The 72,089-nt window shown below is 34.5% G+C and overlaps 3 protein-coding genes across 4 annotated transcripts in view; all 3 read left to right on the top strand.

Annotated features, from left to right (window-relative positions):
* The window catches only part of PRXR1 (Peroxidase superfamily protein), a 4,682-nt gene extending 2,477 nt beyond the window's left edge, over positions 1 to 2,205 (top strand). Inside the window, exon 4 of the mRNA XM_006841680.4 lies at positions 1,537 to 2,205. Within this exon, the coding sequence (XP_006841743.2) occupies positions 1,537 to 1,949 (413 nt within the window). The 3' untranslated portion in view covers positions 1,950 to 2,205. The remainder of the gene's footprint in view (positions 1 to 1,536) is intronic.
* Positions 2,206 to 45,321: 43,116 nt separating this feature from the next.
* On the top strand, positions 45,322 to 46,160 carry LOC18431560 (uncharacterized). The gene is made up of 2 exons (XM_006841682.3): positions 45,322 to 45,754; positions 45,849 to 46,160. The coding sequence occupies exons 1-2, from the start codon at positions 45,511 to 45,513 to the stop codon at positions 45,923 to 45,925; spliced, it is 321 nt and encodes a 106-aa protein (XP_006841745.1). The 5' UTR covers positions 45,322 to 45,510; the 3' UTR covers positions 45,926 to 46,160.
* A 5,702-nt stretch (positions 46,161 to 51,862) lies between these two features.
* Positions 51,863 to 60,685, top strand: BRD4 (bromodomain 4). 2 transcript variants are annotated; one of them, XM_006841683.3, is made up of 5 exons: positions 51,863 to 52,725; positions 53,483 to 53,532; positions 54,936 to 55,013; positions 55,243 to 55,744; positions 59,914 to 60,685. In XM_006841683.3, exons 1-5 carry the CDS (start codon positions 52,594 to 52,596, stop codon positions 60,421 to 60,423), a joined length of 1,272 nt encoding a protein of 423 aa, XP_006841746.1. In that variant the 5' UTR covers positions 51,863 to 52,593; the 3' UTR covers positions 60,424 to 60,685. The 2 variants fall into 2 exon arrangements, with proteins under 2 accessions (XP_006841746.1, XP_020521065.1); XM_020665406.2 differs by lacking the exons at positions 51,863 to 52,725; positions 53,483 to 53,532 and adding an exon at positions 54,553 to 54,862.
* The last annotated feature ends 11,404 nt before the right edge of the window (positions 60,686 to 72,089 follow it).

Raw genomic sequence — 72,089 nt, 5'->3', positions numbered from 1 at the left:
AGAGAGGGAATTTGAGTGAAATTCATTATTTGTAGAGAGAGAAAGAAAAGTTGGTATTAGAGAGAGAGAGAGAGACAGAGAGAGACGCCAAGGTGGGTGGCAAGGTAAAGAGAGAGATCTCAAAATTTATGTAATGAGGTGATGTGGAAATGAGTCTAATTTGTCTCACTTAGAAGATTGTATGTAGCAAAAATTATATATAACATGCTTCACGCGAGCAATACAAGCTCATTATTAATATATGCAGTATATTATTAATTCGTGGGATCACGTGAAGATAATAAATTTTTTATATTAAAAATATTGAGTGAGCTGTTGGCTTTAATTTTTAAATGTTTTTACAAAGTGCCTTGAAAAAAATTAAAAAATGCAATAACCAAGTTTATTCAAACTGGTTTGGAACATAACATAATCGGCCAATTTCCAGCGGATCCGGTTTATTCTAAACCTGTTTGAGTGAGAAAACTTGATAAATATATATTTTTTAAGGCACTTTTGAAAAAAAAATTTAAATGATGGACAACAGCCCACAACGTATTTTTAATAAAAAAATGTTGTTACTTTCTTGTGGGTTTCACTAACTAGTCATATACTTTACACATTAATGAGTGTGGATTGCTTGTACCCGCCAAACAATATGAAATGTGTGAGGCAATTTATACACATTTTTACAATATACAATATTCGATGTAGAACAAATTAGTTTTATTTTCTATATCATTTCATTAAACGTTGGGTCTCTCTCCATCTTCCCACTAAGGTATCTCACTCTGCCCTTTGCCCCCATGGTATCTCACTCTATTAACAACCTCTCTCAATCAATATCTTTACAAAAAATCAATTCCACTATCTCTACGAACAACTTTTTCCACTAATTTCTTTTTTCATATAGTTTCTTTTAAAATTTAAAACTTTTAAGTTAATACAAAAATAAAAAATTAAAATGAATTCAATAAACAACAAATAGTCAACATCATAATGTTCTCGGCATTTATAAATATTAAAAAAATAAAAATCAAAATAAAGGTTTATGTGGGCAGGAATTTAGGCGGATTTGAGAAAACATTGGATAAACTTAAAAAAAATAGAAAAATTTGAAAAGGGCGATTTGAGGGTGAACAGGATTGAGAGCCATGCTATCTTCCATCGGTTGCGACCGATTCCGGCTGAGAAATAGCTGGATTTTAGAACATTGTCTTACAATGCCAAGATAAACCATCTTATTTGCACTTTACCTTGTTCTTCACATTGTTTATTTTTTGCCCAAGTGTCCAGATCCACATGTTGCATTGTTTCCTGCACTTGCCTTTATTTTTTTTAGAACTTTTAATGTGTGTTAAAGTTCATTAGTGATGTATTTTCGTCTTAATGAAAATAAAAAAGGGTCACTCGAGTAGGAACATCCAGAAATGGAAGCTTCTTCTAAGCACAATGAACAAAAAAAAGACTTAAAAAAGTGGGGAAAAAGAGAAAAAATGGTTCACGAGGGAACAAAAACAAAGGGCAATGAAGAAATTTAAATTTGAATATGACCAGGTGCGCACAGCGTGGGCCGCACCCACTGCGTGAAGCTGGTGCACCGGCTGTACCCAGAGGTGGACCCTGCCCTGAACCCAGACCACGTCGAGCACATGCTCCACAAGTGCCCCGACCCCATCCCCAACCCGAAAGCCGTGCAGTACGTCCGCAACGACAGAGGCACGCCCATGATCCTCGACAACAACTACTACCGCAACGTTATGGAGGGCAAGGGGCTCTTGCAGGTGGACCACCAGTTGTACGAAGACAAGCGCACCAGGTTCTTCGTCAAGAAGATGGCAAAGAGCCAGGACTACTTCTTCAAGGAGTTCGCTCGTGCCATCACCATCCTCTCCGAAAACAACCCGCTGACCGGCACCAAGGGTGAGATACGCGCCGTGTGCAACGTTGCTAACAAGCACCACCTCTAAATGATGAGTAGTGCTCAGTGTCTGTTTTCTCCCTCTCACTTTTGTGAGTTCTTTTTAAGTGTGGTCCCTCTCTCTGCGTTGCTTGGGGAGTGATGATAGTAGTAGTGGATGGGCTGGCTTCTTTAATGGATAAGCGCACCGGTGGTAATGGATGCTATGATTATGTACATATGGATGGTAGGAGTGGACTAAGAGTGCTTGTCTTTTACATGTTAGTGGAGTAGATGGGCCACAGTTGCACGGGCCCTTTGCTTTCCCTTGTTCTATTCCTCCCTTCATTGGTAGCCCATCGCCCTTTGATAGGGGTCGCAACAGGTAGGGTCCGGTCCGGCTGGACCTAGACTCGGACCCAAATGGCCGTCTAAAATTTGAACCTATATTTGGGCCCTCGGGTCTTGGGTGTACCCGTCGGTTCTCAGGCCATCATATACCTTATGATTGGGTACGGGTCCGGTCCGGTTGGCCCAGGATCCAAATAGTGTTTAGGTCAAAAATTTCGACCCATTCCTGGACCTGTGGTCACTCTACCCGTCGGGTCCTGTATCTCGTTGGATCCATTGCTACCACTAGCTTTGATATGCCAGCTTATTTTATTTTCTTACTTTTACATTAACAAAAGGCTATTGAGTTTGTAATATATTTTTTGGACTGTCAATTTTCAAAGATTTTTAAATGTTTATGAATCTACTCGATCTATATTAATTTTAAAATTTTAAATTTTATAATTAAAGATAAAAATAAAATTTGAGGGCATCACCAAGATTTCCCTTACTAAAACATTTTTTCCATTACTAAAACAACATCTATAAACAACATCTATTGATGCTATTGAAAGGTACGCTTTACTTTATTATTTAAGGCCTCAGCGTTGTACAAACCACACCCTTAAGTTTGCATCATAAATAGAGTTTCACTCTTTGACAATTCCTTTAAAGATTTAGCCTTCTATTGATTTTCTTTATCTTACTTTTCAAACCGAGCGAATGGCAATTACATAAATTGAAGAGAGATCTTTTTGTCTTAAAGTACGTCAATGTACTATGTCAGTCACCTATTGATAGTAATCCGTGTTCATATTTTCAAGTATATGAATGTACTATGGCGCCTATTAATAGTAATCAATATTCATAAGGTCCACTGAGAAAAAAAAAATAGAATTGTCTTTTAAAGGTGTGCCTATTAATAGCAATAAATATTCATAAGGTTCACTGAGAAAAAAAATTAGAATTGTCTTTTAAAGGTGTGGTGATAGAGAATCATGAAGGCTTTGATCAACTAAGATTAATTGAGGAAATAATGTGGTGCTTTCTCAAAGAATTGATTTGATCAATAACCTAGACGAGATTCCAAATTGGGAGTTTGGAAAACGAGTGCAATAATTCGTGGTTATTTGCGGAATTTTAATTGGTAGTATAATTAGAGATTACATGGCCTTGTGGCTTTTTCACAAGGACCGGTTATCATCCAAGTGGAGAGAGTGGGGCATGTTTGGTTTGTGTAAAAATGTTTTTTAGAAAATATTTTCACATGGGAATATTTTTATACCAATTGGTTTAAGTGCATCTTTTCACACCAATTGACAATTAATTAATGCAAAAATATTTTCACATTTAACCACATGAAATATTTTTTTTCATGTGAAAATATTTTCTAAAAAATATTTTCTTCGAACTAGACATGCCATAAACATTACTAAGTGGTGTAAAAATGAATAGCAAGTGCCATAGACCTTGAGGTATATTTGGTTTCACATAATGAACAACTTGTGTTATCTCTAGCTGGAAATAATGGACATTTGCAATATAGAGTAACTATTCCATTTGTGTAGTTTATAGTGACTGAATGGGTGTCCAAATGAGCGATGTCCATCAATGGGTTCTCCCGTTCTTATTATTATCATATTCTCTATACTAAAATTTATCAAAACACTCTTTTTACCCATTTGCAATTATTCAAACTCAAGGCTATATTTTTATGAGTATTTTTTAAAATTAAATAAAAAGATATCGATAAAATGTTACACAATTCATGTCCTATGGATAATTTGATAAATTTTCTTTAAGGAAAATTACATATATATCCGTTATTATTGTTCTACCAAATGGTTTCCGTAATTATCATTATGTCCATTTTATCTTGTCAAAACAAAAATTTAAAAAACAAACAACTTTACCATTTTTCTCTCTCTACCTCTCTCTCTACATTACATGGGTAAAAATGATTTTTTTTGAACTCTCTATGTCCTCTTCACCCTGTGTCTGTTTTTTTGGGTATGTTCATAATCCCCTAGATTTCTCCTAAATTTAGGTGCTCAAACTAGTTGCTCCCTGATTTTATTGGATAACCATGAGGTAGAAAGAGAATACGCCACAAGATTTCTCTTAATCTTCTAATCTCATAATCCCTAAAATTTATCCAAAATTTAGGGACTCAAACTAGTTGTTCGCTTTGATTTTATTGGATAACTATGACTTGAGAGAGGTGGAGAAAATATTGCACAGAGAACATTTTTCAGTTCTTGAATAACTAATCGAAAATTTTAAATTTTCAGTTATTCCAAATTAGTGTATTTTCGGTTGTTGAACAACCGAACATACTTTGAATTCGGTGTTCAACAACCAAAAAAGAACACCGAAAAAGGGTAAAGTCATTTTTTAAAAAAAATTTCCGTTTTGACATGAAAAAAATAGACATGATGGTATTAATAGAAATTATTCGGTAGAGCCGTAATAACGGAAACTATAACGAATATGTATGTAATATTTCCTTTGCCTTATCTATATTGTAATGGAAGTATTTGATTTGTGATTTAATGAAATTTTGTAACTTGAATAAAAACTAGGGTGGCGCACCTCCAAATTTATCATAACATGTAATTTTGGCATAAAAACTTCTTCGGATTATCTAAAAATCTATTTTCATATCTAATTATAAAATTTTAAACTCCAAAAATGGAAAAAATCAAATACATCTATAAACATATGAACATTTTGAAAATGAACAGTCTAGATAATGTGTTGCAAGATGCAGTATTTCTGGGACTCAAAATCTTTTTTTTTTCAAATTTATACATCTTGATGTCGAGGTGGTCAAATACAGAGTTTTTCAACATTAAAATAACCTTTTCCAATGGATTTTTGAGGTGCATCTTTAATTATATATTTTAAAGTTGCAACATTATATAAATTTTTTCCAAAAAAGCAATAGGTTCATTGAGAAAATTTCTCCACACGATATTTGAAAGCGAAAGATCAACCAACAATATTTGAAAGCGAAAGATCAACCACTTATGGTCCCCCCCCCCCCCCCCCCCCCCCACCCCGGGCTGCCAAATTCTTTGGCTGTCAAACATGCCTTTAGGGAAGGATTACGGGATTTTTTTGGGACAAAGAATTAGTAAACCAAAATATAAGGAAGATAATTGAATAAAGGGATAGTCTACAAAGGCATCATTTATCTTTAGGGATTGTAAACAATGAGACCATTTATCTTTTATACAAGATGGTCACAATTATGTGTAACCATCTGATGTGAAATCTGATAGCTTGGGTGTGTTACAAAGTCCGATAAAATTTCTTTTGAATTTTGAGCTTGGTCGATAGAATAAATGTAGCCTTTTAATTTCACATCCAATGGTCAAAATTAATTGTGACTACCTTGTATCAAAGATAAATGGTCTCATTGTATATTTTTCTTTATCTTTATTACGAGTAGGTCACAACAATTCCCACTCATTAGATGTCAAATTGGATGGCTTAGGGTGACTCACGAAATCCAAGATTTTTTTTTTTTGGAACTTTGTTTCTATTCATTGACACCCTTACAACCATCCATTTTGAAATAAAAAGGACAAAAATGATTATAACCTCATTGTAATAAAGATAAGGGTGCAGTTGGCATACATATGCATCCGTAGCTGTAGAGGAATGGGGCACCTTCAAATTTTATCATGGTATGTAATTTTGATGTAAAATGTTCCTAGGATTATCTCAAAATCTATTTTTATATCTAATTATAAAATTTTAAATTTAAAAAATGGTTAAAATCAAGTAGATCTATAAACATATGAAAATCTTGAAAATGGACAGTGTAGATGATATGTTGTAAAATGCATTACTTATGAGACTTAAAATCTTTATATTTTTCATGGTCATACATCTCGATGTCGAGATGATCAATCAAAGGGTTTTTCAACATTAAAACTAATTTTTCCCACAGATTTTGAGATGCATCCGTAGTTCTACATTATAAGGTTGCATCCTTATATAAACTTTTTCCTAAAGATAAATGATCTCTTCATAGGCAATCCCTTTAATAAATGTATAAAGAGGATTTTAGGAATAAATATTGGATTTTGAAGAATCTCCAATCTAAGTGCTTGATGCATGAGGGCCAGGGCCCACACATATTAATGTTCGGGACCTAAGACTTTTTTTTTTGGGTGAGTTGGTGGGGAGAGGGTAGGAATTGAGCCTAGGATGTAGTCTTGCAATTCAGCAAGTGCCAATCAATTAAGCCCGAGCATTTTTCTTAATATTTTTTTGGTGAGTCAGTGGGGAGAGAGCCCCTTCCTTTGGTATGAATTGAGCCTAGGACCTAACATTCCAAATCGTCAAGCGCATACCTATTAAACCTACTTGCATCATACAATTAAGTTATGGCTGCAGTTGGCATACGGATGCATCCGTAGATGTAGAGGTAAGGTGCACCTTCAAATTTGATCGTGGTATATAATTTTGATGTAAAATGTTCTTAGGATTATCTCAAAACATATTTTTATATCTAATTATAAAATTTTAAATTTAAAAAATGGTTAAAATCAAGTAGATATATAAACATACGAAATCTTGAAAATGGATGGTGTAGATAATATGTTGTAAAATGCACTTTTTCTGAGACTTAAAATCTTTTTATTTTTTATTGTCATACATCTCAATGTCGAGATGATCAATCAAAGGGTTTTTGAACATTAAAACTACTTTTTCCGATGTATTTTTGAGGGGCATCCATAGTTCAACATTATAAGGTTGCATCCTTGTATAAACTTTGTCCTTAAATTATTGCAGGCTTCATCCAAAATTCGAGGCAGGAGATTTAATTATGCTAAGAGAGGTGCAATTTTTGGTGCATGGCTCACACTAAGACCAGGTCACATAGCTAACTGGCCTGAGTTTTTCAAGTAGCTCCTCTCTCACTATTTCACTTAAATATATGTTTTCATAGGCAATGGATTTTCTTCTAACATGTTGACCATTCATAATTCGTTATTCCTTCTCTCTCTCTTTCTCTCTCTCACACTAAATATATATTTTTAGAATTGTATAATACTATTATTACAAGGAGGTCACAATCACTTATCGTCATTAGATATCAAATTTAATTGTTTAAGGTGTGTCACAAAGTTTGATAAATTTTTTCTGAATTTTGAGTTTAATCATGGCATGCTTACAACCACCCGATTTAAAATTTGACAAACAAGAGTGATTGTAACCTTGTTGTATTAAAATAATTGTTATTGTTGTAAACCTTTCCTATTTTCTCTCTATCTGATTGATTTTCTTGTTGACAGTAATGAGAACTCATCTTTTCTCAATCTTTTTGTCATTGTTGCCCCTGCATTGCTTATTTTAGTTATTGGTAAGATGTAAAGCCTCCATGGTTAATTTTGCCTAGGCCCTTAAGGCTTTTATATGTGAGTCATATGAATTTTTGAGAAAGAGAGAGGCACTCCTTAAGAAAAAAAATTGTGCCCCCACTCTTTTCTTATGGTGGTTCTTACATTGTATATATAATAGTAATACAATGGTGTAATACAGACTCTCCTATCTTGTTACATGTAATACACACATCCCTTTCAAAAAGTAAATGACAATATTTCTATTATAGTCTTTCCAAAAACTGGAATTGTGGAATATTATTTCTACTACTCCCCCTCAAACTTAGCCGGGGAGGCATTTGAAGCCCGAGTTTGAAGCAAAGGTCTCAAAAAATATCTTGTGGCAAAGGCTTGATAAATATATCAGCTACTTGATTACAAGAAGAAACAAAACGAGTGATAAGTAATCCAAGAGCAACTTTTTCACGTACAAAATGATAATCTAACTTAATGTGCTTTGTCCGTGCATGAAAAACATAACTGTCATATAAAGAGAACTAATATTGTCACAAAAAAACGTAGGTGACTGAGGAAAAAGCAACCCAATATCATGCAGAATAAAAGAAAGCCATGTCAATTCTGCAATAGTGGATACCATAGATCGGTATTCCGCTTCAAGACTAGAACGAGCCACAGTCGACTATTTGTTAACACTCCAAGATATGCAGTTAGAACTAAGACAGGTACAGAAACCAGTGGTTGAACAACGAGTGGTTAGGTACGTAGCCCAATCTGCATAAGAGAAGACATATAACGCAAGGGAACTAGCATAGAAGATTTTTAGACCACATGATTGTGTACCATTAAGATAATGAAAAATTCGCGTAACTGCTTGAAAATGTGCAATTGCAAGGGTATGTATAGATTGACACACTGTATTAACACTATAAGATAATGTATTAGAGTGTACCAACAATGTTCCGATAAAGAGAAGGATCAGGAAATGAATCAAAATTCCTAAGAATATTATTCTTCATTGCCATTAGTGTTGAAATAGGTTTGGCACTGAGCATTTGAGCATGATCAAGAAGATCCTGGGCATATTTGCTTTATGAGAGAAAGATCCCAGGTATATTTTGTGAGAGAAAAGTCCCACCAAAGAAACAAGATACTTCTATACCAAGAAAGTAATGAAGAGGTTCAATATCTTTCATTGTAAATTCCCTTACAAGTTGGGAAATGAACAATTCCAAAAGGTCTAAAATATCACCACTAACAATAATATCATCAACTTCAAGGAGAAGGATAATAATAATTTGAATAGTGCGATAAACAAATAAAGACGAATCAGCTATGCTACAATAAAACCTGAATAATAATAAATCTGCACTAAATCGATCAAACCAGGTCCGAGATGCTTGCTTGAGACCATATCAAGCTTGTTTTAATTGACATACACGATTTGGATATTTTGAGCTTACAAATCCAAGAGGTTGTTTCATAAATATAAGTTCCTTAAGAAAGCCATACAAGAAAGCATTTTCCACATCAAGTTGTTTGATAGACCAGCAACGTACAATAGCTATGGTGAGCACAATCCGAATACTAGCAGGCTTAATAACATGGCTGAATGTTCCAAAGAAATCAATTCCAGCAACCTGATTATATCATTTAACAACTAGTCTGGCCTTAAGTCTCTCTAGACTGCTATTAGACTTTAATTTAGTTTTATAGACCCAACGACAACCAACAACATTCATACCTGGAAGACGTGAAACTTGCTCCTAAGTTGAATTAACGTATAGACTTTTAATTTCTTCTTCTATCGCATGCCAACCTGTATGACTCAAGGCAAACCTAATAGTTTTAGGTTTAAAAAGGATAGCTTCGAAAGTAGGAGCACTTGTGATTGCAACCATGGAGGGGAAAATTTGAGATCTTCGAATACCATCTTGAAATATTGTGACCATGTGATGATGGTGATGTTTTGATGTGAGTCAAAGTGTACTAGATATTTATTAGGGGAAAGGTTTCCATGCTTCCCCCTACAGCATAGAAGTTCTATCCTTCCCCTATCATCCAGCCATCCAATTTTGATCAAGAGAGCCACTCACCATTTGATCTTAGATCCGACGTTTCAAAGTATTTTATTTTTAGTTTTTTTATACAAATTGTATGAATATGAAATTTGGTATGTGCCATCTTCTCATTGGGGTACACCTATAACAAATATTAAAAATAAAGTTTTGATAAAATATAATGACCAAAATACCCTTTGAAACTTTTAGGGGTATTTTGGTCATTTTATTTTATTGAAAATATTTTTTTTATAGTTTTTTGCTAGTGCAAGTTTAATAAAAGAATGGACGTCTAGAATTTGATGTCAAAATGGTTTATAGAAAAAAAAATAATATAAAGACCTGATAATGTTATTAGGGCAATCTTAACCCTCCATTCATAATGGAGGGTTGGATAAAGAGGAGGATAGAACTTCTATGCTGTAACGAAACTATAAAAAGCTTACCCACTTATCATGATTGTTTCAATATACATGAAATATATGTTTAAAGTCTCCATGAGAAAAAGATTAGATATTTGGAAAATAGAGTATTAATTAAACATAGTTATGGAGTGATGCAGGGAGTCACAGTGGGTATTATGGAGAGGCCACTTGCGCTAACAGAGGAGGCGGCCATAAATTGTATAGCTACGTACTCATATAATTGTGGCTAGAGGAAATAAAAAACAAATATACGGATTTGTGTGACATTTTTCAAAATAACCAACGTCAGGAATTCTCAATTACTCATTTAGGAGTATACTGTCTATGTACTCCCACAGGTAAAATCCTATCTAAGATTAATTTTAGGACTTTAAAATTTGGAAATCTAACATCTTTAACACATAGATTAACGTCAAAAAAAAAAAAAAAACCCTAATTGTACCCCCTATGAACTCGAAAACTTGTCTTGATATCGAATAGAAACCATCTAATTTTTAGAGGGCGAGATCAAGTATTAGAAAACTCAATTTTCAAAGTCTCCTTTTTTAGAATAATCATCTAGTGATTTTTAGTTGGTTCTCAAAATTTCAAATTGAAAAATTCTCTCGAATAAATCTTTTTGACTGAGGAAGTAAAAATAAACTATGCTCTCAAGGGAGCATAGCATACTCTTCTTTTATTTCCCTTATGTTTTGTATCTCGATTTTATCGAGTTTGTATAATAGCAACTTGATAGAGAGATGGCCTTTCGAGGTAACATGTTTTAGGGGCGTGTCATAATGTATCGCCAAAGAAAATTATACGAACCTGTGCATCTTAAATGAAGGATTACGATGATCATGACATGCTTTGAATATTGATGAAGGAGAGAAACCCAGAGGATGAAACAGCTTTGGTCAATGAATCAAAGGAATGCCAAGAAGAATTTAGGAGATTAGATTGTTGGTCCAAATACAGTGGATTTTTTTGGTTTTCAAAAATAAATAGAACGCCCAAGTATAGTGGATCTTTTTAGTTTTAAAAAATAAATAGAACTGCAATAGCATGTAAATTGAGTTTTAAACTCAATCATAAAAATCAACAAATATATAGCATGCAACTCTATCAAAATAATCATAAAAGATTGCTGTAAATTTCTTTAAGACTTGAAAGAGATGCACAAAGATCGTTAACTTTGTTATCCGTAAAAGAATTAAAACCCAAAATCGATTCCAATTACCGTAAGCCTCATCGAAACAAACCCAAACCAATTGCCAACAAGCATATACTCATAAAAATTCAGCATAAATCATTCCAACAAACTCAAATGATGCCCTATATTTTTTTTCCTTATTCAAGTAAATATTCCCTAACTTCAATTAATGTTTTTAATACTAAATATGAATAAAAACTTGAAACGAACTCATCAAATTCATAGAGATTTGCAGGCTTAGTTTTGTAGCATTTCTTGAGAGAGAAAACCATTGGGTGTGTGCTTTCCATAAGTTTTGTAGAATTTCCTAGTTTTGTAAGAGATGCTTGCTGCAAAACAAGAGCTAGCAAATAATCTAAAGAGAAACTATTGTGAGAAGAAACATAGTATTGTAATTTATCTTGTGACACTGGATGACTCTCATGGAGATGAGATGCACATCCCTAGAGATTATGAGAGGCAATATATCTAAATTTTGTAAAATAATTTCTCTCTCTAGAAAATTTTAGGTACTTTCTCACTCTAAAATTTGATACAGTTATTCTCTCTAAAATTTTAAGATATTTTCTCTCTCTAAAATTTAAATTTTGAGATAGTTTATCTCTCTAAAATTTTAATATTCTTTCTCTTGCTAAAACTTAAAACTTGAGATAGTTTTTATATCCATTTTTTTAATAGTTTATCTCTCTATAAATTTCAGATACTTTCTCTATCTAAACTTTGATATAGTTTCTCTCTCTAAACTTTTAAAATATTTTTTCTCTCTGAAACTTAAAATTTAAGATAGTTTCTCTCTAAAATTTCCAATTAGTTTCTTTCTCTAAAATTTTAATATACTTTCTTTCTCTAAACTTAAAATTTGAGATAATTCTCTATCTAATTTTTTTTAAATAGTTTCTCTCTCTAGAAATTTTAGATACTTTCTCTATCTAAAGTTTGATATAGTTTATATCCCTAAAGTTTTAAGATATTTTCTCTCTCTAAAACTTAAAATTTGAGATAGTTTATCTCTCTAAAAAATTTCAGGTAGTTGCTCGCTCTAAATTTTGATAGAATTTCTAATATCTAAAATTTTAATGTTCTCTCTCTTTCTCTAAAACTAAAAATTTGAGATAATTTCTCTCTAAATGTTTTGATATATTTATCTCTAAAACTTTTTAAGTAGTTTCTCTCTCTAAAATTTAATGTAGTTTCTTTCTCTAAAATTTTAAGATATTTTATTTATCTAAAACTTAAGATTTGAGATAGGTTTTCTTTCTAAAAATTTAATATGGTCTTTCTAAAACTTTAAATTTGAGATAGTTTATCTCTCTAAAAATTTGAGCCAGTTTGTTTATCTCTCTAAAAAAATTAGTATATTTTCTTTCTGAAAAATTTCGTATGCTTTCTTTCTCTAAAATTTGATATAATTTCCCTCTCTAAAATTGTAATACTTTTTTGTTTTTCGATAGGTTAATGGGTAATTTCCATGAAATGCCATTTCCATCTATTTTATTGGAATTGAGATTTCCAAAATTTAGGCTTAAAATGAACATTAAGGAATCTTAAAAGAAATCTCAATTCCAATGAAAATGTCAATTCTAAGTGAACCAAACACGATTGACCCAACATCAAACGGGCCTACGAGGCTCCATTCTAATTTCTCAAAGCATAGACGCAAGCACATTAGAAAAGGTCTTCTCTACTACCCATGCAAAACAATTATGTGAGTTCTTACAAAATGTAATCAAAGGATGACAAAGTGAAGAAGGTTCAGTTACACATTTTGACCACATATTTGTGGGACAAAAGAAAGCAAAAGATCAATTCTAGAGAGATGGACAAGCAGGTATGAATTAAAGAGAAGTCTATAGTGATATCGAGTATTGGTGGGTATATTACATAGAGACCTACATGGGCATTCTAAAGAGAGTATGTAAAGTGTGTAAATAAAGCCATAAATGTGTGTAAAGCCATGTACAGGTGTGTATAAATTACTGAAGAGTAATGACTTAAAGTGGTACTTCTGAAAATACTGTGTAACAAAATTCCATATTAATCCAAACTGTTGCAACACCTTGCCTTTCTTCTATCTCCCTCCTCTGTCCCACTTCCATCAGTTATTGCATGAAAGGTTTTGACGATTTGAATATTGTGGAACTAACTTTCCCACATACCAAACAACTTTTTTTGTTAAAATCCATTTCTAATAGAAACATTTTTCTTCAGGATTAGACTTCTGAATGGAAACGAATGACATAATGCAAGCAGGCTTAGAACAGGGAGCTGTAAATCAATCGAATTTTCAGAAAACAGAAAAAAGGATATGCCTTTAATATTGGAAAAATTGGGATCTTTTTAAATATCCCATTAATATAGGGATATTTACATTAGTTTCCCTGTGTATTTTGATACATTGAACTTTAATAAATAATGCTAAAATTTCATCAGAAAAGTGTGAACAGCATTTGGGAAACAAGCACCCCCATTAGAAGAAAGTAATGGCTCTTTATACTTAATAATTTGCAAATTATCTTTCTAATGTATTTTCCTCAGCAATCGATGGTTTGTCCAAAAATGAATGCAAAGATTTTTAGGGATGTGCATATAGTATCCTATTACGCCTGTCCTCTCATCACCCTTTATTTCTATTTAATCACAGTAATAAATCCACAAGTGAACAAGCTAAATTGAAAACAAATCCAAAAATCACACTTTCACAAAAATAAGTAAATGAGGGTTCGTCCAATACAGTATGCAAACATCTCAGGAAAATAAGCTCATAGAATCACACCAGGGTCATGCCCCAGATCCTTTAGTTCTGTGTAATCAAAGTAATAATCATCCAACTAGCGAAATAAAACCCAAGTCCAGGATATCATGGCTGACTAGAGAAAACCTTCAGATAAAACTTTAAATGACTTGGTTCATTTTCTTGCATGGGATAAGGGTAAATTGATGAGGAATAGCATGATAAATAGAAGTTGCAGAAGGGCAAGCACCAGCATCAACTTTTGGTCCTGGACCAAGAGGATGAGCTCCCCATGTAGAGCACCTACCACAGAAAGCTTCCCACCATTGATCATTTGCGCTCGAAAATTGATGCTCAATTTCTTGATCCATTTACGACTCGAATAGTCAGTCATAGCCCAGATCTCCACCGATGTTTCTATCTTATAAACTACACCAAGAAGCTCTTCGACTCCATAAGAACGAACTGAAGGAACGATACCGTAATCGGTCACTAATTCAGGGAGCTCGATGTCGGGGTTATACTGAAAACCTTTCATTTTAAACATCATTATGCGCAAGATGCCGGTAACTTTGTCTTCATAGAGCCGGTGAAATGAACCGTTGATATACAATGGTGCACAACTATAAAAAGTGGGGTCCACATTATATACCTTGCCGATCGCTGCCCATGCCCCCAACTTTGAATCAAAGATTTCAATCTCAAAGGGATCACCAATTACATTATCACCGATTGCAATGCGTACCACCTGGTAATCATAGGGATCCAATGATTCAACAATCATCCCAACTGCACCTGTAATAGTGGGGCTAGCCGTAGGGAGCATAGTCCGGTCACCTGTGACTGGGTTGTGTACCAAAAGGAGCCCTCCCCTTCTCACACTCTCACAGCAAACTAAACCCTTGGAGGAAGCTCGGATATGCAACCTGAAGTTTGGGGTGTGTTTAACTGTTTCTAGGCCCTATACGTCACCGTAAGAGATGAAATATTGCCTTTCAATGATGAATCCGACGTGAGGAGGCGATCTGAGAAAATGTTCTTGGATAAAAGAGCGACCAAGCGAGAGTTTGGACCACTGTTTGTTCGTGCACCTGAAACTGACGACAGAGCTGTATGGAGCTCGGGTTAATATATCAAGAACTAGGTCCTCGGATAGACGACGCCATGCAGGCATATTTTCATTAGACAGCTCATTTTCATCAACCATCTCTACCCTCTTTAGACGCTTATTTTCATTACATGTCTCATTTCATCAGCTATTGCTGCTCTCTTTAGATGCTTATTTTAATCAGATATCTCATTTTCAACAACCATCTCTACTCTCCTTGCCTCTGAGAAAGAAGGGATCATTTCCATGTCTCTGCAAAAAAACGTTTAGATAGAATTAGCAGAGCCATACTTTTTTTAAGGCTATCAAGATGCCAAAAGTGAAACACTAAACCTCGAAATGGAAGAACCTGGAGGGCAGAACCAGAGAATAGGAACCCAAAATAATTTCATATTGTTGCTTTAGAAGAAAATGGTTAAGCAAATACTATCAAGGTCTTTGATCAGTAGGAGTTTGAAGACAATTACGCTTATACAAAATAGATCACAAAAACAAAGGGTAACTCAAAGAATATAAAACTAGCAATATGAGAGTTTGGCGCATATTTGTACTCTCAAAGGCAAAGAGAGACTGAGATATCTTAGGAAGCTGATCGTAGGAAATGACTTTATGATAAAGCACGGTGTATATATTTTTTAAAAAAAATTCTTTATCCCTACACCGACAAGATCACTTACAATGTCCAATTATAATTAAAATACTCTTGAAATAAATAAAATAAAAATAAAATCAGTTTCTTAATTGCTATCTCTTCAAATACATTTCTTTATTTAAGAAATAAAACTAGACTTTATTATTTTATGAGAAGAGAAGTAAATATTTAAAAAGATAAAATTGCCGGCGATTACTTCAACTGGGCTTAGTACACCTCTCGCGAGTTTCCACCTTTCGATGGTGCTCGGGATTGATGATCGGTATGTTGATTTCTATATTATGACAAAAATCCACTCAATGACTTAATCTTGATCAAGCCTCTTAGCTTGATTTTAAAGAGATGAAAGATGAATATGGAGAGAGAGAGGGAGAGATCTACTAGCAACGGGTTCCACCCCTTTGCCATCCACAAAGAATAAAGGTGGTGCGTGCCACCAAAACATGGTACAGCTTGGAGAGAGAGATAAAAAATTGGCGCATGCCTCCCCTTTGGAAGAGAGCTAAATTTTGGGTAGGGAGAAAGAATCTTGAAAGAGAGAGAAGAGAATATGTATCTCATGGGGAGGCCCATTTTTATAGATTTTTTATGCCATTGATTTTACTTCAATTTATAGGGTCAAATCTCAATCGACAATCTAAAGAGACTTATGAGGTGAGAGATTTGAATCATCAATTTCTTTGATCCACCATCAAGATTCAAAGAGATGAGCTAGAGCCTTATCCTCTCTTTTCTAAATCTATTCATATCAAATAAGAAAAGCTTATATTTTAATATATCAAATCAAATCCTTAATTATTGAATCAAGATTGTCATTAAATAAAAAAAACTTATATTTTAATATATCAAATCCATAATTATTAGATCAACCAATCTTTGATTTAAAGATTTATATCTCAAATATTTAACCTTATCATGGCTTCACCTAAAAGATAAGCTAACAACGGATGAACATTCTATTCCAATTTAAATTTTTGGCCCCATATTTTATGGAGGTTCCATATATGTTTACAAAATATTTTATTTTATATTTAAAATTTTTAAATCTTATATTTTCTACAAAACATGGAAAATTTAATTTCTATTAATTTATAAATCTAAATGACAAAAATAAAATATCATAAGATTCACAAAAATTCAAATAAATATTCTAAAAATCACATAGCATAAAATTAATTAATTTTGATGGGAATCAGATATGTTAGATTTAGGAAATTATCAATATATGGGAGCACTCTACCTTCAACTACGAATCACGATCTGCCGAGCTTTCTCAAACTGACCCAGCAGTTCCCATGACTCAAGTCCACTGCAGGAGCTCATGATTGGATCACTAAAGTCAACCAAAAGACTAGGAGATGCAATCTCAGTTTATGAATTTCACGTTATCCCCTATAAACAAAAAAATCATGATCCTCCAGACCATGATGCAACCATGACTCTATGGTATATAAGGATAATCTCTCGCATATGTACATGCTTCACCCTCATTGACGGATATCAAAATAGCTATCTATGTGTACATGCCGTGTGATGATATAACGATGAGGTTTTAGCCATATCTCTAAAGGCTATTTATCACACGCAAGGGCCACACAGTCTTTTGACTCTCATCTAGGCATACTCCGATTTCATTAAGGAATAATCTACTAAACCCTTATCGGTAGTTCCCTATGCCCAAGTATCTTGGGGTTTTCCAAACCTCGACTGGCCTAACTCGTCGAGCCTAGTCTTAGTGTCAGCAAATAATATTTGCCTAGTATGGTTCACAAAAGGACCACACTTCCGCTGAGTTCCACTATATAAAATGCTCTTACAAGCTCTTATAAGGCCTTTAACGGTCACATAAACCCAACATATCCCACTTGGCTTTTGAAGGCCTTATATTATCTCTTCATCACTTTCTCTCATCCCCATCTGTCTCTCCTAATAACAATATCTCTCAATACATTAATCATGACTTTCACCATCAATTCTTTCACAAAAGGATTTATAGAGGCAACACCTCTTTCTCTTTGCTACTCAAATCTCATCCCGAAAGTGGTCGTAATCCATCTTTCATATCTTATCGTGAATCATGGACCTGCTGTCACAGAAAATCATCACGTATTCTCATCGCATGAGATTGTATCTTCATTGGCTTAAATGAGTTGTTCAAACAAGCTATTTCTTTCTGTAGCCATACAACCCGGGCCACACATCTAGGTCCTATAGGTGAACAACACCATAGGCTGTTGTTCTAGCTGACTTACCAAAACTAGATGCTCCCACTGGAATATTTAGTTTTATATGCTTCAAGTTATTATAGAATCGTGGCTCCCTTTTACATGCGTATCGTTGCAGTGTTGTCGTAGAAAATCCTTACTGCCTCACAACGCACGAGTTGAAAGTTAAGTTGATTAAGAAATTTCTTAATCCATATGTCCTTGGCTGTCAAACAACATGTCATATATTCTGCCTCCAAGATGGACCATGCCACCACATCATGTTTCTTTGATTTTAAAGAAACTGTAATCCCTCCAAGCATGAACATGTATGCAGACGTCACATCATCTGGATCTTTGAGGTAGCTTGCATCTGTATATCTAAATATCCAAGCAGCTAAAAAAAAATGTGGGATTGTAGCAGCTCCCACTCAATTATTGCACATACAATAAATACATTCTCAACATTCTTATGTCTATATCATGAGGTAGCATAGCAAGTCTCATGCAATAAGAATTTAACGACCATTGGTTTCACAATATGTAAAACCTTTTATAAACCACAAAGGTTCAACCACACTAGTCATCTCAGTAGTAAGTACATACAAACCAAGTTATCTAATCAACGCAACATGTATCAAAGAAGCTTACCAACAACATTCCATATGGTTCAAAGTCTTAGGTAATTGAGGATTCTAAATAACTACAAATATAAGTGAAGACATATGAGCATTTAAAAACCTATGTATGCCATTTTTTCTCCCAATTTTATAAATACCTTAAAGGCATAATGGTTTTCTTCCTTTTAAAAAATTGACTTGGTATATATATCACAAACAATTGTTAGATAATAGTATGATGGTTTAAAATGATTTTCTTATATAAAGACTCAGGTTTTTCTCAAACCATCTAATGTAATATTAAAATATATGTTTAGTCTTCAAAAATCACCGCATTCACCTACCAAGTCATGTTTACAGCTACAAAACAAGTCATAAAGTCCATATTACAATTATATCTAAAACAAAACATGACTAAATAATAGTTATCAAAATCTTGACAAAAATTTCTTTTTGGCAAATATGGAGACTTTATGAAGATATCATCATTACATATAATGGTAACTAAGGTCGAGTTCCATCAGAACATTCTTCGTGCTTACATATTTGAATGAGCCATACTCATATCTTGTATCTCATATTTAGGACTCAAAGCCCTTGATCAAATCACATCTCCATGTGTAATACTACCTTAAGTAGTTCGTACTCTTAGCACAAGGAGGCACTACAACACATGGTATTCATAAACTGGCTCTTTCAAATTTGTTAGCACATCACTCAATGTCCATATACTCCATACATATTCATAAAACAATTAACCAAAATATAACCAAAGCATATAAAAAACTACTGAATTCTCTTTCCCTATTTGACCTTATCATGTAATGTGTGATAGATTTCATATCTCAAAACCATGTAGCATGGTACCTAGGCTTTCTTGATTGATTGCTTTTACTTTTTTTGACAAACTTTTGTGATCTTGAAAGAGCACGCAACTGATGGTATATTGGTCATCGGTTTCACAAGTCACAAAGTGTGCTTCTCTTCGGCAATTGGATTATTCCTTGTATAGCATTGTGAAGAAAAAAACATCTTCTTCATCCCATCATTTTAAATATCACAAATTTTATTCTCCCACTGATCTTTAGCTTTTCTTTGCTACCTCTTAGCCTCTCTATGTATCTTTTCATTTTGAAGAAACTAAGATGTTGTTATAGGTATAGTGTTTCTTCTTCTTTTTGTTGTTCCCAGATCGAACAATCTTTCTATAGTGTGTCATATCTTGCCAACTCTGTATTACCTCTCTCTGAAGTTTTATTATAATAAACCATATGCATGACATATTATAAAACCCCTTTTAAATGAGCCCTAAAAAGATATCCATTACTGGGAATATAAAGATGTGCATTAACATGCCACATCTTTTAATTTATTACATAATAGAATATGAGCATCCCATGACAAAAATATGATATCTCTCAACTCATAAAGAGTTTATCTCTGAGTCCTTTTGAGTATTGAAATAAACTAAAAAATATAAAATAGTACCCAGTTCCATCCCTAAATCATACTATTTAGTGAGTCTTCATTTTAGTGACATTTACTTCACAATGCAATTTTCTCAGCAGAAAATCAAGTTGAGCATTTCTCAATAAAAAAAATTGTTTCTCTCAAACCTCAAAGAATTTCTTCCTAAAATCTCGTGTTGAAAATTAGACTCAAAACCAAATTATAACATCATGGTATGAATCCCAAACAATAACTGTCTTCAAAGAAATAAATAAGGTGACACACACATCACAAAATAACTCATATTGCAGAATTCCAAGATGAATACTATCGAGTAAAAATGGATTTTTTCTATATCTTTATGGAGTTTTCCTTGCAAACTAATGTTGTTTAAAAGTAGACACATAATAGTAGCACAGATTTCTATAAGCCTCATATCACTTTGTTTAGTAGGCTTAATAATTATAGCCTTTTTAAGTCTTAATGAGGAGCACATCATAATTACAGAAAATTCAAGATGACCTCTCTTCAATTCAAAATTTTTGCTTCTCTCTTCCCATAGATATTTTTCTCTCAAATAAATTTTATTAGAAATTAGACTCGAATGAAAGTCTAAAAACTTAGTGTGAGCCATAAAATATTCTGTTAAGAATAGAAATAAAATCTTGACTTCTAAGTTATAGAAATAATTTTTGTTGCAGAAACAACACTTGCCCACCTTTCAATAAATCGATCATATCTTTCAAACCACAAAGACTTTCTTGATGAAACGTTTTTTGTTTGAAAGTAGACTCAATTTTATGAGTAACAATTAAATTTCAGTAAGAAATAAAATCATATCGTTGGTAGAAAAAATCACGTAGCTCAATATAAAGTTCCTGGATTTTGCAGGGTCAAACTAGCACTCTTCAATCATGAGTCCATAACTCTCAATTCCCTTAGGGTTTCCCATTAAAATTTTGTAGATAGATCCTACTCTCAACGACACAGAAAATCACCGAAGTATGTAATAGAGAAATACATCATTATCTTCTTCATATAACTGCTCCAAAATAGCATAGAATACTCATTCTACAAAGCGTCTTTTTCGGTATTTTGAATATTTCAATAATTCTTAACGGGGTGTATTGCTTAGCCACAAAGATTATTAGCTTTCTCATATCTCATTCCCAAGTTTTATTTTGACTCAATAATAAGAAAAGACATCTAATGATATCAAATATCAACCTCGCTCTGATACCAATGAAAGGACTTTATGATAAAGCATGGTATATATAATTTTTAAAAAACGTTCTTTACCCTTACACCGGCAAGATCACTTACAATGTCCAATTATAATCAAACCATCCTTGAAATAAATAAAATAAAAATACAATCGGATCTCAATTGCTATCTCTTCAAATACAATTCTTTATAAGAAATAAAACTAGACTTTATTGCTTTATGGAAAGAAAAGTAAATATTTAAAAAGGTAAAATTACCGGAGATTATCTCAACAGGACTTAGTACACCCCACGGGAGCCTCATCCTTCCGATGGTGCTCGGAATCTATGATCGTTATGTTGATTTTTTTACTATGACAAAAATCCACTCAATGACTTAATCTTGATCAAATCTCTTAACTTAATTTTAGAGAGATGAGAGATGAATATGAAGAGAGAGGGAGAGATATACTAGCAACAGGTTCTACCCCTTTGCCACCTACAAAGAACAGAAGTGGTGCGTGCTACCAAAACATGGTACAACTTGGAGAGAGAGATATGGTGCAATTTGGAGAGCGAGATAAAAAATTGGGGCGTGCCTCCCCTTTGGAAGGGAACTAAATTTTGGGTAGGGAGAGAGAATGGTTAAAGAGAGAGAAGAGAATATGTATCTCATGGGGAGACTTTTTTTTATAGATTTTTTCTGCCATAGATTTTGCCTCAATTTTTAAAGTCAAATCTCAACCATCGATCTAAGGAGACTTGTGGGGTGAGAGATTTGAGCCATCAATCTCTTTGATCTACCATCAAGATTCAAAGATATGAGCTAGAGCCCTTTTCTAAATCTATTCCCATCAAATAAGGAAAGCTTATATTTTAATATATCAAATCTTTAATTATTTAAAATATTGAAAAATTAATTTCTCTTAATTTATAAATCCAAATGACAAAAATAAAAGATTCACAAAAAATCAAATAAATATTCTAAAAATCACATAGCATAAAATTAATTAATTTTGTCGGGATTCAGATCCGTTAGATAAAGGAAATTATTAACATATAGGAGCACTCCACCTTCAATTGTGAATCACGGTCCGCCGAGCTTTCTCAAACTCACCTAGCAGTTCCCATGACCACAATACACTACAAGGGCTCATGATTAGACCACCAAAATCAGCCAATAGATTGGAGATGCAATCTCAGTTAATGTATTTCAAGTTCGCCCCTAGAAAAAAAAAAAAAGTGGTCCTCCAGACCATGATGCAACCATGACTCTATGGTACATAGGGGTAATCTCTCGCACATGTACACACTTCACCTTCATTGACGAATCTCAAAATGACTATCTATGTTTACATATCATGTGATAATATAACGATGAGGTTTTACCCATGTCTCTAAAGGTTAATCGTCACACGTATGGGCTACACAATCCCTTGGCTCTCATCTGGGCATACTCCGACCTCATCAGGTGATAACCCACTATCGTTAGATCCCTATGCTTAGGTATCTTGGGTTTTTTCAAACCTCGATTGACCAAGCTCGTAGAGACTAGTCCGAGAATCAGCAAATAACATTTGCCAAATATGGTCCACAAAAGACCACACTCTCACTGAGTTTATATTTCACTATATAAAATGTTCATACAAGTTCTCATAAAGCCTTTCAAAGCCACAAACCAAACATTATAACTCGAGAATAATTGTGGCGGTCTCGTCGTACCCCATCAACACATATTTCCTTCCCTAAGAACATTTTATGGGGATTTTTCTTCCTAAAATCTCCATAACATCTTCGCTCCGCCTAAGATCAGTTTGAGAAAGAAATCACTTGAGCTCAGAAAGTGCTTCAAATTAAACCTCCCTCAAAGATTGATTTTGAACTGTTATTTCGAGAGAAAACATGATATAGGATTTAAGGAGCTCAAAATCAATTTTGTTTCTCCTAAAATTATTCGCTGATGGTGGTTTTTATCCAAAAGAGCTGACCAAGCAGAGACAAACTTTTATAAGGCAAGATGTCCATGAGTGATGTATAGTTTGATCCATGAGTGATGTATAGTTTGAGGAGGCTTGTTAAGGATATACCATGATGTGCAAAGGAAAACTCATAGACTTTCATATTTGTCTTAAAAAAAACTGGGTAAGTACTTTCATATTTGTTTGAGTTATGTTCATTTGTAATAAGTGACATTTGCCATAAGCATAATTGTAATCATTATTCATAATGTGTAGGTATAAAACATTCGAAACCTAAGCTTGTCTTTGTCCATCAATTGTTGATTCACCCATTCCCCTTTTCTACTTTATATCTTCTTTACTTCTTGAATGATTTTCAAATAGGGCCATATTAAATCAAATCAAACAATAGAGATAAAAGTATCATGGTTCACAAGAATATATGCTTTAAACCATAATTTGTTGAATATGATATAGGAAAAATATCTCAACTTTCATTTCTTCATTCATCTATGTTGGATTTATGTGGCCTTTAAAGGCCTTATGAGTGTTTGTAAAATGAAATGATATACTGGAACATGAACTCAGTGGGAGTGTGGTCCCTCGTGGACCATACTAACAAATGATGGTTTGCTGATAGCGATCTGTGCTTAACGATCTAGGCCAGTTGGTTGAAAAAAACCCATGTTACCTGGGCATAGAGAACAAACCGATGAGGGTTTATGGGTTAGCCCTTGATGAGGTTAGAGAACATGCCCAGATGAGTGAGCCGATGGACTGTGTGACCCTTGTGTGTGATGGTGGCCTACAGAGACGGGGGCCAAAGCCTCACCTATGTTTCATCACGCGGCATGCATATCGATCGATCATTCGGGAAAGCCAAAAATTCACCTTTTATGGTGAAGCGTATGTATGTGAGAGAGATACCCCTATACCCCATATGAGCTATGGTCGCACAGGTCTAAGTGACATTGACTCGTCTTTAGGGGAGGACCTGTAATCCACAGACTGAGATTGCGACCCTTTGATTCATTAACCTGACTTTGGTGACCCACAAATGAGCCCCTACTTGGACTGTGCGTCATGGGAAACATTGGGTCTGTTCGATAAAACTAGTGTGGTCTGTTGTCCACAGTTGAAGCTGAAGTACCCCATTATTACAGATTAAATTCCTAAAACCATATAGATCATTTTCCTATCATATTAATTTAATTGTGTTTATTTTATTATTAAAATGATTTTAGTTTTATTATTTGAATTTTTATGAATCTCTCAATATTTTATTTGTGATTTTTGGACTTATAAAAAGACAGTTATTGTTTTTACAAAGTTATAAACATTCAAATATATATTTTAAATTATTTTATTCAATTTTAAAAATAATAATTTTTTTTATAAAATTTCATGGGGGCCCAAAGTGCACATGGGCCCACCATGTGGCATGTGGGTGGGGCCCCCCATGTGCCACAAAAGGGTGGCATGCTCTACCCCCTTTGAATTCTCTTGTTTGCTTTTAAGATAATGTTAATTTGATTTGTGGCATGTTGTCAAATCTTAGAAGGGATATATTGACCATAGCTTTATCTATTTTGTAGCAAGTTTTTTTTAAAGAGATATGATCAATTTGAATTGATATAGATCTTATCTTATTTATATTTGGTAGTATTTATCTGCTTGATATTATTTGACATATCCTTATAGAATATGTGACATGGATCGTGCAATTTTATAGAATGCATGATATTTATTTTATTTAAATATATTGATGAGAAAATGGTTTAAGAAAAAGGGAATAATGGTCCAAGCACCTTCCATAATGTTGCTTATCTATGGAATGGATGGCTCAGATCTCTCACCCCACAAGTCACCCTTGATTGACGGTTTATGTTCAATCTCACAAGAAGAGGCAAGCCAAAGAAAACCCTAACAAACCCTAATCTTATTCAAAGCCTATAAAAAAAATTGTCTCTACCAAAAAATCTCTACACCTTATCTTTCTATCTCTCACTCTTAAGAAAGTTTATCTCTCTCATGTTTGATCTCTCTCTCCCACATTGTGAAAGAACCTAAGGGTTTAGGTTATGGAGTTCTTCTCTCCTATCTCTCAAATATGGATTTATGACTAAGGGTTTTAGGGTTTAGCAAAAAGAGAATTAATTTTTCTCAAACTAGGTTGCTAAGAGAATTCACCTAGGGTTTGAGTTTGTGATCTAAGGGGTTCATGTTCCATTGGTGTGATTTGGCCGAAATTTACTTTCTCGGTTCGAGATTGAAGCTAGACTGTTGATCCCGCGCCATCAGATGGTGGTGACTCAGTGTGGGATGTAATAAGCCTTGTTGAGGTAATCTCCGACACTTTTCCTTTAGTTTCTTGTAATCTTATCTTTTATTCTCAAGCATAGTGCATAGTTGTTTTAATGACCTCAAGTTGTTAAGATCTTAGTTTTATTGTTATGCTGATTTTATTTTGAAATTTATCTTATTATAATAAAGCCCACATGTACGTGATCTTTTACCAAAAGAAAAGGGCGAAAAAAAAATTCCTTAGTAAAAGATCACATATGTCTTTCTTTCAATCTAAGACTGCAAAATCTATCTTAATATGTAGAACTTCACTTTATTATATCTCCTAACCCTCTAAACATATTTTATTAATTTTTTTAGCTAAACATATTTTAAAAAGATATTTTTTTCTAAACCCCTCTCTCTTGACATTCTTCCCTGTCTAAACCTGTTAACTCCCTTTCTCTAACCAAAGGCGTTTTCTCTCTTCCTCTCTCTCTAACCAGAGGCATTTTCTCTCTCTCTAAAATGACGTTGAGAGGAGGAACAAGGAGGATCATAAGCGACAGAAGAAAAAGATGGTAAGGAAGTGGATGGGGAAGTGATTTCTCTTCGTCTGGTTCAACTAGCGATTGGTTCTCTACGTCCTCATGCCCATCTTCCTCTTCCTCATCTTCATCCTCCTCTACTCATTCTCTCTCTCTCTAATGCCAACAATCCATTCTTTCTCTCTCTAAAATGCAACCCCTCATGGAACCCCAAGGGCGCCCAGACCCACCATTCGCCGCTGTCGAGAGAGAAGAGCGAGAAGATGAGTGAGAAAGAAGAGAAGAAGAGAGAGATAGGGAGAATCATGATCTGCTTGGTAGGTGGAGCTTCGAATTGACGGGTTGCGATTTTGGGTAGCCCTGTCCAATCATTGGTTGATTGTTACCCTCGATCTCCCCTATCTGTCTAAAACTGAATTCATTGGGAGGATTTGGCAGAGAGAGAGAGATGCGGGATCGTGATAAAGTTGGAGATGCCTCTAATACTGTAATGGCGGATAAGATGGAGACGATGAAGTAGAGCTCCATCATGAAGCTTGATGGCATGAGGTGGCTGATTTTCTCTACAATCTCCCGGCTTACAACATTGTTGAGCTGGAAAGAAATGGGTTGCAGAAAGAGAGAGGAAAAACAGTCTAGAGAGAGAAACAAATGAGTAGAGAGATTGAAACACGTGAGGAGAGAGAGAGTTAGAAAATGATGTATTTTTTAATTTGTTTGGATTAAAAGTTGGAATAAAACTCGATAAAGTTATTTGGGGGGTTAGAAGATAGGTTTTGAAATTTTGGGTTTAGAAAAAAATGAAAGTTGAAAATAGAATCTATGGAGATATTTTCCCTATGATATATCTCATTAACGGGATAATTCTCCGGTCCTCTTATATAGAAACCAGAATTACATGAACCAGAACATAAAGGACAGAATGAAATGAGAAATGGCAATAAAAGGCATATAGCAGCTACATTACCAGGGTGAGTTGTAAATTGAATTAATGAAGAATAAACAAAAGCAAATGAATTTGACATTCACAATAGAGATTATAAAGCAACAGGAAATAATTGTTTCAAATGCAAACATATCTCAAGATAGCAGCAAAAATAAATACCAGTCCTCACAGCATGAACCTCAACTACGCATTGAATTATAGGCTAGCACAATTACGATAGTTAGATGCATGGAGAATTAAACTATATGCTTTTGAGTAATAAACATGGAAGAAAGTTTCTCGACATGGCAGCTTCAACCTGTAAACCAAAGAACCAACAACTTGACTTTGTATGCCCTGAAGCTTCTACATATATCAATGGACTACAAGGTTTGAGGAGGATGTATTTTCGAGATGAAATCCCAAAAGAAGAGCTGATAACTTTGTTTAGTTGAACAATTAAATGAGGATAATTAATTTCCTAGAAAACCATACTAATGTAGTGTAATTTCTCTTCATATTACCCAACACCTAGATTGTAAAAATTGGTGAGAGGTGATTAAATTTATATTTGTATCACTACAAAATATCTGTAGTTCTGTGACTATACTCAGAGAACGATGGAACTCTGTATTAAAGTCATTAACAAAATATGTGTATATGTAGACTATTGCTAAATTGAGTAGCCAATTCATATGATCTCTTCCCTTTTGAAGATTAGCCTCAAACCCTTATTTAGGGCTTCCTCCATCGCTTTCAATGGCATTAAAACTCTACATAAGCAACAAGCTTAAGTATATTAAATTTAAAGAAAGAAATTGACTCGCCAATAACGTAACCACGCATGAGTCCATCGAAGAATAAAATATATGGTGAAAATGAAAGAAAATTTTGAAAAATAGAAAAACATGAAAGCATTATTTTTGGACTCGGCCAAGGAGACTCAGCCTTGGCCTATTGGGAAGGCCAAGTACTATGAACCGACTTATTATATATATTGTGTATCCCCAATTATAATCACATGGGCATCCTTTTACCAGTACCCTAAGTATCCATGATAAGAGTATCTTATTATATATATACCTTACTTCCTTTTATTATTATTAGTTTTTTTTTAACCTGACATGAACTCGGCCTCGTTACTTGGACGGCCGAATAATTCACCTCAACCGATTTTCTGGACACTATAAAAGAAGTAGAAACAAAAATAGAAGGGAACAAACATATTTTTACGTCCTTGAAATTATCAAGGACTTAGATTCAAATTGAGGAAGATCTCAACCTCTAAGCTTCCACCATGTGACTAGGGCTTGCAATGTCCGGGGCAAAATCAGGGCTAGGTGGGTCAACCCACGACCTGGCTTGACCCAACACCTACCTAGTTCATTAATGAACAAAAGAAAAGGAAAATTTTTTTGCGTTGGTGTTGGGTGAGTGTGGTCATTAAAGGCCTTATGAGTATTTGTAAAATGAAATGATATAGTGGAACATAAACTCAGTAAGAGTGTGGTCCCTCGTGGACCGTTCTAAGTAAACGATGTTTGCTGATACCGGACTGTACTTGACGGTCTAGGCTAGTCGGTTGAGAAAACGCATGTTACCTAGGCATAGAGTCTAAACCGATAAGGTCATCCCTTGATAACGTCGGAGTATGCCTAGATGAGTGAGCCGAGGGACTCTGTGACCCTTGTGTGATGGTGGCCTTCAGAGATGGGGGCCAAAACCTCATCCATGTACCATCACATGACATGCATATTGATAGACCGTTCCAAGAAAGTAAGCCACCTTTAAGGGTGAAGCGTATGCATGTGCGAGAGATACCCCTATGCACCATAGGAGCTGTGGTCGCATCAGGTCTAGGTGACATTGGCCCATCTCTGGGGGAGAACCTGAAATCCGTAGACTGGGATTGCGACCTCTTGACTCATCAATTAGACTTTGGTGACCCACTAATGAGCACCTACATGGACTATGGGTCATGGGAAGCACTGGGTTGGTTTGATAAAGCAAGTGTGGTTTGTAGTCCACAGTTGAAGGTGGAGTGCGCCAGTGTTTGATTGATTTAATTCCTAGAATATATAGATCATTTTCCCATCTAATGAATTTAATTATGTTTGTTTTATGATATATATGATTTTAGAATTATTATTTGAAATTTTTTAGATCTCTGGAAATTTTATTTATCAAATTTGGATTTATAAAATCAAAGATATTGATTTTACATTGATTTAAATATTCAAATAAATTCTAAAATTATTTTATTAAGTTTTTAAAAATATTTAAAATTGCATGGGGGCTCATCATGACCTAGATGGTGGGGCTCATGAGATCCTCTCGTGGGCAGCACGCCCCACCTATTTAGAAGCTTTCTATTTTTGTGATAAGTGATTTTGGCTTGTAGGCCAAGTTGCTATGCGTTTTGGAAAGGTATTGGCTTGATGAAGTTTTGAATGAATTTTTGAAAAGTATGACAAGGCTTGTGTGTTATTTTAGTATGCTCAATATTATATTTAGAGTTATTTTATTTAATTTCTATTTATGGAAAAATGGTTTAAGAAAGGCGAATAAACGTTCTAACACTTTTCATAATGTTGATGGCCCATCTTTTCACAAGAAGAGACAAGCTAAAGAAAACCCTAAGAAACCCTAATCTTGTTCAAAGCCTATAAAAATGGATTATCTCTATACAAAATCTCTACACCATATCTTTCTATCTCTCTCATAAGAAAGTTTATCTCTCTCTCATGAAAGCCCAAAGGGAGAATGCCCCACTCTCTCATCTTTGATCTTTCTCTCCCACATTGTGAAAGAACCCAAGGGTTTAGGCTATTAAGTTCTTTTCTTTCCCATCTCTCAACTATGGATTTATGGCTAAGGGTTTTAAACTTTAGCAAAAAGATAATCCATCTCTCTCAAACTAAATTGCTAAGGGAATTCACCTAAGGTTTGAGTTTATGATCGAAGGGGTTCATATTCTATTGGCGTGGTTTGGCCTAAACTTGCTTTTCCAATTGAGATTAAAGGTTAATCATTAATCCCACGCCATTGGATGTTGGTGATTCGATGTGGGGAGTAATAAGCCCGGTTGGGTAATCTCCGGTACTTTCTTTTTGTTTCTTGTCATATTTAATTGTATTGTCTTTATATTCCCAAGCATAAGCATTGTGGATATTTTTTTTGTTTAAAAAAAATTGATTAAATGGCATCAAGGATTTTAAGATCTTGGATTTGTTAGTTTAATTTTCTTTGAAGCAAGAGTTATTGTAATAAGACTGCTTGTAAGTGATCTTTGCCAAAAGAAATGAAAAAGAAAAGAAAATGGGTGAAAACAAAAAAAAAAATTTCTTCGCATTAGTCTTTATTTTAGTTGGCCCAAACTGAGCCTGCCCGGCCCTTTTGCTGATCTATACCCTAGTTTTTTTGGCCTTCCGGCCCAGCATTTACAAGTGAAAATCTTTGCAGTATTAGGCTTTCTAATAGTGATTCAAATTAACATAATAAAGAATAGAACTTGATCATCTTTCTAAAATTAATGGAAAAATAAGGTTTACATAGAATTAAAATACACTAAAACATCCATCGAAAATGGCAAATTGGATGTCAGAAAAACATCTAGTTGATCATTTGAAAAGATTTCAAGTCCTAAAAATAGTATATCTTGCAACACATTATCTAAACAGTTCCTTTTCAAAAAATTCATGTATTTATAGATATACTTGATTTAAACCATTTTTGAAGTTTAAATTTTATAATTAGAGATTAAAATAGATTCTCACACTATGGAAAGAACTTTCAATAATAGGCCTCATCTATAGCGGTAACACTGGCCTCTTCAAGGGGGCTGACAAAATTATAAAACTTGAACAAATTTGTCACTGCCAAATCTAACACTAGAAGCCTTTATTGCAATATAAAACTGTCGTTTAGAAGCTAAGATGATCGTTAATATATCCTAGAATTAGGAGACTGCTTAACTGTAAATCCAATAGAAATAACTTTCCATAATAATAAAACATTGATCATTATTAACTTGGAAAGAAAACCCACAACAAATAAATCTGAAAAATGTATCCCAAATGAATTTTTGAGCCACAGAAGCTCAACTTAGAAATAAAAGACAATCACACCTCCTTCGTCAAAATCAATCTTGTCCTCAAGGTTACAAAATTGGAGCCTATTATTGCTTATCTTTTTATTCCATCTTTTTCCAGCATTTCCTCATATATTTACATTCCTTTTTAAACTTGCAATCTTTTTAGCTTGGTCAAACAAATTGCATTCATAGTACATGTGAGCATGTACACTGTGGCAGATCTCTAGCAAAAGGGTTGCCCAAGAAACTTCATTATTTTGATTTACTGCACGAAGTGATATTTCGAACCCCCACAACAAAATACTATACGTTTCAATAAATAAACGAAGTACAATAATTTATCAGATAATATATATCGGGTTTTATTCCTCACAAGCTAGGTCAAACCTCACAACACTCTACCAAATTGTAGTCTAGCCAAGTCACTACCTAAATATCTTTATTTATAATATTTAAATGATGTTTTAAAAGGTAAAATAATCAGGAAATAATATTAGTGCATAGCTCTAAAACCAGCAAAATTCATGGCTAGCACAGGATTGAGGCTGGTCAGGTCAAGTTCTGATGTGTATATATATTTCAGTAATATTTTTGTATATATTTTAGTAATCTTTTTATTTCCCTTTATATTAAAAGGATTGGTCAGCTTCTTAGGCTATTTTGGACAATTTAGGGTTCGAACCCTTGATCTCCCTCACCTGAACTTCATATGTTTCGACACAACATAATTTAATAATCATTCACATAATACCAACATTAAATTGTAGTGACATAAAAATTAATAAGATAAACAAAGAAAAACAAATCCTTTTGTTCTTAATTCCACTAGTATTACTCCTACTACAAAGGCAAATTCGTAGTGAAATTTCATGATAGTTTATGTTAATTACGGGGATAATAAGTATGGTAAGATGCATTCAATCTCCTGAATAATATCATCATTGATAAGAAGGTATCATGGAGTTAATAAAATGTAGGCTAATAAGAATTTTAACTTTTCTAATGAAAGGAAATGTTAGAAAAGAATAGTATACCAAGTTTTATAAAAATATTGCACAATATCGTCAACATAAAAAACTATAGTATACAAATTTTAATAAAAATATCTACATGCATTCAATTTGGGCCCAATGAACCTATGGTTTACTCATCTAATATTTACTTTTTTTAGCTAATTCATGCCATGATATAATTTTTCTTTAAAAAATCCTATTTATAACATCGACATTTAAAAAAGCTTGAATATTGTTATGAGTATTCTAAATGAAATATACTGATCATTAAAATAAAATATTTGACGTTTTAGAAAATTCATGAGATGGAAGCCATGCACTCCTCATACATTTGAAAGAGATAATCTAGGTATCGGATGGCATTAGATAAAAAATGTATGTTTATTTAAAGTGTTTAGAGATAAAGATTAAGACTGGAATGTGAGGAGAGATGGTCTAGAAATGCTAAACTTACTCATTCTCTTAAAGGGATATTTATGAAATATTGGCAGGGAATAGGAGTCATGGGGAGAAATTAAAAATTCTCATTCCTATTTATTTTAGTAATATAGATCGTGGAGATGTGCCCTGGTTTTTGGAACTTGATCTCCCTGTCATTTAAGGACATCTACAATGTTTGTAAAGGAATCTCTTCGGTCCAAATAATATATTTTTACTGAGGTAATTTTTTTTAAGAAATTTACTGAGGTGAATAATACATGGCTCTTTCTACGTAAGCCTGCTTCTATTTTCATTTCAAATATATTAACATAAATTATGATTTCAAATATAATAACATCATCATAGTAGGACTTTTCAATCATTATTCAAATAAATCAAAGAACCATCACAACATAACTTTTATCAAGAAATTACATAGGATAAGAAATGCTAAACAGTCCCAGTTAATATCCTATTTACATAAAAAAAAACCCTCCATCCCCAGATATAAACAAGTCTATCATAATTTTTTTGTGCTCCCCAATCATACATTGTTAACATTAGAATAATAAGGGAGTTATTTATCTTAAGAGATAATTATATGAAATTATTATATAAAAAAAACCCATAAAGCTTTCTACCCAATATATTACTCCTAACAGAGTTGGATGCTCTCCACCCAAATCAACTTCCAAAAGAGAACTATTCAAAGAAAAATGTAAAAAATAATGAAGATAAAATTGGAAGAGTGATACTTGCTAAAGAGATAACTCCCACTAAAGCAAGATTTATCTGTCCAAGTGAGAATAAGCCACAAAAAATGTGAAGATGAAGTGAGGAATTTTGCGCCAAAGAGTCTTAAGTAGATGAAAAACAATCAGTGAATAGAGAGAGAGAGAGAGAGAGAGAGAGAGAGAGAGAGAGAGAGAGATTTTAGTGCATTGGCATGCATGTATCTCTCGAAAATGATATGCCATGTGGTTCCTATTTTGAGGGCTTTACTATTTTCTGTCCTTTGTTTTTGCTAATTTAGGGAAAAAAACTTAAAAATAATAAATAAAAGTTGATTTATATAAAGATACGGTTACTGTGCAGGCATGTGCCAACGGCTGTCGAATTTATTTGGGCGGTAACGATTAAAAGACACGCTTTCAATCGCCGCCGTCCAACTAAGTCACTGAACTTCATATGTGGACATGCCCACATATTAAAATTTTCCTTCTGTAAATAAGATCCGAACCCAATGGTATGCCACACAAACGAATACAATCCAATCCCTAAATCCAAACTAAAAACTAGCTGACATGTAACTTGGATAAGTTCCTTTGTATCTCATCAGACCCAAGAATTGAAAATATTACTTGTAAGCAAAAGAACTCCGTCTTTTCTATCTTCCAACTCCTTAAACCCTTTTGACCATATATTATTGACATCAACAACTTATGAAATGACTTTATTTCTTTCTCTCTTTAAAACGTCATCTCTTTCACATCATCATCTCTATCTCAAAACTCCATCTCTTTCTAAAACCCAAACTTCATCTCTCTCTCTCACATCATCGTTTCTCTCTCTCAAAACTCCATCTCTCTCCCTAAAACTCAAACTCCATCTCTCTCTCTCTCTCTAAAACTCCCTATCATTCTAAAAGCCAAACTCCATATCCCTCTCACACATAAGAAGGGTGTGCTCATGTTCGAGCTCAAGCTAAACTCATTGACCGGTAAACTCCCTAAGAAGCGAAAAGAGAGAGATGGAGTTTGAATACGGTGTCATTTTAGTGTTTGTTTGAGTAAAAAATTTATGGTCAAAAGGGTCCAGGGTGTTGTAAGATAAAAAAGATGGAGACCTTTTGCTTACAAGTAATATTTTTCAATTATTGGGTCTCATGATATATGGAAGTTAAAAATAAGGGATAAGGAGATATTTTTCCTTTAAAATTTTAAACAAAAAATCCATTTGGGTGGTTTTTTCAATCACTATGACTTCAAGAAGAATCCAAATAAAATTAATCATGGTTCAATCTTAAGTCTATGGACAGTAATCGGCAGCCTATTTGAAAACCTCATTTAAACCAACTCTGTTTTGCCTGGAACTTTTTGAAGTGGTTATAAATGGCATACTAACCATCTGTCCAAATTTCAGAAAGATTGGACATTGTTTAGGAGTATTTTCAAGCTCATTGCAGTTCTATAAGGGTTTGCGATGAATTACACCAACTAATTTCTAAAATCATGCCAATGTACCTTAGACCAATGTGAAACTTGGTCCAGTAAATCTCTACAGCTTAAACAACCTATTATAAAAATTTCAATATATTTGAAAAAAAAAAATAGTCATGCTCATGAATTTACCGTGGGAACCTATTTGTTGAACCCGAAGAACCGCAGCGGAGAGTTAAGTTTCTTGACTCTCAGCCCAAATCGATATAAAACCAAAACAATTAGATTGTCCCTAAAGGTAAGAATTAACCCACTCCTAATACATTTTCAGCAGTCAGGTATTCCAAAATTCACTCGACCACAATAAAATTCAAAACTCACGTTTATCTTCTTATAACTCCCTAGAATCATTGCATATCAACCCCATTTTTTGGCTAGACAAAATTATTATTATTATTTTTATTTTTATTTTTTTATCATCATAATGTTTAGAAGCGGCAGGAAATTTCGTATGACTTGCTCCTATAGTCCATGCACAAATGACTGTCTTCTTTGTCACTACCACATTCTAATGCAAGTCATGAAGTCGATTCCATTTGGTCATTTTTAAGTCAGTAGTAGCAATGATGTTAGGAACACATTTACTTTGTCGGAAAGCTCTTTCTACGCTTTATGGAGGAGCTCTTTCCCAGAAAGAGCTTTCTGTCACATGGACAAACACTATCATATAATATATAAGTAGGCATGAACTAGATTTCTCACAAAAATGCATTGCGCAGTGCGCACACTGAGGAAGGACGGAAATTCAGTTTTCCAGCCACTATAAAGTTCGAGAAAAAACTTTCTGATAGAGCTCTTTCTCATGAAACAAACTTGATGTATTTCTCAGCATGTGTTGAACAGGCAAAAGTCTACTAACTCAACATAGTTGTTAGATAGTTCTAGATCTGCAATATGCCCTTTCCATAACAGAGTACAATAAAATTGTGGAAAATATATAACTAATTTCTATTTTTTTGCCAGAATACAAAAATAAAAAAAGAAAGAAAAAGAGAGAACTAATTCTAATAATAACACAAATAGGTATAAAAATCAATAATATAAAATATTAAATTATTTTTAAAAAATTTAATGGCACGAATAAAATATATCTTAATTTTTTAGGCTGAGAGTGCTTTTGGATATGACTTTTGATCTATAACATACAAGTTCAAAATTTTGGGATCAATAATAAAAGGAAAAATTTTATATAAGGTTGCAACCTCAAAATGTAGAAGTACATATGCACCTCAAAAATCCATCAGAGAATGTTGTTTTAATGTTGAAAAACCCTCTGATTGTTCATCTCGACATCGAGATGCATAAATATGAAAAAAAAAAAAAAAGAAAGATTTTGAGTCCCATAAATTGTGCTTCGTGCAACACATTATCTAGACCGTCCATTTTCAATATTTTCATATATTTATATATCTACTTGATTTTGACCATTTTTTAAGTTTAAAATTTTATAATTAGATATGAAAATAGATTTCAAGATAATCCTAATATATTTTTATACCAAAATTACATGTTACGAAGTGCGCCATAATTCGATTGTTTAAGGTTGCAACCTTTTAGAAACTGCACCCATAATAACAAAGATTGTCTATATAGAGACTATATATTTTTATTATAAGAAGATCACAATTATTCCCACTCATTAGTTGTCAAATTAGATGATTTATGATGAGTCACAAAGTTCGAAAATTTGTTTTGAACTTTTGTGTCAAGTAAATGATACTCTTACAACTACTAATTTTGAAATTTAAGAGATTGTGACTTCATTGTACAAAAAAATAAATGATCTATTTATAAACAATACCATAAAAATAAAATCTAAAACAAGAACAATCAATTGGTTGATTGGTTGATTGGTGATAAAAAGATAGTAATTCCTCGTGAATAGGACTTCTATCACTTTTTATCACATTGTTGGATGGTGATTTACCTCGCTAGCAGATATCGATTATAGTCAAGGGTGTCATCTACCTCTCACTAAAACAACTCAAATGCTTTTTGGAGCACATAATACTATACTCCTTCGGGTTATGGTACTTTTCCTTACTAGAAAAACAATCTCTCTCTCTCGTATCATTAACATATCCCGGAATTATAATCCAATAAAAATAGCTTCTCATAATAATAATAAAACATTCACCATTATTAACTTGGAAAGGAAACCCACAAAAAATAAATCTAAAAATTTCTCAATCCTTAGCCAAATGAATTTTTGAGGGCATAGAAAGCACTAAAATAATTTATCAGATAATATGCATCGGGTTATTTCCTCACAAACTAGGTCAAACCTCATAACACTACCAAATTGCTCTCTAGCCAAGTCACTACCTAAATATCTTTATTTATAATATGATGTCTTAAAAGGTAAAATAATTAGGAAATGATCTTAGTGCATAGCTCAACACGAACAAAATTCATGGCTAGCACAGGATTGGGGCTGGTCAGGTCTAATCAGTAATATTTTTGGATATATTTTAGTAAATCTTTTATCTCCCACTATATTAAAAAGCTTGGTTAGCTTCTTTGGCCATTTTGGACAACTTAGGATTCGAACCCTTGACCTCCCTTACTGAACTAATATGTTTAGACATAACGTAATTTAATAATATTTCACATAATAGCAACATTCAAATTGCTAGTGACATAAAAATTACTATGATAAATAAATAAAAACGAATCATTTCGTCCTTAATTCCACTAATATTAATCCTACCACAAAGACAAGTTCGTAGTGAAATTTCATGATACTCTTATGTTAATAACGGGGATAATAAAGGCATGGTAAGATACATTCAATCTCCTGAATAATATCAGAACTGTTAAGAAGGTATCATGGAGTAAATAAAATGTATGCTAACAAGAGTTTTATCTTTTCTAAATCAACATTTTCTATGCTCATCGAAATGGTGGACTCATTTCCCCCCTTTGCGTTGTGTGAAATCAACATTTTCTTTTTTTAAGTACCACTTAGATGATATCTACATGCATTCAATTTGGGCCTAATGAACCTATACTTTTCAACTGTAGCTTATGCAGGAAAAGAAGTTTGTTTACTCATCTAATATTTTTCCTTTTAACTAATTTACACCATGATATAGCAAGATTTTTTTAATTTTTTTAAAAATTCCTATTTATAGAATTTACATTTTAAAAAAACAAAATATCTCTTTAGATTCGAGTTTTAGATTTCATTTCTCTATAAACTCAAGGTTTCAAAACCTGGCTGCATAAAAATTCTATCTATTATATCTTTTAACCTCCAAACCCAACTTTTCTCTTTTTAGGTATTTCTCTTTCTCTCTCTTCCATATTTATCTATGATTCCATATTTCTCTATGAGTGCTACCCCAAATCCCTCTCTCTCTCACTCTGTTTTTCCTGTCCTCTCTCTCTTGAGCTTCCCCAAATCCCTCTAGAGAATGTTAAAGAGTGTTAATATTCAAAGAGAGAAAAAGAACATGAATAATAATGAATTGGAGCTCAAGGGTTTCGAGGTTTAGCATAATAAAGGGTGGAGGATATAGGTGCAATCAGCAAAAGCTAATTGGCTATCACCTCCTCGGCACAGGGAGAATGACAAGCAGAAATGGGTTAGTTTTCACGAAGATAGAGAATTTAGAAAAACCAGAGAAGGGGCTTTGAATAACTCACGGTGCATCTGCCCAAGGATTTTTCGGTGGCTTTATTTTTTGAACAGTGGATGAATGACACATCCATCAATGGATTTTCCTTGTCTTAATATTGCTCATCTGCCCAAATTGGATTTGTGGGTGAGCTCCTGGTGCTGGTCATTGTCTTGCTAGGTTGTATGCCAAGTTGCCAACAGAAAATCAGGTTTCGTGGCCCATTAGATTCTTGAATGAAATAAATTGTCATCAGGGAAACAATGCCTAAAAACTATAAATAATGCCACTTCAGGAATACTTCAGGGGATGAAACAAGTAAATTCACATACCAAGAAGTTCAGTTGTCTGTATGGTGGGTAAAAAACCAGAGAGAGAGGGATTGAGAAATGGAACTTTGGATCTATGGAGAAATGATACGTAAAAATAGGTCCTAAAGAGATATTTTTCTTTTAACAAAGCTTGAATATCGTAAATTTTGAGTATTTTAATTGAAATAAACTAATGTAAAATCAAAATAAATGATTTGCATTTTAGAAAAATGTAAATTCTGAATATTTTAATTGAAATAAACTAATGTAAAATCAAAATAAATGATTTGCATTTTAGAAAAATGATGAAATGGGATCAATGCACTCCTCGTACTTTTGAAAGAGGTAATCTAGGTATTGGATAGAATTAGATAAAGAAATACATTTATTTAAAGTGTTTAGAGATAAAGATTAAGACTAGAACGTGAGGAGAGAGTCTAGAAATGCTCAACTTACTCGTTCTCTGAGAGGGAGATTTATGAAAAATTGGAAGGGAATAGGAGTCATGGGGAGAAATTAAAAATTCTCATTCCTATTTATTTTCCTTTAGTAATGGTTTTTGGAACTTGATCTCCCTGTCATTTAAGGAGATCTACCATGTTTGTAAATGAATCTCTACCATCCAAATAATGTATTTTTACTGAGGCAATTTTTTTTAAGAAATTTACTGAGGTGAATAATACATGGCGCCTTCCATTCATGCTTCTCTTTTCTTTCAATTATATTCACATAAATTATGGTTTCAAATACAATAACATCATCATAGTAGGACTTTTCAATCATTATTCAAATAGATCAAAGCATAACTTTTATCAAGAAATTTAGATAACCATCACAGCATAACTTTTATCAAGAAATTTAGATATGACAAGAAATACTACAGTGCCAGTTAATATCCTATTTACATAAAAAAACCCCTACATCTTCAAATATAGACCAGTCTATCAGAATTTTTCTATGCTCCCCAACATCCATTGTTAACATTGGATCAATAAGGGAGTTATTTATCTCAGGAAAAAATTATATGGAATTATTATATAAAATAAAATCCCATAAGGAAAGTCCTACCAAATAAATACTCTCCACCCAAATCAGCTTCCAAAAGAGAATCCTTCAAAGAAAAATGTAAAACATAACGAAGATAAAATTGGAAGAGTGATTCTTACCAGAGAGAACTCCCACTAAAGTAATATTTATCTGTCCAAATCTTAGACTAAACTAGAACAAATGTGAAGTTGAAATGCAGAATTGTGCTGCAAAAGAGTCTAAGGAGATGAAAAACAAGCAATGAATATAAAGAGAGAGATTTTAGTGCATTGGTGTGCATGTACCTCTCGAAAATGATATGCCATTGAGTGCATTACTATTTTCCGTCCTTCATTTTTTTGTTAATTTATACAAAAAGTTAAAAAGACAATAAATAAAAGTTGCTTTCTATAAAAGATACGGTTACTATGCGGGCCTGAGTCAGCCGCCGTCAAACTTATTTGGGCGATAGTGATTAAAAGTTAGCCCTTCAATCACCACCGTCCAACTAAGTGGCTGAACTTCATACGCGGGGATGCCTGCATATGAACTTTTGTCTTCTATAAATAAGATCCGAACTCAATGGCACTGCACACAATTGAATACAATCCAATCCCTAAATCAAAACTAAGCAAGGGAAAACTATGTGATATGTAGCTTGGATAAGTGTCATTGTATTATCAAAGATAAGTAAGCAAAAATGTAAAAAATTTTGGGTTTTCTTTTAGTTGTTGGCAAATTTTTCATCATGACCTCTGGTTGTATAAGTCAGCTACAATTGTTTTGTTGCTTTTAAAAGACTGCGGGTATCTTTTTTCTTTATTTCTTTTTCTTTCTTCTTTCCTCCCTTTTTTTTTTTTTTTTTTTTTTTTTTTTGGGCTATAGTTCAATTTAGGGGGAATTAAAGGACCATGTTTTTTTTTACTTTCCATCCAAAAGTTGTTTCTAATTTAAAGATATCTGAGAAGATAATAGGATTTTGAGATTTTAAAAGAGATATCCATTTGGGTGGTTTTTAGTCACCAGGACTTCAAGAAGAATCCAAATAAAATTAATCACAGTTCAATAATAACTCTATGGTTAGTGACCGGCAGCTTATTCAAAAACCTCATCAAGCCAACTTTGTTTTGCCTGGAACTTTGTGAAGTAGTTATAAAACACTTAGGTTATAAAACGCTTACTAACCATCAGTCCAAATTTCATAAAGATTAGACATTGTTTAGAAGTATTTTCAAGTTCATTGCAGTTGTTAAGGGGTTTAGGATGAATTACTACAATAATTTCCCAAACCATGCCAAAGTACGCTAGATCAGTGTGAAACTTGGTCCAGTAAATCTCTACAGCTTAAACAGCCTATTATCAAAATTTCTTTATATTTGAATATTATTTAGTCATGCTCCTGAATTCACCATGGGAACCGATTAGTTGAACCCAAAGAACTGCGGTGGAGAGTTGAGTTTCTCGACTCTCAACCCAAATTGATATAAAGCCAAAACAATTTAGACTGTCTTTTAGGATAAGAATTAAATGTTAGGTTTATGTGGCTATTAAAGACGGGAGAGCTTGTATAAGCATTTTATATAATAAACCATAAACTCAATGGGAGTGTGGTCCTCTTGTGGACCATACTAGGCAAATGCTATTGTTTGATACTCGGACTAGGCTCAATGTGCTAGGCTAGTCAAGTGGGAAAACCTATGGTACCTAGGCATAAAATTAAATCGTTGAGGGTTAATTGGTTCAGTCATCGATGAGGTTGATATTTGCCCGAATGAGTGAGCTGAGGGACTGTATAGCTCTTGTGTGTGATGGTTGGCCTTTAGAGACACGGCTAAAATCTCATCGTTGTACCATCACACGACATGTACATAGATAGCCATATTGAGATAGCAATCTACCATTGATGGTAAAGTGTGTATATGTGCGAGAGATTATACCTATGCACCATGGAGTCGTGGGTGCATCATGGTTTAGAAGAGTATAGATTTGTCTTTAGAGGAGAACCTGAAATCCATAGATTGGGATTACGTCCCCTAGCCTATTGGCTGTCTTTGATGACCCAATCAAACCTCTATAGTAGATTGCGGGTCATGACAACTAATGGGTCAGTTTGAGAAAGCTAGTGTGGATTATGGTCCACAGTTGAAAGTAGAGTCCTCCAGTATATTCATGATTCCTAGATCGTATCAAAATTAATTTTTTTTAATCAATTTTATGTTATATGATATTTAGAATGATTATTTGAATTTTTGTGATTCTCTTGATATTTTATTTTTACCATTTGGATTTATAAAATAAGTGAAAAATAATTTTCAATGTTTTAAATAATAAAAATAAATAAGTTCTATTTTATTTTTAAAATCAATTTAAAATATTTATTAAAATATGTGGGACCCACCTTGTGATATAAGGGCCCATTTAAATCACAATGGAAAATTGGGTGGGGTCCATGAGGGGCCACTTGCTCCACCCATGGGGGGCGTACTAAATATTGTGAGAGAGACTCTATGCTTGTTGGCTTTTTCTTTTTTTTGTGTGTTGAAGCCTTTTTAGATTAGGATTCAATGAATTATAGTATGTCATGTGAATCAAGATATTTGACTATTCAAATATTGTGTGAATAATGAATGGATATCCATAAAAGAGAAAGTATGAATAATATTTTTCTTATTTAAATATTTGATGGGAATAGGTTTAAGAAATAGAGGATAATGTTCTAGCATCTTTTTTTGAATGTTGATGATGAATCTAAAGAATGAATGACTCACATCTCTCACCCTACGAGTCTCCTTAAATTAATGGTCTAGATTTGATCTCACTAAAGATGACAAACCTTGACAAACCTTAAAGCATGAAAATATATAAATAGAGGTTATCTCCCTCATAGTTGTTTACACCTCTTCTTTCTTCTCTCTCTAAGAACTCTCTCCCTTTAAGCTATCTCTCTCTCTCTCGAGGAGGCCACGCCCCAAGCAAGGGTCTCTCTCTCTCCCTTGAAAGGGGGGGCACGCCCCACTGTGAGAATTGTCTTTCTCTCTTGATTAGTTTCTCTCTGTCAGAAAAAGGGTAGAAAGAGGGGTCATGTCCCCCTTATGAATTATTTCTTTCTTTCATCTCTCTAAGATCAAGCAAAGGGGGCTTGAAGAAGACTAAGTATTAGGGCCTTAGCAATTTAGTTCTAGATCAAGATCCATATACTTTTGAGAAGGTTTTATCATACATAGTAGAATCAAGAGACCGATCATTGATCGCGAGCACCATTTTGAAGTAATCTCCAGCAAATTTTATGTGGTTTATCTTATTTCTTTATTGTGCTCTTATACTCTCATAAAGTAATGCGTCAAAATTTTTATTTATTGAATAAAGAAGTTGTATTTAAGCAGTAGCAAGTAAAAATTGTTTTGTTTATTTATTTATTTCAAAAGTGATTTATTTATAAGTGGACAATTGTAAGTGATCATGCTAGTGTAAGAAAAGGAAAATTTTAAATACATATACACCGTGCTATATCACATAATCCATTTTTCATTAACCTACTCTTAATACATTTTTAAGTGGTCAAGTATTCCGAAATTCCCTCAACCGCGAGGAAATTAAAAACCCAAGTTTATCTTCTTGTAATATGAATAGCAGGAGCATTAGTCGTTGTGCAAATGAGTATCTTCTTAATCCTTACCACATCCTAAGGAAAGTGATGAAGTCTATTTCATTTGATCATTTTAAGTGAGTAGTGGCAATGATGCTAGGAGCACATTTACTTTTGTAGGAAAGTTTTTTCTGAGGTTTATAGGAGAGCTCACTCCCAAAAATAACTCTTTCACATGAGAAAGCACTATCATGTAATATAGAAGTACGCATGAATCAGTTTTCTCACAAAAATGCACTGCACACAGAGAGAGGATGGAAATTAACTTTTCCAGCCAGTATAAAGTTCGAGAAAGAACTTTCTCATTAGAGTTCTTTCTCATGAAACAAACTTGCTCTAGTTTTTACCTTGGGTTGAAGAAGCCATAGTTTACTAACTTAACATAAGTTTTCTGGAAAAGAACCCAGGTTTAATTGGTTGGCACTTGATGATTTGCAATGATATGTCCTAAGCTCAATTCCTACCAACTGTAACGGCCTTATGCCCACTGAATCACCCCAAATAAAAAGAAAAACATGAGTTTGTTAGATAGTTCTAGATCTACAAAATATGCACTTTCCATAAGACAATACAAAAAAAATGTGGATAAAATATAACTAATTTTGTGTTTTTTGCTAGAATACAAAAATAAAAAATAAAAAGAGAACTAATTGTAATAATAACACAAATAAAACTATAATAGTTAATAATATAAAATATTAAATTATTTTTTAAAATTTAAAGGAACGAATAAGATCCACCTTAATTTAAAAAGCGGAGAGGTGTTTGATGTGAATCGGCATTCAAATCTAGGCCGAACCTTTCCTTATGCAGCATAAATGGAAACCCCTCAACAACTTTTGAATATCATTTTTGATCTACGACATACAAGCTTCAAAAATTTTGGATCAATAAAAAAAAAATGATTCTCTAAAAAGAGACCATTTATGTTTATTAGTAGAAAGAGGTAATATCTATTTTCACTCATTAGATGTCAAATTGGATGATTTAAAGTGAATCACGAAGTTTGAGATTTATTTTTTTTCAAATTTGTATCAATTCAATCATTCTTTTACAACCACCCATTTTAAAATTTAAGAGACAAAAATGACTTCTTTGTATAAAAAATAAATGGTAAACAATTACATCAAAATGAAATCTAAAAACAAGTAAAATGATTAGTAAAAAAGAGACCGTAACTCCTCGAAAATAGGACAATATCACTTTTTATCACATTATTTGATGGTAATTTTACCTCGTTATCACATATTCATTATGGTCACGGGTGTCATCTATCTCTCGCAAAAATAAGTCAGATGCTCTTTGAAGAACATATACTGCACTCCTTTGGGTTATTGTACTTTTCCTAACCAGAAAATCAAACTCTCTCTCTCTCTCTAGAGGAGCTTTCCCTAGATTGTGGAATACATGGGTTCTCTCCTTCCCCCTCTCCCTCTCTATTAGGAGTGATAATCAGGTAGGATCTGGATATGGGTTTGGCAGATCGGGTTTAGGTCTAGGTCCAAATGCTTTGACCCAAACCATGTCGGGTGGCGTCCAAGTTTGGATACGACATTGACCTTTATCGGATCGGGTCGGGTCCGAGCCACTTATCCTTGACCGGGGTCCGGGTCTTTGTAAAAGTTAATCGGGTCGGGTCCGTAACCCAATCTGGGTCCAAGTCCATGTAAAACTTAGTTGGGTGGAGTCAAGGGCTAGGTCGACCGGGACCCGGCCAAACCCTTCCACGCCTATTGTGCGCCGTGAGCACACGCAAACGAGACTACCAACATTTTAAAATTGGAATAATTGACCCTATCGATCATAGAACATTCCAACATAAAAAGCTTGACTCAACATTCCATGGTTCAAACTAACACACTAAGAGCGCTAATCAAGAGAAATATCAAATAAAAATGAAATTACAAGCTAATCCAAAGCTTAGAGCTCATTAATGCCAGCCAACAACCAACCCATATATCCTCTCTCTTACTTTTCCTAAAGAAAAGTGCACGCACTAAAAAGTTAGCCGTTAGAAACAGATTTTGAAATAGGCACCAAAAAAGGCAAGCTTGAGCTGTAAACTATCACAAAAAAAGTACATAAAGCTGGCAAATTGCCTTGAAGAACATATATCGATAGCAACCAATCGACATAGAGAAATTTGATTGCAACCCGTTTTTTATTGTACTCAAAATTGCACCACGCCTCCCTCTCTCTCGGTTTCTCTCTCTCTCTCTCTCTCTCTCTGTTTTCTTCATTGATGGAGAAATTGGCTTCAGAACAGAGAGAGGCCATAACGTGCACTGATGAGGATCTTAAGGAGCTAAAGGGATGCATAGAACTTGGTTTTGGGTTTGGCTTGGACGAAGACCACAAGCTCTGTGGGATGCTTCCTGCTCTCACTTTGTATTATGCGGTGAAAAGGCAGTATCTCAGTTGCAACTCCCACCCTTCTTCTTCTTCTTCAAATAGTGAACCCGAAGTAGCCATGGTTACAGTCTCTGGTATAATTTGCAGCAAAGCTTCATTATAATCTCTATCTCTATATGTTGTTTAATTGTTGGGTTCAGCTTCAAAAATATTGTGTTGGTGTTGCAGACGATTCACAACTGACGAAGACCAGGCTGAAGCATTGGGCGCAGGCTGTTGCTTGCTCCATTATGCAGTCATACTAAGTGGCTACAAATCAAAGGTTTCTCCTTTCAATAATTCATTTTTCCTTGGATTAGTATCTGTTAATTTTCCATATTTTTGTAACCGTGTTGCTTTTTGAGGGATATAAAAGAAAGAAAATAGATATAAGAAGAAAGTGCATTCTCTTGGGGAATTCGTGGTTCGTGTTTTGCTTTCCTATTTTATTGAAATGTTGATTCAGATTTTTTGGTTATACAAATGCAATTCTTGTTAGATGAATTTTTTCTGCAGCATCCTTCAAATTAGAACATAATAATGGAAACCAAAATTTTATAAGAGGGTAAAAACCCTGAATTAATAACTCAGGCTAAAGATCGAAAAGAGTTCCCTCTAAGATAACAGCAAAATTCTAACAAAGAGCTTTTCTCCCCTTTCGAATGGCATACAATGCGCCTGGTTGTTGATGATGTTCAAAAACAAGGCCTTGGGTGTGGGACTGCCCTTGGGCAGTCGACTCCGAGTCGTTTGTACAGACTCAATGGACTTTGCCAAAAGCTCCGACAAGTCTGTACAAGTCATGACATCAAAATGTAGGAGCTAGCCGAGTTTGGCTAATTCCTTCTTAGATTGGCTAGGTAAGTGTGTTGACCCCTAGTAGGCTCACCTCGAGTTTTATAATGCCAGTACGCATTGTTACACGGCTAACTTGAGTTTCAAATATATACCATCCAATTAAAATAATCAATGAAAAACATTGTGACCTATCGTGAGTAAAGTTCTTACCTATAAACCACACCAAAAGATAAAGGAAAAGTAGTATGTGCATCAAAGGATGCACTTCCGCAATAGCATCCCCTAAGAATGGTGGCCGCACCAAAACTTAAGAAGTTCTCAATTTTTATTTTTCAAAATTTGGTTTTTGACGCACGCTCTGGTCCAGATTTTTTATCTTCGTCTTTAAATGGATTTGGAAATAAGGTAGTTATTTTTCTTATACGGATAACAAGCGTGAGCAAGCGTATCTTCACAACTCATTTGATCGGGTTCAGGAGAAGAAAATATTAACTCCGGTACTATAAATAAAAGACAAAAGTTTATACAAGGTTGCAACCTTAAAAAGTAGAAATAAAGATGCACGTAAAATATCCATCATAAAAAGTTGTTTATATGTTGGAAAACTCTCTAATTGATCATCTCGACATCGAGATATATGAAAATAAAAAAGAAAAAAGATTTCGAGTTGCAACACATTATCTGGACCATCCATTTTCAAGATTTTCATGTGTTTATAGTTCTGCTTGATTTGAACTATATTTAAAGCTTAAAATTTCATAATTAGATATGAAAATAGATTCTCAAGCCATCCTAAAAAAAATTTATATGAAAATTACATTTATGATACGATTTAGAGGTGCACCTTAATTGGATTGTTTAAGGTTGCAACCTTAGACAAACCACACACTAAATCAAATAGGGAAAATTATCTGGAGGTCCAAATTTCATAAATGTTACTGGAGGTCCACCCCAGATGCTATTGTTTTTCTTTCAATTTGGCCCCTCTAGGCCCCTTTTTATTTTATTTTTTTCGAAATTTTTAGAAGTGTAGGGACCATTCCAAGGTCTAGGTCCTCAAACCACTTGGCTTGCATGAACAGTGTGGAAGCCAAGCGGTCCAAGGTCTAGACCTCAGAGTGATCCTAGTCTGTGAAATTTGCAATCAAGTATCAGTTCGAGGTTTAGAACATAGGACCAAACCTCGGACTGCTAGGTTTGCACAATGTCCACGTAAACCAAGTGGTCTAAAGTCTGGAACCTCAGACGGTCACTAGATGATAAATTTCACCATCCTGGTACCACTCCGAGGCCTAGATCCTAGGACTACTTGGCTTGCATGAACAGTGTGGAAGCTAAGCGGTCCAAGGTTTGGGACCTCGGACCGTCACTAGACAACAACTATCACCATCCCAGTACCGGTAAGAGGTCTAGAATTTCATACTATTAAGCTTGCATAATGTTCATGTAAACCAGGTTGTCCAAGATCTAGAACCTTGGATAAGTCACTGAACTGTAAATTTCGCAATCTAGTGATGGGTCTGAGTTTCCAGACCTCCTACTTAACTTTAATAATGTTCTTGCAGGCTAAGAGATCAAAGGATCCAGACCTCGGACTGGTCTATGTATTTTAAAAAAATTACAAAAATGAAAATAAAAAGCAGTCCAATGTTTGAAACATTGACTTAAGATAATTGGAAAAAAAAAAAAAAAAAGGCGAAAAAGAAACAAGAGCATGGGAGATGGACTCCTAATAAAATTTGTAACTCTCTATGTAAGTTTCTATTTTATTTAGGGCACGGACAAAGATATTTCTCTAGAAAAATACCTCTTCTTATCTCATAAATAGGACCCAATTGTGCCTTCCTCTCTAGAAGATTAATTCTCAATCGTGGTGCATACCGAAATACGTCATGAACAAGGCGAATTTTACTCTACCGCCCGATCTTTAATCAATGTCAAAGTTGGGAAAAATATTGTGCTAACTCCAAATTCGTATCCATTTCATTGTAAACCCTCCTTTTGATATTAGCATCTTTTAAAAGGTGCGGTTCCAGAAGGTTGCAACTTTAAACAATTTAATTAAAGCGCATTTCTATATTTTATCATAACATGTAATTTTGGTATAAATTTTTTATCTGAAAATATTTTTTTGTATCTAATTATAAAAGTTTAAATTTCAAAAATGGTTAAAATCAAATAGATCTATAAACACATGAAAATCTTGAAAATTGACAGTCTAGATAATGTATTGATGCATATTTTTGAGACTAATTTTTTTTTTTTTTCTTTTTTTCATATTCATACATCTCGATGTCGAGATGATCAATTATAAAGTTTTTAACATTAAAACAACATTTTAGATGGATTTTTTAGGTGCATGTTTAATTTTATATTTTAAGGTTGCGATCTTATATAAACTTTTTCCCCTTTTAAAAGCTATCAATGGACCCCTTCCCCTTCCCTCCCCCAACCCTTCTCTCTTCCTACACTTTTGTCTTTAGATTCAATTTGTCACATTTTCCTTTCGTTGACTATTAAGCCTTTGTAATAGCCGAGCTTTTTTCCATCGAATTTTTGTTTGAAATTGGCCAAACTATTTATAATTTCCGTAAATTATTTATAATTTCAACCACGTGCCTATATCAAAACCCAAGCGAGGAGTATTTTTAAGACTCCAAAATTTGGGGGTAGAGACCACGCTTAAAAACTGAAAACTTGAACATGCACCCAATCTTTTACCTAAAAAATTCGGGATTATGTATTTACTTTGGGTACAAAGAAGTCGCAATTACTTACAATCATTCGATGTGAAATCTGATAGTTTGAGTGTGTTATAAAATTCAAGAAAATTTCTTTTGAATTTCGAACTTGAACAATAAAATAAATGTATCCACCCAATTTCATATCCAATGGTCAAGATTAAAATGGCCTCTTTATATACTATCCCAAAAAATTTGACTCTCAAAGATTGCACATGGCATCCTATTTCTTGTATAGTCAGAACTAGGTATTTTAAATACTCAATATATTTTTCCTTACAAAATAAAAAAAAAACACATATGGTGATTGTAAACTGTATCCCAAATTTTTAGACCAAAAACTTCCTCCTAATTAGGTCATTTGACCTTGTATGTACACTATGGACATACAAAAAAATACTAAAATATAAAACGAGACAATTTTGGGTTAAAATTACGTGGAAGGTCGGTCAACATGAAGTTTTTTATTTTTTTGCAAAATTTACCTTCAATCAGTGGATAGCCAGATACCATCCTCGGGCCACATTTTAAATTTTTTATTTTGAGTTTTTTCGATAATAGAGTTGTGCCATAATGTTTGGTGCAGTGCCCAGGTGATTTGATTTAGCATCACTAGATCGCCTTCTGTGGTGTTCTTCAAAGCGATCCGAGGATGACATTCTCAGACCACAAAGACTAACTCTATTAAGCATTCGGAGGCGATCCAAGCTGCCTATTTTCGGACTACCTTCTCTGGTGCTTCTCAGGCCGGTCCTAGATTAGCTTCCTCGGACCGCATTAGCTCATTGGTTTGCTAAGATATAAGGTAGTCCGATGATGCCAGTCTCAGACTGCCTTCTGGATTGAGCAATGCTCCTCACACTAAGGCACAGCCCTACTACTGTAAAAACTAAAAAAAAAAAAATCCTCGTATTGGGTATAAGTGTCCATTGAAGGCTTTATGAGTGTTTGTAATTAAACATTTTATATAATGAAACTTGAACTCAATGGGAGAGTGGTCATGCGTAGAACATACTAAGCAAATGATGTTTGTTAAAACCGGACTGAGCTTGACTTGCTAAGACAGTCGGTTGGAAAAAAGCTATGTTACATGTGAATAGAGATTAAACCAATAAGGGTTATGATGGGTCATCCCTTAATGAGATTTGGAGTATGCTCGAAAGAATGAGCCGAGGGATTGTGTGACCCTTGTGTGTGATGGTAGCCCTCAGAGATGAGGACCAAAGCCTCATCCATATATCATCACACGAATGTGAACCACCTTTCAGGGTGAAAGCATATGTGCGAGAAGAGGTTACCCCTATGCACCATAAAACTGTGGTTACATCAGGTCTAGGTGACATTGGTTCGTCTCTAGAGGAGAACTTGAAATCTACATACAGAGATTACGTCCCCTTGTCTGTTGGCTGACTTTGGTGGCCCAATTATGAGCCCCTATGATAAATTGTGAGTCATAAGAACCACTGGGTCAGTTTGAGAAAGCAAGTATAAACCTTGATCCACAGTAGAAAGTGGAGTGCCCTAGTGGTTTATTATTCCTAAGCCATATGGATTCAATTCTCATCAAAAATATTTAATTATAATTATTTTGATGTTATTTGATTTTTAAAATTGTTGCTTGAATTTTTCTGAATGTCATGTATGATTTGAATTTATAAAACCAACGATAACCTTATCCTCTTTAAAAAATATTATTTGATTTCTATTTTCAAATTTTTTCTACATAATATTTTGATATCAAAATTTGGGTGCCCCCTCCTCTCTTAAATTCGCACTTGTAAAAAATATTCCCAATAAAATAAAACGATCAAAATACCCCTAAAAGTTTTAAGGGGTATTTTGGTCATTATATTTTATAGAAAAATTATTTTTAATATTTTTTAGGTGTACCCTATTGAGAATATGGCACGTACCAAATTTATATTCGTACAATTTGTAGAAAAATTTAAAAATAAAATATTTTGAGGTGTCGAATCTAGATTAAACGGCCAGTAGCGCACTTGATCTAAATTAGATGGCAGGATGGGGAACTATATTTAAGGGAAATATATATACATTTCCCTGTTCATATTGGGGGACAAAAGATTCCCATTTGTGAAAGTTCTACCTTACTTCAGACGGATAATTTAAGGGGAAACCCAAGTGACTATCGAATGTGCCCATATATATTTTTATGTGTGTGGTTTTTATAAGGTTGCAACCTTAAACAATCCAACTAAAGTTTACCTTCAAACTTCATCCTAACATGTAATTTTGTTGTAAAATTTTTTTAGGATTATCTTAAAATCTATTTTCATATCTAATTAGAAAATTTTAAACTTACAAAATGGGTAAAATCAATTAGATCTATAAACATATAAAAATCTTGAAAATAAAGTGTCTAGATAATGTGTTGCAAGATGCACTATTTATAGAACTCGAAAACTTTTTTTTTTTTTTTTTCAAATTCATACATTTCAACATCGAGATGATCATATTGAGGGTTTTTTAACATTAAAACAACCAATTCGAAAGATTCTTAAGACGCATTGTAATTCTAAATTTTAAAGTTGCAACCTTATGTAAACTTTTTCCATAGTTTTTTTGAATCTGAACCGTTTATAAAACACATCGAAACAGGGACCATCCATTGAAGGGTCCACTCCAATTCACACTTGGAACAAGCTGCACGCTAAATATTAACAACACGATATTTCGCTGCATTTTCTAAGAAAAGGCGCTCATGGATCTATTCCTTTTCCGAGATGCAGAGAGTATATATACCGCCATCAAAATAAACCAAGGGCAAAATATTCATAAAAAAAAATTCGTTAGAGACGAAGAGAAAACCCTATAATAAAATCGATCTGTGAAGGAGAGAGAAGAGACTGAAATGAATCTCTAGAGAGAGAGAGAAAAGCCCAAAAATCGATCTCTTTTCCAATCTTTTCAACCCACCATAGCCCAACCCTTCCCACATAAATACCGCCTGTTCAAAACCGCTTCCATTACAGAAACCAAAAACCCAAAATCAAACCCTTTTCCGACCAATACCACCAAATCCAAAACCACAAAACTCACAGAAAACGATTTCTCGTCTTCCTCGGATTCATCAGATGCCCCAGCAGAGGTTTTCTGAACTCTGATTCATCTCCAAAAAGCGGTTTTTCTCATGATAACAGGCGGTTTTCGGAGGCCACACTGCGTAGTCGGCCAAACAGGTTCTCTGTTTCTCCGGCGGAGGCCCCTAAAGGCGGTTTTCGGAAACAGCTTGTTTGGAAAGGGCAGTTTTTAGAGGTAGGGGCGTGTATGGTTTGCGTGGTGTATGTAATATAATGGCTTTGTTGGCCCTACTCTTTTAAACGGTGGAGATTTGATTCGTTGGTGAGTGGACGCCTTGGATTCGAGGTGGAGAGATGGTGAGGTGGGGCACCTGGGAAGAGTTGGTGCTTGGGGGGGCGGTTCTTAGGCATGGGACCCGAGCCTGGGAGGCCGTAGCTTCAGAGCTCCGAAGCAGAACCACTTTCCCTTACATTTTTACCCCTAAGGTGTTTCTCTTCATCTTTATTTATTTATTATTTTTTAAATGAATATTTCCCATTTTACCCTTAGCATCGCAGAGGTTGGCGATTATTTGTGTATTCAGTTATTAGACTCATCAAATGCAACTTTTTTTTATTGTGTTAGTATTCTAGTAGGTTGTTTAAATTATTTTATTATGTTAAGATCTAGGTTATTTACTTATTTTAGTATGAATTGGGTCTTTTTATTTCTACCTTGGGCTCTTTTGATTTATGGAGAATGGGCAAAATAATTTTACTCGAATTATTAAAGCATCTTTTGTTTTACGTTATTTTTTTTTTTAGAAAGTATATAACGAAATCATTTATTTTTTTGATACAAAAAGATCACAATTATTTTTATAGGTATGGTCATTTATGTAGGTCAAATTTCAAATTAGGTAAATGTAAGAGTGTTAATGACTGAATTCAAAGTTCAAAAAAAATAATTTAAACTTTGTAACATATTTCAACCATCCAATTTGACATCTAATCGATAAAAGTACCTTGTAATCTCCTTATTTAGGGTACAAAATGGTCTCATGCCGTAAAACATTGCTCTTTTTTATTATTTTTAAAAAAGCTTTACTTATAGGTGTTGCTTTCTCTTCCTTTGGGTGGAAGAAAAGCTCGATTTTTGTTTTAAAAGCATGTTATGTAAAAATGTCCAAATTACCCATCTGTTGGGAGATTAAGACAGATATTTGTATATTATTTGATGAGGGGAATATTTTGAAATTTACAGGAATGTCAGGAGAAGTACGAGGATTTACGGGAGCGGTACTGTGAGTCAGAGTAAGCGGGTTTCTCCATTCCCTTTTACTTCCAATAAGTGGGGTTTTGCTCTCTCCCTTGTGTTATCGTTTGGGGCCTCTTAACACTGATCAAGATTCCCGGGACCGTTTCTGAACAAAAGTGCAGAACAGTCACGGAATCCCATTGCGCTCTCAACCTGACAAATAACTTTCAAAACAAACACTGCTCGTGGAATTATCGTTTTCGTCCAACCCAAAGAACGAAAGGATCCCCGCTTGATAGGGGTGGCAATGGACGGACCCGACCCGAAGGTAGACCTGATCGGCAATGGACGGATCCAACCTGATGGGTAGACCTGATTCGGGTCCGGGTATAGGGTTCAAAGCTTGGACTTGATTGGTTGAGTTTGGGTCTAAATCTTGGATCCAAATACCCTTCACGTCCAAATCCGGCCCCGTAATATTTTTTTGGGTCTTAATATATAAAATATATTTAAATATTATTAAATATATATTTTAATTTTTAGGTCCGTTGCGATCCGTACTGTTGGATGTCATTTGAAATTTATGTGTGGACTGGGTCAAATTTGGGAAACATATGGCAAGGTCTTTTCTTTTCCATAGTTGTTATTTTTGTAGTTTTGCGGTTGGTTATTGTGGATCAAGAAATATTTTATATTTTTTGGAATATAATCCAGAATCATTTTATATTTTATATTTGAAGTTTTTATTTTTTGAAATTTGTGGAGCCGTCTATAGATAGGACATCGGACCGCCCTATTCTGATAATGGCAACATCAGATCATCCTACAATTTGATGTACTCTTATCATATTTGGTGTTTGGATGTTTTAAATATTAGATCGTTTTGATACTTAGAAATTTTTTTAACTTTAAAGCGATAAGATATCAGTGATATCGGAACCCTTGGCCACCCTAAAAGATACCCTAAGGCCCTAGAAAACATCCATCGGGCCACCCTAAAAATGCCAAAAAAATAAAATAAAAAATAAAAGTGGTTCAATGTTTTGTATCATTAGACCGAAAACAAAACAATTTCTATGCAAAATCCCCCATTCGAGTTTCGTCTAGGGCTGGCAACAAGTCAGGCCGGGGCTAGACCTAGCCTGTTCTTGTTCCCATAAGGCTGGCCCGGCAAGGCCTGGCTAGGACCTGGCCAAAAAAGGTCTTGAGATATGGTGCCAAGGGCTACATTCTTTGCCTCCTGCCCTAGGATTTTTACGGCCTGGCCAGGCCTCCCGGCCGATTGCCGGCCTCTCTATCTAAATATTCCGGCCCATTGCTGGCCCGTCCATCGTTAGAGATTTACAGTAAAAGAACCAAACAGAACCCCACAATGCGGGTACTGTGGTAATTTCTGAATCTAAATCAATCATAATATTCATTTATCTTATATGCTAATTGAGTTTCGTGTTTTTTGTAGTGCCTGGTTCGAAGAACTTCGAAAGCTTAGAGTTGCAGAACTGAAGCGTGAGCTCGAGCGATCCGACGACTCCATCGGGTTCGTGTTCACTTATCAAGACCTCAGGAATCTCATGTTTTCTCACACTAAATAGCACCCTAAAATGAAATATCTGAGAAAACTTTGTTACCAGCATATGGGAAAGCCAAAATAATTTACACATCAAATTTATACGCTTTTCACCCTAGAAAAAATCTCATATTTCATAAGAAAAGCCCAAAAAAAAAAAACTGATATCAAATGACATTTATTTACCATCCATCTCCAGATCTCTGCAATCGAGGCTCGAGAGCCTCAAGTCAGAGAGAGAAAGTGGCAACTTGGAATACGAATCGCACCTGCCGGAAACCTCCCAACCAGCCAGCAACCTCGCTGGGAAACCAGAAAACGGCTCATCGGCTGGAAGTTCCACCCAATGCCAACAAGGCAGGTTATGGTTGCCAGAAAACCAGATTCCGGAGTCTCATTCGAGGGAAAAGCAAATAGAAGACCGGCCAGAAAACTCAGACTCGGGGAAACGAGCGGTTACGATCAGAAAGAAGAGAGGGAGGAGAGGGAAAGCGAGGCGAGAGAATAGTTTGGGGGAGAGCGACGTTCAAAGCTATGCTAACGCCGTTAGTAGGGACGGGGAATTGACGGGCGCCTGTGGCAGGGATAACGGCGAGGTGGACGGAGAGAGGGAGGCGGACTCTCGGTGGTTGTCAGAGTTTCTGACTGCCTTCATGGAGAGGAAGGAGGGTTCTGTTTTCCGGCGACGGTTGGAAATCCAGGTACGAGAAATAACCCATGCCACTGATGTGCCCTAATCTTTGAATATTCGGAAAAGTTTATATTCTAAACAATCAAATTAGAGCCTACCTCAAAACTTTCATCAGAAGAGATTGTTTTGGTCTCAATGATCAGATTGATCAACACGACATCAAGTTATATGAACATGAGAACAAAAATGGATTTCAAATATTTGAAATAGTGCATCTTGTAATGTATTTCTGCATTACTTTTTAAACTTCAAATTTTATAACTAAGGATATGAAAATATAATTTAAGACTATCACAAAATTTTTTAAGTATTAAAACCATATTTCTCGGCACTATTTGAAGGTAGACTCTAATATGATTGATTAGAGCCTATCTCTGTACAAACCGCACCCTTTATTATTGCCCTAGGAGTTTTGTGAGAAATTTTGGAAATGTTGTTTTGGGTCTTTGGCTGGTGTCTAGTCCGAACAGTGTGAGAAGAAACGGCACATCAAATTTCTCTTCAAAAGTCAAGGTATTTGGGACGTATAAATTAAAAATCTCAAAATTGACCCAAAAAAATGTTAGTGCGCAAAACTTGTGCATGGAAGTGTCCCAAAGACACCGAGATGTCTAACATGGATTCGAGGTCCCAAATGTCAACTTCAAAATTGGTATTTTAGATCGATAAATTGTTTAAAAAGATGGTTGAAGCGAGATTCTAAATGATATTAAATTATTTTTATAGTGAGATTTATTTTTAAGAAAAAATATATAATGAGATTATTTACTTTTAGTATAAGAATCTTAACCAATGGATATGAAATTGGATGGTTGTATTTATTCCATTGACCAAGCTCAAACTTCAAAATAAATTTTTTCAAATTTTGTGACAGACCCAAGTTATGAAATTTTACATCGGATGGTTATAAGTAATTGTGACCTCTTTATATCAAAGGTAAATAATTTCATTGTATACTATCTTTTTTTTCTTTAATGTTACGTATAATACTTTTTAGAGCAAGATTTCAATGGATAGTTCAATAAGAAGTGTCCAATTGAAAAGGTCCAATACTTTTGTTTTTTTTTTTTTAAATTAGTTACTGTGAACTTCATTAACCCTTGAACTATTACAGCGACGTTTAAAAGAAAAAGATGTAACCATCAATGAAAGTTGGTGCACACCACCGATGAAAGTTGGTCCAATGCTATTGTTGTCTTTAGAATATCAACGTGAGCCAAAGCATGACACACGGTGTCTATGTCACATAGATGGGGAACATTTGCATGCACTGGCCTGCCTACTCACAAGATATAGCTTTATATTTTTCCATATATGGATCGTCTAATATACTTTCCAAATAAAATAATTTAAGTGGTGCAGAACTATCTTAAATTTGGGAAAATTTTATGTAGATTCAAGGCTTTAAACAATCAAATTAGAGCTTACCTCAAAAATTTCATTAAAAGAGGTTGTTTTGATGCTCAAATATCCTCAAATTGATTATCTCGACATCAAGATGCATGGACATAATAAAAAAAATGGAGTTCACGTTTTGGAAATAGTATATTTTGTAATGCATTGATTGACCGTTAATTTTCAAGATTTTCAAGTTTTCATAGATCTATCGATCTACACTATTTTTTAAGTTTTGAACTTTATAAATAAAGATGAAATTATATTTTTAGGCTATCACAAAGATTTTTAGTATTAAAACTACATTTCTCGATACTATTTGAATTTGAAGGCAGGCTCTAATTTCATTTTCTAGAGCCGTGGGTCTCTATACAAACCGCACCCAATGTAATTTATATAGGACTTGACTGGTTGACTACCAAACTCTTTTGGTATATTTGGATAAAATTATTTTGACAGCCTCAAGGAATTATGGTTGACGTTGGTGGTAGTAGGCCTGCCTCTTAATTATGGTAATTTAACCATAATTAAATAGGTAGCAGATTTCATACTCCTGCAGGAGTGTACTGTTGCTCCCTCCGGTGAAACCGAATAAAGGAGCAATTTAAAGGCACCAAATTTTGGGGATGCAGCCTTTCCAACCCATAGGCTAACCTCATAAAAAACGTTTTTTTAATTGACTCTCTGTGATAGAAAAAATAATGTCTCAAGATTGGACCGTGACTGTCTTAATTTTTTTTATGGCGAGACATTAGTGTCGGAAACACAAAATTTCAATTTATTATTTTTAAATTTAGTAAAAATTTTGGTGGTTATGAAATTTTCAGATGGAAAAAAGCCTCCCGAATAGGTCTTTTGACTGAGGGAGGAGATGCATAGTACATACTCCCACGGGAGCATAGTTTTTGTTCCTAGTTGGTCTTTTTGACTGAGGGAGTGGATGCGCTTACGGAATGCGTAAATAAAAAATTAAAGAGAAATCATTGATCTAGGAACAGAGGGGTCCCACCAAAAACTCATGTCCTTTAGCCTCAGAAATAATATGCTACTGTGGGAGCAAACTGTCTATTTGATCCCTCGTGTAAAAAATGTCCTTGGAAATATTCATGGATTTAAAAATTGGGGATCTATTTAAATATAATCAGATGATTTTATTTAAAAAAAGATTCTGAGCTCATTAACACTTAGATCTTGGTGTCCAATATTTCGACAACATACGTTCAATTTTGGGAAAATTTTTTTTCAGCAAGTAAGTCCACCATTGAGAACAAGTTCTCACATTAAACTTTGTATTTCTAATAGTTGGGAATTGTAAATTATCCATTGTATGTGTGTGATGTTCTCGTAATATCTTTTCTGTCCACATACAATACCGCTTGATGGGGCCAGCATTGCAAGTTGAGGGAAAATAGATACCAAAAGCTTGAAAAACAACAAAAAATGGATTACAAGAAGTAAAGATATAAAATGAAACAAAGATGTCTATGAGAAGGAAAACAAGAAATGTATGGCAAGAGCACGCATACAAGATTCCAAAGGAAAAGAGGAACACAAAGAAGGAGAAAAAAGAAAACAGAGAGCCCACAAAAAGAGAAAAAACAAAGGAAGAAGAAGAACAAGAGAATAACGAGGAACCGTCCGCTAGGTTAAGTTTCGAATAGGTATTGCTTGAAAACAGAATAAATTTAGTTTCGAATAGGTGTAGATTGAAAATAGAATAAATTTGGTTTGGAATTAGGGTATTCCAACTATCTCTAGGTCGGCAGGGGTATTTATAGAATCAATGTTTAAGGGTTAATTTGAGGACAATAGGTAATCCTGCATAAGAGCACCTCTCCTAGCCCTCTCCCAGTAAGGCGGCTTAGATTATTGGAAAATTTGGGAGCAGCTACTTAGAGGGCTCTGTATGGTATGATTGTGATGGTTACAGTCTCATAAACCAATCATTGTGAAATTGTGGTTGATTAATAAAGAAGTATAACTATTATTCCTGTCAAAGTAAAAAAGAACTTAGAAGGCTTCAAGAAGCACTTCAAACGTGCATATGGCTTTTCGGCAAAATATGTTGCAACTGGGGTTGGTATTTCCATTTATCAGTAAAGAGAATAAGAAGGAATTGTCTACCATTGTCACAATCATTATTGTCCTTCAAATTTCACAATGGGTGGTTGAAAGAGTGTTATTGAATAGACATAAAATTCCAAAAAAAAATCTTGGACTTCGTGACTCACCTTTAGTCATCTAATTTGACATCAAATGAGTGTGAATGACCGCGACTTTCCTGTACAAAAGATAAGTGGTCTCTTTATAGACAAATCCTAATCCGACCGACGTAGTTGCGTCCCATCAACTCTGTACAAGCTGAAGGGGGCTAGTGCTTAACTTAGTGCTGTCCTTCGACATGTTCAACACAATATCCTCATGACTTCGTTACTTGGTGAACGACCCATTGTTATCTTGATACCCTTCTTCCTCAACGCATCCTCACCTTGTCGAAGGACGGCACTAAGTTTAGCAGTAGCACCCTTCAGCATGTACAGAGTTGATGGGACGCAACCAAGTTGGCCCGGATCAGAAGTCTCCTTTTTTGCAATAACTCCTAAATTTTTAGAACTTTCCCAGACCCAATTGTACTCTCCCTAGTTCAACCAGCTGACTCAGGATCACGACACTAGGACTTGTACTTTCCAAGGTTGCATTTTGAAATATTTGTTAGATTTATCCCAACACTTCTAATACAAGATTTTTCTTGTTTTGATGTGTTCTGTTTACATAAAACAACAGAAGAAAGCGAGGTACAAGAAGATGATCAGGCGTCACATAGACTTCGAGGTGATGAAATCGAGACTTGAGGCGAATCTATACACCACACGTTTCGAGCTCCTCAGAGACCTCCTCCTCCTATTCAACAATGCCCTCTTGTTCTTCCCTAAAACCTCACAAGCACACAAATCAGCTCTTTCTCTACGAGCATTCACAACCAAAATGTTGCAAGAACACCGACGGAGCGGCACCAAAACATCAAATTCCAACGAGCTGGACCCTACCCCAATGGCTATCACCAATCCCTCGAATCCTCGTAGTGGCGGACCAATTGGGCACCATCCTGCGGGAAAGGTGGCTAGAAAAGTGACGGCGAAGATTCCGGTGTTAGAAATGAAAAGAGAGAGTAAGAATCCGACTGTTAGTCCGGCGAGTAGGGGTATTGGGAGGCCAGCAAAGAGGGGTAGAGATGGAGGGAAGAAGCCTAGTCATATGGTGAGCAGGGGAGGGAAGAGAGGGAGGAGGGTTTGAATTTTTCAGGCATGTTTTGAATTTTGGTGAGGGTTTCTTTGAGGAGCTGTGCAGTTTTGGTGGTGGGGAGAGGGGAAGTGTAAAGTCCGGAATCGTGTGTACTTCATTATGTACTGTGAGGATATATGGTCTTTTTTTTCTTCTTCTTTTTTTCTTTTTTCTTTCCTTTTTTTTGACACCCTTTTAGTTTTGTTTGATTTTTTTTTTTTTTTAACCAATGAATGTAATTGGCGGTTGTATGTATGGAAATCACTTTCTCCCTCATGCGTCACTAGACAAGATGGTCCAGCCGGGCCCGGTTAGCTTGACCTAAATAAGTAGGGCCTGGGCTATAAATTGTAGCCTGAGGATCGAGCGGAGGCCGCCCTCTTTTGTTCTTGTTTTCTCTTTTATTCATCTTCATTTGTTCTTTTTTTGCCTGGCCCTAAAAAGAACAAGGCTGGCCCTGGTCAAAGGGGTCGGACCAAGGCCAAGGCTAAGCCTGGCCCATTCCTAGAAATGGGTACATGTGCAACTTAGTGAACTTTGGATTTGATGCTAATCAAAATCACCCACATAAAGAGATTTCATTTTATGTAGGATTGAGATATTTCTTATTATGTGAAATTGATATTGATAAATTTTTTAAAATAAATATAAATCTAAAAAGGTTTTGAGATACATGTAAGATCTATAAGAAGTTTTCTATTTAGTTTATATATATATATATATATATATATATATATATATATATATGGGATGAAAATGCAGAGAATTTTTTGTGCCTATTTGGGTCACCATATGGGAATGGTGGTTCATCTAGAGAGAGAGGAGTAGGGCATCTTGTGCATAAGATGTAAGGTTAGGTTTCCTTTTAGAGGTAAGACAGCTTCAAGATAGTGCCTCTTGCACAGTGAGAGGGTGTTTTTTTTTTTAGAGAAACGATTCCTCTTAAAGGTAAGAGAGTTTCAAGATGGTGCCTCTTGCATAGTGAGAGAGTGTTTTTTTTTATTAGAGAAACGGTTTTCATGGAGATTTTTAATGGTTTCCCTAATATGAATGATTACAATGATCTAGAGAATGATATATCTAGAGAAAGATAATGATAATGATATATTGATAATGTTAATGATATATTGTAATCTCTTTCTAATGTATATAAATTTGTTGTAATCACATCTTTGATTGAGTCAATCAAAGATGAGTACATATCAATTATAAATAGAACCCTCATCCCACTCTATGAGGTGCGGAGAATTCTACAGAAATATTGTCCTCTAAATTTCTTCTCCCAAAAAAAAAAATCTCGTCAAAAAAAAAAACTTTCGTCTCCAAAATAACAAAAAATCTCATCAAAAACTTTCTCTAGTCTCTAAAAGAAAAATATATTTAGCCTCGTCCAACCGACTTACGTCTTCGTCAAAAAATTTGTATCTAGTCTCGTCCATCTCGTCCAACCCACTTGCACCTAATGCCTTTCCCTGATCTCGTCCATATAAAAAAAAAAAAGTAAAATAAAATAAAATAAAATAAAAAATAATAAAATAATAATAATAATTATCAGCTCTTGCCCTTCATTGTTGTCCCTCTCTCTATACAGATTTCCAATTCTCTCTCTCTAGAATTCCCTAATTCTTTATAAAATCAGCACTCTATTCATTCGCTTCTCTATTAAAAGCAAAGCTCTCCTGTTTAATTCTGAATCTTTCAATATTCAACACCATAAAATCTTTTACAATCAAACTTCTCTTTCTTTGATAACGGCAAACAAAACACCCAATACCTTCTTTTCTCGACTAACCTTCTCTTTCTCATTCTTTTTGTTGCTAGATAAATCCAATCTCAAGCTCTCTATCTCTTTTTCACGTCCAAACTCGAAACATATTGTTTTAAAAAGCCATCTGCGTCTCTTTTCTCTACAAAGAACCTCAATTTGTTTTTGCACTCTATAACTATTATCATGTCTTCATCTATCCAATTTCGAAACTTTCTTCCTCACCTTATGGCAATCAAGCTCTCCAATAACAATTTTCTAATATGGAAAGGTCAAATCATTCTTATTGCTAGATGACAATGCATCATGGGACATCTTGATGGTTCTACACCGGAGCCTTCTAAATTTCTCCTCTCTGATAACGACTAATCCAGAATATGAACATAACTAATCCAGAACATGAACAGTGGTATGCTTGTAATCAACTAATCATAGCATAGATAAACTCTACGTTGTTCCTTGATATTTTGGCACAAGTTCCTGACATTGCCACCACAAAAGATCTCTGGTCCACCCTTCACGATTCCTTTGCGCAACAATCTAAGTTGCGATTGATTCACCTTCACATCAAGCTTCAACATTGTACACGTAGGGCACAATCCATTCAAGAGTATTTAAATAAGATGAAATCTCTCTTTGATCAGTTGGCCATTATCCAACATCCAGTTGATGATAAGGAAAAAGTTCGCTATGTTTTACGTGGGCTTGGTGAGGAATACAAAATGTTTGTTACTTCAGTTATAGCTCGACCACCTCTCCTGTCATATACATCTCTCCGTCCTCTTCTACTTGAATCTTTCACCTATGGAAAACAATGACTCAACTGTTGTATTTAGACCCACACATGAGGCTCTCTATGCTTCCTCTCAAATGTCCAAAGGGAGAGGAAAAGGACGAGGTCATGGAAGATGAAGAGGATAAAGTCATGGCAATCCCGCTGGTGGTCAAGTGGTTTGTCTCCCTATCTCGACCGTGGCAATCTTAGTAGTTCTCAAGGTGGCCCACCACATTATGTAAGTCCATGAAGAGGACTTCTATGAACACCACCAATACATCCTATGAATAGGACCAATGTTGAATCTTGTCAAATCTGTTTTCATACAAGCCATCTCACTCCTCATTGTTATTATCGCTACTTTCAGCAAAACTCTCAAAACAATCCTAATACTTTGACTTACTCTCTTGGGTCTATGTCTCTCACCACAACGTCTGAGGCAAGTTGGGTTGTGGACACTGGAGCTACAAATCATGTAGCTAATGACTCATGTATGCTTGTAGATGTTATTCCCTATAATGGATCATGTCGTATTATTAGGAGTGGTGCTTCATCAGTTCTCATCTCACATATTTGTACTGCCTCTGTTGCTTTGTCCATAGGTTCCCTAAAAGCACGTAATGTTTTTCTTACTCCTAATTATTGTTTCAACTACAAACAACTTGCTGATATTTTTACAAAATGTCTTCCTACTTCACAACATCGTTCGATAGCAAACAAGTTGTCCATGTTTCACATTGACAATAGTTTGAGGCGGAGTAATAAGAATGATGATAAGGATCTAGATAATGATATATCTAGAGAATGATAATAATAATGATATATTGTAATATTTTTCTTATATCTACAGATTTGTTGTAATCACATCTTTGATTTAGTCAATCAATGATGAGTACATAATAATTATAAATAGAACCATCATCCCTCTCTATGGGGTGCGGAGAATTCTTTATAAATATTGTCCTCTAAATTTCTTCATTCCCCTTTTTAGTTACAGAAAAATTCAGTTTCTTGTTGCTCTCGCGTCTCTATCTGATGTTGTTAGTAATAGTTGCCAGAATTATAGAGAATAAAGGGAGAGTGGTTTAAAAGGGTGTGCTTGACTTGGGTTTTTGTTAGGTTTAGAGAGGTAACTCTATGTCTCAAAATCTTTTATATAACTTTTATTGGTATAGTAGATTTCTGTTTATCGTGCTCGTATATGTGGCTTTTTTGGGGTGAACCACGTAAATCTTTGCGTAATGTTCTAAAGATAGATATAGTTGATGAGAGATAGAGATATTTGAGGATAGTTTTTAATTTTTATTTAGCTTGTATTTGATGTAGATATCTCTCTTGATAAGACTATCTTAGTTCGTCATTATCAATAACTAATTAGCCGTATATTTATACGCGACTTTGTATATTCTTGACAATTAATCAATACATAGAGATTTCTCTGGAGGATTCAAATTTTAACGTGGAATTAGAGCCTCATCTCTCTCTTGATCGTGGTCCATGTGGGTTCGTCCATAGTTGTTGAACGAGTTGAAGCCGTTCCTTTGCCATATCAATCATCTCACTCGTTCTTGGCTTTGCCTTTGCAAGCTTAGTCAAATTTTCATATTGCAAAGCTGGATTTATTTTTTTGAACAGAAACACCAATCTCCAAATTGTCGTCCCTCACAGAAACCCCAACAACCCCATATCTTATTTTCTCTTGCTTTCTTTTTACGCAATTCATCTGCCTGTCTCTTCTGTTGCTCTAAATTTCTTTAGATTTCTCCCTCAATAATCCTTTTATTCCTCAATTCCTTATTCTCACCCTCTGAACTCCTAACCAGTAACTATAAAAAGCCAATCCCTACATATAATCGCCTTGTAAATTCCTCGTCAACAGAGCATCCTAAACAATCAACCCATCCATATTCATAAGATTGGCATAATTCACTTTGTTTGTATGGATTTTATCGAATAAATCACCATAACCTTTGTAAAAGCCATGGCAGATCGTTACCTTTTGTTTTAGCCAACCCTAATATTTTTGAGGTGGTAAAACATTCATCTCTCTCTCTCTCTCTCTCGAATTTTTTTGAGCTCCCTTTCTTTTATTTCTTGTTTTCCTTCTCTCACCTCATGTGGAATATATAACACATGAGCAACCATGTGTTAAAATGAGGTCGTGCGTTTGGAGGTGGTTGATGCCTGGTTTGTGTTGGGCCTTTTGGGTTTGATTCGGCTTTAGAGAAGAGTGGGTTTATTTGATTTTGCATCTGAGTTTGATCTCAGATCCATATTCTTATTCTTGATCACGTTTGTGAGTTCTACTACAACATGCACATGGCTTCTGAAAAAGGATATGTATTGGCTACAAAACTTGATGGGAAAAACTATCCCGATTAGCAATTTCATTTTCAATTTTATGTTGAAGGGAAATGTTTGTGGAGGTATGTTGATGGCACTGAACCTGAACCGACTACACCCAATACTAAAGATACCCAACAATGGAAGATCAACAATACAAAAATTATCTCATGGATCCTCGGCTCTGTAGATCTGGATATTGGAAGGCCAATGAGAGGCTTCCGTATCGTGAAAGAAATGTGGGAATATTTGAAAAACATTTATCAGCAATCAAATCTTGCAAGACTCTTCCAAATCGAGTATGATATGTTTTCTTATAGGCAAGGGCAAAAACCTATTCAGGAATATCATGTTGGTTTCATGAACTTGTTGACAGAATATGAATCTATCAACTTGAAGGCTCTCACTAGTGCTTGTTGCATTCAAAACTTAATGGAGATAAATGGTGATAGGAAGATGATGCATTTTTTATGAAGTTGTGTCAAACTATGATATCATTCGAGCCAATATTTTGAATCACGAAACATTAGCCAATTGGATGCCATTCTTGGTGAATTACTTCATGAGGAGAAAAGAATCACGACACAAACCACCATTGAGGGAAAGAAAGATATAGAGTCTGTACTTGTAGCTCAACGGGCTAGAGGAACGCCATTAGAAAAAGACTCATCTTTGCTGCAATGTTATGAGTATAAACATATTGGCATATTACTCATAAGAAAAAATTGATACAAAACTCTATCTTTACATATTGTAAGAAGAAAAAATTTTGTATGTATTGTAAACGTGCTGAGCATATTATCATAAAATATCAAGATCGTTCTCGGCAAAGCAACTGGGCATTAGATACACAAAAACCTTTTTACAAGGCATACCAAGTTGCTAATGAAGCTTCCAAAAGACTAAAAGTAGAGGCCCCTACAATGTCCCAGACATAAGATGATATTCGACAGTTGGCACAAAACTCTGTTTCTACGGCTATTTCTTCTGCTTTCTCTGCTATGGGCTTGTTGGGTATGAACTCTCACCTATCCCTTAGTATAAATCCCCTTTGATTTATTGACCCAGGTGCTTCTATTTATATGACTAGAGTGCAAATAAGTCCAGCATCTACTAAACCATACCAAGGTAATAGTCAGATTCTCACCGCTAATGGGGTGAAACTGAATATTATTGGTACTAATAATCTCCACTTTCTATCTCCCATAGTACACCTTTTCATTTACGTAATGTCCTCTTCATTTCTAAATTAACTGCTAATCTAATCTCTGTGGGCCAACTAGTCGATGATGGTTACAATGTTCAATTTTCTGGAAATGGTTGTGTGACACAGGACCAACGCACTGGGAGAGTGAAAGGGAAGAGATATAGAATTGGTCGTTTGTTTGCCTTGGAGTTTGAGAAACCAAACCATGATGCTTCTTGTTTTTCTCTATCGAATTCTGATTTTTCTATTTCCAATAAACAATTATTTATGTGGCATCGGAGACTTGGTCATCCACATGCAAATAAATTAGAAATTTTATTTCGTTCTAGTTCATTACCCAATAAAGCACTTAATTTGAATTCTATTAATAAATCTTGTACTAGTTGTTCTTTGAATAAAAGTATCAATTTACCTTTCCCGACTCGAGTAGATAAAGCAGATGCACCTTTCCATCTTATTCATAGTGTGTGTGGGGTCCTGCTCCAACTTTATCCAGAATGGGATATAAGTATTTTGATTTGTTCATTGATGATTGTACACGGTATACTTGGATATACTTTATGCGCTATAAATCAGAAGTGCTCACCCATTTTAAAACGTTTTTATCTATGATTGCAACTCAGTTTAATACAAAAGTAAAAATCTTATGGTCAGACTCCAAAGGGGGGGCGTGGAGAATACTTATCCAATGATTTTAGGACTTTTTGAAAATATAGGGTATTCAATCACAGAAATCTTATCCATATATGAACAAAACTTTCTTTTCAGACAGTCACTTGTTTTTTTGTGGGTTATTGTCCCGATCAAAAGGGTTTTTATATGTTATGATAGAACAGCTCATCGTATACTTATCTTTCGCAATGTCATCTTTTTAAAAAGAATTTTTTATTACTCTTCAATTGCAAAATCATCAAAGTCATCTGCTCCTTTCTTTTCAGATTTCTACATTGATAAAACATCACACTTTTTCGTGCCTCAATAGTAAGGCCAACAAAACCAATTCATGCCTACTCTATATCACCAACCAGAGCAATGTCAAATCTTCATCCTACCTGTAAGTGATTCTTTTCTTAATCCTATTGATAGCTCTACCCAGTTATGACGTTTTTCACATGTACCTCACCCACCTGATCGATATGGCTTCTCCCTTGATGATTTTGACTTTTCACTACAGCCTAGAGCTTTGTTTGCTTCTCTTGATACTATTGAAGTTCATTCTAAATACTTAAATCTCTGTTTACTCGCTAGTTCATTATTTGCCCCTTTAGATTCAGTGGATATTCCTTCCTCCTACCAACAAGCCTTGACTATGCCATGTTGGAAAGAGGCAATGGATGTAGAAATCAGTGCCTTGTTGAAAAATGATATTTGAGATCTTGTACCGTTTCGTCCTCACACATCTATTATTGGAAATAAATGGATCCTTTTTGTGAAGCTTAAATATGATGGAATGATTTAGCGATATAAAGCTCGATTAGTTGCTCAAGGTTACAAACATGAGTATATGATAGACTATGATGAAACATTTGCTCATGTTGCTAAAATGACCATTGTACGAACCGTAATTGGCCTCTCAACTATTCGTCAGTGGATTATATCTTAGATAGATGTGAAAAATATATTTCTCTATGGACATTTGAAAGAGATTGTATATATGCGACATCTTCCTGGTTATTGCAATGATAAATCTATGTATGTCATTTGAAAAAATCCTTATATGGCTTAAAACAAGCTCCAAGGGATTGGTTTGAACGATTTCGACAGGTTGGTCTGAATGCTAGGTTGAAATAAAGTGTTCATGACTATTATTTACTCATCATTGTTCTTCAGGAATAACAATTCTTTTCCTATATGTTGATGATATTCTCATCACAGGAGACAACCTTGATAATATCAGATAATTGAAAGAGCTTATCAGTCCCTCATTCAAAATTAAAGATTTGGGTCTGTTGACTTATTTCTTTGGGCTGGAGATTCATTATTCCCCATAATAGTTATATAGTTAACCATAAGAAGTACACCAAAGACTTGATCAAACTGGCCAACTTATCTATTGATAAACAAGTGGATACACCAATGGAGTGAATATAAAATATAGAAAGGATGATGGAGAGAAACTTTCGGATCCCACTCTTTATAGACAACTGGTTGAGAGTCTACTTTATCTCACTATGATTCGTCCAGATATTTCTCATGCAATTCAGGTCGTTAACCAATTTGTTACTGATCCTCGTCGCATCCACCTCTTTGTTGTCCATCATATTATTCGTTATCTATGGAGTACATACCATAGAGGTATGTTATTCTCTTCTAACTCTTCTCTTCAGTTATGAACATATGCAGATGTGGATTGGGCAGGATGCCCCGATACTAGACGCTCAACCACTGGATGGTGTATTTTTCTTAGAGATTCTCTCATATCATTGAAATGTAAGAAACAACAAACTGTGTTTAAATCTTCTACAGAAGCTTAATACCAAACAATGTCATCAGCTTGCAGTGAAATTACTTGGTTGAGAAGCTTTTTACAGGACCTCAATATTCTTCATCGAACTCCTACACCGTTGTATGCTGATAATATGAGCGTCATACGTATTACGTCAAATCTAGTGTTTCATGACCGCACAAAGCATATAGAGGTTGATTGTCATTTCATTCTTAAAACTTTCATGGCTGTAGAAGTTACATTCCCACATATAACCTCCCAACAACAACTTGCAAATATCTTTACCAAGGCAATGACTCGTGCTCATCATGACTATCTCGTTGACAAACTGATGATGTTCACCCAACCTCAGTTTCAGGGGGAGTGTAGAGATAGAGATCGTTGAGAAGAGATAGAGATAGTTGAAGATAGTTGTTAATTTTAATTTATCTTGTATTTGATGTAGATATCTCTCTTGATAAGGCTATATTAATTCGTTATTATCAATAACTGATTAGCCGTATATTTATATGGCAATTTGTATATTTTTTATAATTAATCAATACACAGAGATTTGTCTGGAGGATTCAGAATTTTAACATATGTTTCATGTTTTATTTCTTGTACTTTATTTGCCAAAAATCAACCCGTCGGCTTTAGAACTTCCGTGCACAACAGTGAAAACCATATGATTTTAGAGAGTTTATTTACGATACATGAGAAGAAGCATTGTAGATTGGGGGGAGGGCGGGGTTTGAATTTTTTAAAACATGAGTGAACTAATAAGGTAAGATTTCGAGAATTTCATTGCAATACATAAGAAAAAATATTGCAGGGAGAGAAGTTATTCAGTCAGTACTTGCAGATTATAGTGTTCGCTACCCAGACCAACATCGACCATTTGTACATATCAATCAACGGTGAAAAGCAGCTATAGTTCAGCTTTCAAGTCCCTCGGCACAATAGAGGATCTAGTAGAAATGCGGGCTTGGCAATAAATATATTTTTTAAATATAATTTGTATCCTAATTTTTAAAAAATATATAATATTTAAGATGGAGATCATGAATATCAAAAAAAAAAAAAATTGAAAACTATAAATCATTTGCACAGTTAGTTACACTTGATTTTAGATGGACCACCTTTTTGCATCCATTTTTAAGATGGATGTTTTATATTTCTAGACCGCATATTGTAGAAATGTAGTCCAGGCCGCATGAAACAATTTTCCCACAATAAGTGGTTGAATTTCGGCGTCAATTCCCTTGTTTGTGTGTTATTCCTCACTGTACTTGAACATCGTACAGACTCCACAGCCAAGCAGGAAATGTATGCAATACATGTGAATTTGTACTTACCAGTTATTTCGAGTAAGCTATGTTTTTAGTTTCTTGAATTCTATTTCTCCCAAGTGTAATTTAAAAAAGGGAAATAAGAAAATAGTAATAGGAGATCACTGCGTAGAGAAAGCTATCTTGTTGAAACATATTGTACACCAACTCATTTGGCGAAAATGATCTACTAGAGATATTTCTTTTTGTTTTTTTGAAAATTTTGGATCCATATAGGAATTAATAGATGATTATTTACAAACAAAGATTTTGAGCCTCTAAAACTTAGATATTGTCCTTCAAAAGTTATTGTAACGAGTTTTAAAAGTTTTTATTTTGCCATTTTTTTAGTTTGTTAGGTTTGAGATTATTTTGGTTTTATAGTTTTTTTTTAAATATTTATGTCTGTTTTAGTTGTAGAGAATTGAGTGTCAAAATTGGAATTTTAATTTTTTAAAAGATGAAAGGGTAGGATTTAATATTAAGTAGGATTTCTTACTAAGCATGTTAGATTTTAGAAGCTATTTTCTTCTATAGATATGTCACAATTAACAAGAAAAGGATAGAGAATAAAAGAAGAGTTACTTTTGAATCTTGTGAAAATATTTTTTTGGGTTGGACTCCCTTCTAGACCCCAAGAGAGTGTATAATGTCTCATCTTCTAGTTCTATATTTTATTTTTCCATTTTGTCTACTTTATGTTCCCTTCTCCCTATACTAATCGGTATTAGAGACAGTGGTTCTATCAAGCACAATGCCACCCAAGCCATTTGAGTTTGTGAATCAATAAATGAAAGAGCATAAATCAACAAATTAAAGATATCATAAATCAAGCCATGACACATATTTTGTGAAGAGACTCAGTGTCCATTTATTGATATGAATATACATACTTATCTTTTATAGACAAATTAAATATGATACTAATAGAAACTAAATCATAGACACCTAAATTATACTCAGACTTACCATAAAATACAGGACACAATATCCTACCCTTCCTATATTTACTGATTACAATATACACCTTCTATATTAACCGGATATAATATATATACTTTCTTTTCACACTCCCCCTCAAACTCAATATGTTATGAAAGAGAGCAACTGAAAGTTTGAACACCAAGTCGCAGAAACGAGTAGTTGGATCTTCAGGTGCATACTCAGATTGCTTGATCAACAAGCACATAAAGCAGTGACGAATCAACAAGCCTTGAGAACACATGGCTTTAGGAACTCTTGGAAAAGATCAAAGAGTCGAAACACGACTCGGCATAGAGACAGATCAGAAAGTTGAAACACGACTCGGCAAAGAGACAGATCAAAGAGTCGAAACACGACTCAGCAGAGATGACAGATCAGAGAGTCGAAACGTGACTCATCAGAGAGTTGAAACACGACTAAGCAAAGAGTTGAAACACGACTCAGCAGAGAGTTGAAACACGACTCAGCAAAGAGTCGAAACACGACTCGATGGAAGTGACATCCAGTCGGGTGAGTAACATACTCATCTTGAAAATTGGCGACAATGCTTTTAAGATGAGGAATGGACACTACTAAAATAAATTTGGCTCTGAGACCATGTGAAGAGTCTCAGGTTTCTCTAAAGAGACTCAGTGTCCATTCATTGATATGAATATACAGACTTGTCTTTTATAAACAAATTATATATGACACTAATGGAAACTAAATCATAGACAACTAAACTATACCTAGACTTACCATAAAATATAAGACACAATATCCTACCTTTCCCATGTTTACTAATTACAATATACACCTTCTACATTAACTGGATATACAATATATACTTTCATTTTACATATTCAATG

This window comes from Amborella trichopoda, chromosome 2 (genome assembly GCF_054954075.1).
Source record: "Amborella trichopoda isolate Santa Cruz 75 chromosome 2, AtrichopodaSantaCruz75HAP2 v2.0, whole genome shotgun sequence".
In the NCBI taxonomy this organism is placed as follows: Eukaryota; Viridiplantae; Streptophyta; class Magnoliopsida; order Amborellales; family Amborellaceae; genus Amborella; species Amborella trichopoda.
This window is presented reverse-complemented; position numbering and strand designations above follow the sequence as displayed.

Bases quoted from the DNA above. Each gene is read 5' to 3' on its own strand.
- BRD4 (XM_006841683.3), top strand. From the start codon at position 52,594: ATGGTGAGGTGGGGCACCTGGGAAGAGTTGGTGCTTGGGGGGGCGGTT. The intron at 52,726-53,482 runs GTGTTTCTCTTC...TGAAATTTACAG, and splicing joins CTTACATTTTTACCCCTAAG to GAATGTCAGGAGAAGTACGA. The intron at 53,533-54,935 runs GTAAGCGGGTTT...TGTTTTTTGTAG, and splicing joins GAGCGGTACTGTGAGTCAGA to TGCCTGGTTCGAAGAACTTC.
- LOC18431560 (XM_006841682.3), top strand. From the start codon at position 45,511: ATGGAGAAATTGGCTTCAGAACAGAGAGAGGCCATAACGTGCACTGAT. The intron at 45,755-45,848 runs GTATAATTTGCA...TTGGTGTTGCAG, and splicing joins AGCCATGGTTACAGTCTCTG to ACGATTCACAACTGACGAAG.